Source organism: Tachyglossus aculeatus, chromosome 4 (genome assembly GCF_015852505.1).
Source record: "Tachyglossus aculeatus isolate mTacAcu1 chromosome 4, mTacAcu1.pri, whole genome shotgun sequence".
NCBI lineage: Eukaryota > Metazoa > Chordata > Mammalia > Monotremata > Tachyglossidae > Tachyglossus > Tachyglossus aculeatus.
The window spans coordinates 22,384,047-22,456,135 of record NC_052069.1 but is presented as its reverse complement, the minus strand read 5'-3'; positions in this window follow the sequence as shown (position 1 = coordinate 22,456,135).

The following is a 72,089-nucleotide window of genomic DNA, read 5'->3' as shown; positions in this document are numbered from 1 at the left end:
GAGTACAGTGCAACAGAGTTGGTTGACATGTTCCTGACCACAATAAGCTTTCAGTCTAGAGGACATAGTAATCATTTAACTTGTTGGCAAGGAATGAGTCTGTTTATTGTTATATTATACTCTCCCAAGAGCTTAGTACATAGCTCTGCATGCAGTAAGCGCTAGATAAATGTGACTAAATGAATGAACAAATGATACTATTATTATAGAGAAACAGCGTGGCTCAGTGGAAAGAGCACGGGCTTGGGAGTCAGTGGTCAGGGGTTCAAATCCCGGCTCCGCCAATTGTCAGCTGTGTGACTTTGGGCAAGTCACTTAACTTCTCTGGGCCTCGGTTACCTCATCTGTAAAATGGGGATTAAGACTGTGAGCCCCCCGTGGGACAACCTGATCACCTAGTAGCCTCCCCAGCACTTAGAACAGTGCTTTGCACATAGTAAGCACTTAACAAATGACATCATTATTATTCAGCTTCCTCAGCTGTAAAATGGGGATAAGATGTCTGTTCTCCCTCCCTCTTAGGCTTGAGTTCATGAGGATAAGTGTTTGTCTAGTCAGATTATTTTTCATTGCTCTGCTCTTGGCACTTAAACAAGCATTTAATCTTGGTGGCCTCACACATGATTAAAGTGAAATCACTCCTTGGGTCCCTTGATCATGTAATTACTCTATCAATATACCTGAGAGTCTAGCTGGTTGTGGAGGAGAGGAAGGGGGAAGCTGGGAGGAGTCTGGGAGGACAACCAGGCCCATCTCCTTTCCATTGGGCCACGCTCTTCCCTAGGCTATTTTAATATCTCTTTTCCCCCTGTAGACTGTAAGCTCCTTGTGGGTAGTGATCTTGTCTACCAACTGTACTGTACTTTTCCAAGTGCTTAGTACAGTGCTTAGTACTAAACACTCATTAAATACCAATGATTGATTGAATGAGTGCTTACAGTGAGCAGAGCACGGTACTAAGCATGGTGATAATTAATAATAATAATAATGACATTTGTCAAGCACTTACTATGTGCAAAGCACTGTTCTAAAGTGCTGGGGAGGTTACAAGGCTATCAGGTTGTCCCACAGGGGGCTCACAGTCTTAATCCCCATTTTACAGATGAGGTAACTGAAGCCCAGAGAAGTTAAGTGATTTGTCCAAAGACACACAGCTGACAATTGGTGGAGCCTGGGTTTGAACCCATGACCTCTGACTCCAAAGCTCATGCTCTTTCCATCTAGCCACACTGCTTCTCTACCAGTCCACCCCAAGAGGAGGAGTGGGAGAAAAAGCCAGTGCCTTTTACCACTGGGGAGAGAAGGGAAGGAAAAGAAAGGAAGAAAGAGAAAAATCAGACAGGGAATGATAGGCAGTTTGGGAGAGGGAATCAAATGAAGGGAGAAACTATGAGGTAAATTTAAAAACCAACAAGGAGGGATTCACAGAAAGGGATGGGCAGACAGTACAGCTAGAAAGGAGAGGGGGAAAGTAAGTGAAGAGAGATACCCAAGAAGATGAGAAGCAAATAATGCAGAGTAAGGTCAAGAAGAAGCACAGAAAGATATGGAGGAGAAGCAGTGTGGCCTAGTGGATAGAGCCTGGGCCTGAGAGTCAGAAGGACCTGGCTCTAATCCCAGCTCTTCAACTTGTTGTGTGATCTTGGGCAAGTCACTTCATTTCTCTGTACCTCAGTTGCCTTGTCTATAAAATGATGAGCCCCATGTGGGACTTGGACTGCGCCCAACCAGATTAGCTAGTATCTACCCCAGTACCTGTCATATAGTAACGGCTTAACAAATACCACTCGGAAAAAAAAAAAGAAAGAAATAAGACGAAACTCAGAGAAAGACAGAAGAAGAAAATAGTACATGCTGAGTATTTCCACCACTGGGAAAATAAACCCTCTATACCCCACCCCACTCCAGGGAGACCACATCCCCTTTTCTCACAGGCTTGGAGTTCCAAGTGGAATCCCCCAAATTAGAACATTCTTCCCTCTTGCAGTTGTCTTTGGAAGTGCATTTCCTGATTCACCACACAAATTCAGTTCTATATTTGGAATTATTTGCCTCATCTTCAGAGCTGTATAATGTGTAACAGATCATTTTTAGCAGCAAATGGCAGGGATGAACAGAGAAGATGTCAGCTAGATGTGACACTCAGAGTGAGCTATTGGAGGATTTTCTATTGTTTTTTGCCAAATTGGGAAATCAAAGTGATATTCGAACAACAAGCATTCGCCTAGAGAAGCTACTACTGTCAACCTCCACCATGGCATCATGCAGACTGGAAATGACTAAGAGTTCAGAAGTCTACGGGGTAAGTAAAAGAGTCTCATATTCAATGTTTCTGTCCTCCCCCAAGAACACTCTCCCTGCTGGAAACTAAAATCCCATACAAGTAGAGGGTTAGTGTCAGTCTCTCTTTGTTGTTGAGGATACAGCCAGAACTTTCCCACCTTTCTTTGGTGTATGGATCAAAGACATCCTCATTCTTGTGGCAAGGTACTAGGAGAGATTCTCTAATGATAATATTACTACTAATAATAATAATAACAATAACAATGGTATCTATTTTAAGCCCTCACTATGTGAGAAGCAGCATGACCTTATGGGAAAATATACAAGCTTGGGAATCAGATGGCCTGGCTCTGTCCCTCTGCCTGCTGTATGCCCTTGAACAAGTCACTTCTCTGTGCCTCAGTTTCCTCATCTGCAAAATGGGAATTCAATACCTGCTCTCCTTCCTCTTTAGACTGTAAGCCTCAGTGGGACAAGGACTGTGTCCAACCTGATTTACGTTTATTTACCCCAATGCTCAGAACAATGCTTGACACATACAAATATCATAATTAATTGATAAACTATTTTGCCAAGCAATGTAGTAAGAGCTGGAGTATACATAAAATAATCAGGTTAAACTGTCCCTGTCCCACATGGAGCTCGCTGTCTAAAGGGAAAGGAGAACAGATAATCCCTATTTCAGATAAGGAAACTGAGACACAGGTAAGTCGAGTGACTTACCCAAGGTCACACAGCAGGCAAATGGTGGTGACAGAATTAAACTCCACGTACCCTGACTCCTAAGACTGTGCTCTTTCCTCTAGACCACATGACACACCAATCAGAGTGTAGGAAACAGCATGACCTAATGGATAGGGAGACAACACTAAATACTATTCCTACAACACATCATGCATTTTCCATCAATCAATGGCACTGGAGTGCTTATGGTGTGCAAAGCACTGTACTAAGCACTTGGGGAGATACAAGGCATTAGAATCGGTAGACAGCTCAACGTGCCTATGGGGAGCTTGTCATACAGAATTATATGGAATATATCATTTTTTATTAGGTTTTCCTCAAATATCATGGGTGGAAACAGTACAGGATGCTTTTTATCCTGTTTCTTTTATTTGGGAGGTTTTTTAATGGTACTTGTTCAGCATTTATGTGCCAAGCACTGGACCAGGCAGTGGAGTAGATATATTCGATCAAGTTCAATACATTCTCTGTCCCACCTGGAACTCAGGTGTAGCGCAGCCTCTTGTCTATAACCAAATGATCTATTTGTTTTTCCCCACTACAGCCCTGCCTGCCACCTTGGCCTCTGATAATAATAATGATGGCATTTGTTAAGTGCTTACTATGTGCAAAGCACAGTTCAATTGCTGGAGAGGATACAAGGTGATCAGATTGTCCCACGTAGGGCTCACAGTCTTCATCCCCATTTTACAGACGAGGTAACTGAGGCATAGCAAAGTTAAGTGACTTGCCCAAAGTCACACAGCTAAGTGATGGAGACGTGATTTGAACCCATGACCTCTGACTCCCAAGCCCGTGCTCTTTCCATTGAGCTGTGCTGCTTTTCTATTTGAGTCATGGATCTCCTAAAACACACATTACCCATTATGCTGCAGCAACATGGTCTATTGGAAAGAGCCTGGGCTTGGAAGTCGGAGGGCCTGGGTTCTAATCCTGACTCCTCCCCATGTCTGCTGTGTAAACTAGGGCAAGTCACTTCACTTGTCTGTGCCTCAATTCCCTCATCTGTAAAGTGGGGATTCAATACCTGTCCTACCTCCTACTCAGACTGTGAGCCCCAGTATGTACCCCAGTGCTTGGCACATAGTAAGTGCTTAATAAATTCCACAATTATTATTATCATTATTACTATCATTACCCCCGGAGCCATGGAGACAGGATGAGAACCAATTAAGAGAGGAGACCTGGAAGCAGAACTGGTCAGTGTCCTTGTATCATTCATTCAATCATATTTAATTGAGTGCTTACTGTGTGCAGAGCACTGTACTAAGCGCTTGGGAAGTACAAGTTGGCAACATATAGAGACGGTCCCTAATGAAATAATGGGCACACAGTCTAGAAGGGGGAGACAGACAACAAAACAAAACATGGAGACAGGTGTCAAAATCGTCAGAACAAATAGAATTAAAGCTATATGCACATCATTAACAAAATAGAATAGTAAATATGTACAAGTAAAATAAGTACCCCTCTGCCTAACTGCATTTCAACATTGCCTTTCAGTAGCTCTTCCTTGTATGTGTTTGCTTCCTTCTGCTCTCTTCCTCATTGCCATGGTGTGCATTTTTCCCCAGTTGTAATCAGCCAGTCTCCCTGCTAGCTGTGACCCTCTGTTATTTGCAAAGTTCCTCTCTAATCTCTTTCTCTGGGGCATCACCAGGGCAACAGCACTTTGTCCCATTCTTGTCTACTGTGAGGTAATCCTTCTTCATTTTTCAAGTCACTTTAAAGTTTAAAAGTTTCCGAGTACAATGGGAGAGGAAGAGGAAGAGAAGGAACAATGGCAGGTGAAGTGGCTGGATGGAAGGAGAAAAAGACAAGAGTAAGTGAGGTAGAGTCTCCTGGGAGTCTCCATGGCAGAGGGAGAGAGACTCCATTCTTTCTCCCACCTGGTGTCCCACATTCCTAGTTGCCTCTGGCTCCCTGCTGACCATGACCATCGTACTGAGTTCCTCTAAAGATGATGGAGCCTTCTCCCAAGAATGATAGACAATTGTCAGCCCTGAGACCCCTGTGTGAAAGGACTGATTATAGTTCAAATGTATTGCATAGCATTTGCTCACTGAGAAGCAGTGTGGCCTAGTGGAAAGAACTCTTAGGCCTGGGAGACCGAAAACCTGAGTTAAATTAATGATAATAATAATAATAATATGTGTTAAGTGCTTACTGGGTCAAGTAGTGTGGCTCAGTGGAAAGAGCATGGTCTTTGGAGTCAGTGATCATGGGTTCAAATCCCGTCTCTGCCAATTGTCAGCGGTGTGACTTTGGGCAAGTCACTTAAATTCTGTGTGCCTCAGTTAACTCATCTGTAAAATGGGGATTGACTGCGTGCTCTCTGTGGGACAACCTGATCACTCTGTAGCCTCCCCAGCGCTTAGAACAGTGCTTTGCACATAGTAAGTGCTTAATAAATGCCATAAAAAAAGTTCTGTTCTAAGCATTGAGGCAGATACAAGCTAGTCAGGTTGGACCCAGTCACTGTCCCACATGAGGCTCACTGTCTTAATTCCCACTTTACAGATGAGGTAACTGAGGCACCCAGAAGTTAACTGACTTGCCTAAGGTCACAAAGCAGAAAAGTGGCAGAGCCAGAATTGAGTGCTCAACAAATACCATTAAAAATTTTGAGAAGCCTAATTTCCCAGAGTGCCAGCCTGTAACATATCACAAATCATTTGCATAATTTTCTGAATTGCTCAGAGTCTTAGTCAAAGTGGTTCTGTGTTACCACTCAACATCAGTCAGTAATTACAAAAGCAGTTTTGGATAAATACTGATTTTCTGGTAGACTCTTCTAAATTGGGATTTTTATTTTTAGTTCCCCATCTCTCTCTGACTCAACTCTTGCTGTCTGAGTTCTGGGGCTCAGAAGCATCCTGAGGTGACAAAGAAGGGTTAAGTCCAAGAGGTACTCACTAACTGGAAGCCTTAACTACTGTTCAATTATTTTCACTTTTGATTTTGGGGGTGCATACTCTGAGAAGGAACCTTTTTGTATGTTTCACTCCACCGTGGGCATTGAGTTCAATGATTGGAATGATAAATTAGACATTCTTGGTTCCAGAAAGAGAAAAGTCATAACCTTCCCCAGGATGCTCTCAAACAAGAAAGAGGTTCATACTGTCCCATCCCTTCCACAGTATCCTTTCCCCCTGAAGTGGCTTGCTCTAGATGATGAGAAAGACAGATAGGAGAGCCTCATTGAACGATAAAATAATAATAATAATGATGGCATTTGTTAAGTGCCATATGCATTTGCTATGTGCAAAGCACGGTTCTAAGTGCTGGGGAGGATACAAGGTGATCAGGTTGTCCCTCGTGGGGCTCACAGTCTGAATCCCCACTTTACAGATGAGGTAACTGAGACAGAGAAGTTAAATGACTTACCCAAAGTCACACAGCTGACAATTGGGGGAGCCAGGATTTGAACCCACGACCTCTGACTCCCAAGCCCGTGCTCTTTCCACTGAGCCAAGCTGCTAGTATACCCAGAATAGTGATCCCAAATACAAAGAAAAGTCTATTGTGTGGGAAGGGAGGAGGGAATATATTGTGCTTGCTGCTCTTTTCTTAAGTGGGTTTTGCCAGTAATTTGGATCACTACCTTTTCCTCTAAAGCAGGGTATTAGCTACATGTGGTGGGGCGTGGGATGCCAGAGTGGTCTCCCCAGAGTCATTAAGAAGAAAGAGACCCCATATAGTGTTTCTGTCTAGACAATTCAGAAATATATCTCCTTTTTTTTTCTGGAATGTTGCATTGCAAGTCATTATCTAATGTATTACCTATCCATTTTCAGTCTTTAGGTGTGATGGGGGCTCCTTTCCAGGTTATTGTAGCTCAGTATCATCACCACTCCCCCACCACAGCTTCAGAGCATCGTACCAAGCACTGGGGACGTACAACGGAATGGATAGGGGAGCCGTACCCTTGAGGATCTTACTGCCTGTTGGAAATAGAAAGCCAACAAGAACTCGAATCCAAGTGCCAAGATTAAAAGTCTGATCTCCTGGTGGATCTGACTCTATTTCTACTGGGTTCCACTTTCTTCCTCCTTCCCCCATGCTAGTTTGCATTGCTCCAAGTTGAGTCAATTATCAAAGATACAGATCTTTAAATTCCAGCCATAAGGGCTCTGTTAAGCCTCAGGATGTGTCACCTCCTCAGGACACAAGAGACTATTCAAGTTCATTCACTCATTCAATCATATCTATTGAGCATTTACTTTGTGCAGAGCACTAGACTAAGCACTTGGGAAAGTACAATATAGCAATAAAGAGTGACAATCCTTGCCCACAACGAGCTCACAGTCTAGAGATGGGGAGAAAGGCATCAATACAGATAAACAGACATTAATATAAATAAATAAAATTACAGATATATACATAAGTGCTGTGGGGCTGGAAAGGGGGGAAGAGCAAAGAGAGCAAGTCAGGGTGCTGCAGAAGGGAGTGGGAGATGAGAAAAAGTGGGGCTTAGTCAACAGTCAATAAAACAAATTTAAGCTAATTTGACTTCATAAATTTTAGGAAATGTAGCCCTGAAATTTCAGTGAGACAGCTTTATCCAAATTGTTCCATTTTCCTCTTCAAAGTGATATATTCCAAATTCCTCTTACTGATTATTTGTGTTCTGCAGAAACACACAAACTTTAAGAGGCCCTATGGCCAGGAGAGATTTTGCAGTGTCATCTTCCCCTTTCGATTTGGAGAGCTTTAGACTTTTTACTAACACTGTGGAGTAAAACATAAACAGTGAAAAGATACAGGAGCAGGCAGAAGATATACAGTGGTGACTTCTGGTGTCTTCAGTACTGCGAGTGCAGACAGAACATAGCTGGCGACCTTACACGGCCGTGTCCTTACTCCACAAACCGCTCCCTGCTGAGGTCCAAGGGACCAAAGAAGTACTTGGTCCCCAGAGGTCTTTCATTGATCGTATTCCACCAGTCGAAGGGATTACTCGGTGGGACATTACTGGGTCATATCCTCTGAGCGGTGCCCACTGACAGAATCTGATTTGTGATGGGAAAGGAAGTGGCATTGGGCAGGCGGCAGTGACAGCCTGGGATCTCCCTTGGCAACCGGTGGGTCGGGGGGAACGTGTGCCCAGGCAACCCCCGATGGGAGGGACGATGATTTCCACCACACTTGGTGGATCGGTGTGGGTGAGTGCATCATGGAAGGAGCTGGGAGTTTCATTTTCAGTGTGAGTGATGTTTTCTGTCAGTGCTTTATAGTTTACACTTGCTGAAGCTTTATTAAAATGAATGAGAAACAGCATGGCTTAGTGGAAAGAGCACAAATCTAGTAATCAGAGCACATGGTTTCTAAACCCGGCTCCGCCACTTGTCCGCTGTGTGACCTTGGGTGAATCACTTCACTTCTCAGTGCCTCAGTCGCCTCATCTGTAAAGTGAGGATTAAGACTCTGAGCCCTATGTGGGACGTGGACTGTGTCCCAACTGATTAGCTTGTATCTACCCCAGCACTTAGTACAGTGCCTCGCACATAAAACCATTAAAAAAATATATAGAAGTTTAAAATGTGGCACATCTCTAAGTCTTCCTCCACCTCCCACCCTGGCTTACCTTTCACCAGTTAACTCTAGAAGCGACAGGCCCTGACTTCCATGCCAGACTTCAGCACCGAGTCAGTTCAAAACCATCAAGAGGGGAGGGCTTCTCTAGGCACTGAGGGGAAAAAAAAAAAAACCATGAACCCCAACCGCCACAACTCACAGCTCCTCCAGAAGCGGTTGAGGTGGGGCGGGTTGTTCAGAACCCTCTGCACAGCAGAATAAGGGCTGCCAGCCCACAGCACTTGTATATATTTGTACAGATTTATTACTCTATTTTACTTGTGCATATTTACTATTCGATTTATTTTGTTAATGATGTGCAAAGAGCTTTAATTCTATTTGTTCTGATGATTTTGACACCTGTCTCCATGTTTTGTTTTGTTGTCTGTCTCCCCCTTCTAGACTGTGAGCCCGTTGTTGGGTAGGGACCGTCTCTATATGTTGCCGACTTGTACTTCCCAAGTGCTTAGTACCGTGCTCTGCACGCAGTAAGCACTCAATAAATATGATTGATTGAATGAATGAGTGAATGAGGTCAGTGGAAACCCAGCCCTGCCTCTTCCCCGGCCCCAAAGTTATTTACTGTGTGCTTACTTGGTGCAGAGCACTGTACTAAGCGCTTGGGAGAGTACAATACAACAGAGTAGGTAGACAGGTTCCCAGCCCACCACAATCTTACAGTCTAAAGAGGGAGAAAGTCATGAACAGAAATAATGAATACGTACCTAAGGGCCCCAACACCACGAAACCATTCCAAACTCTGCTCATAAATGGCCGAAGAAGAACAAGATGATTGAAAGGATGTAGTCGGATTATCTTGAAGAAGGTTGCCAAATAGCTGGATTGCTGCCCAAAAAAGACTGTGTAATCCAGGAACCCCTGTTTACTCTCACACTCATAACTCTCCCCACCCCTCAAAAGCCCAGCCTCACACTTGTAGCACAGTCCTCTGATTCAAAACCTCCGCTGCTGACTGAGATTGCCCGTGACCCTGAAAACAGGACAGTGAGCCTTTCTCAATGCCTTGTCATCAAGGGGAACATTGTTCATCATCATCATCATCAATCGTATTTATTGAGCACTTACTGTGTGCAGAGCACTGTACTAAGCGCTTGGGAATTACAAGTTGGCAACATATAGAAACAGTCCCTACCCAACAGTGGGCTCACAGTCTAAAAGGGGGAGACAGAGAACAAAACCAAACATACTAACAAAATAAAATAGAATAGATATGTACAAGGAAAATAAATAAATAGAGTAATAAATATGTACAAACATATATACATATATACAGGTACTGTGGGGAATGGAAGGAGGTAAGATGGGGGCGATGGAGAGGGGGACACCAGTTGTTGTGAGTGAAAACAAAGAGCCTCCAATCAGCAGAACGCTTCGCATAGAGCCACCCCATCGCTCATCCAGTTCCCCTAAACCCAGTGGCAGGCACTGCATGCCCACTGGTAGGGACAATCAAAGAACCAATGCTATTTGGATTGTGAAACCCTATTCTAGTCACTTAGTAAAACAAAATAATAATAATGGGATTTAAACACCTACTATGATGACGATGATGGTAGTTGTTAAGCGCTTACTACATGCCAAGCTCTGTTCTAAGTGCTGGGGGGGATACAAGGTAATCAAGTTGTCCCACGTGGGGCTCACAGTCTTCATCCCCATTTTACAGATGAGGTAACTGAGGCCCAGAGAAGTGAAGTGACTCACCCAAAGTCACACAGCTGACAAGTAGCAGAGCCAGGATTAGAACTCATAACTTCTGACTCCCAAGCCCGGGCTCTTTCCACTGATCCACACTGCTTCATCAAATCCCACAAGCACACAATGGACGGGGGAAACTGTCAGCTTGTTGTGGGCAGGGAATGAGTCTGTTTATTGTTGCATTGCCCCCTCCCAAGGGCTTAGTACTGTGCTCTGCACACAGGAACCACTCAGTAAACAGGGGTGGGGAGAGGGGAGAGAAAGCCCCATGGAAGCGTGAAGGTTGGAGGTTCAACACGACACAGACTGAAAGAAAAGCCAAACTAAAATGGTGGTCAAATAATAATAATAATAATTTTGGTATTTTGGCATCAGAGAAGCAGCGTGGCTCAGTGGAAAGAGCCTGGGCTTTAGAGTCGGAGGTCATGGGTTCAAATCCCAGCTCCGCCACTTGTCAGCTGTGTGACTTTGGGCAAGTCTTTTAACTTCTCTGGGCCTCAGTTCCCTCATCTGGAAAATGGGGATGAAGACTGTGAGCCCCCCGTGGGACACCCTGATCACCTTGTAACCTCCCCAGTGCTTAGAACAGTGCTTTGCACATAGTAAGCGCTTAATAAATGCCATTATTATTATTATTATTTATTAAGCACTTACTATGAGCCAAGCACCGTGTCAAGGTAATTAAATTGGACATAGTGCCTGTCCCAAATGGGACAGTACAGTGTAAGTCAAAGGGAGAGGGATCTAATCCCCATTTCACAGACGAGATAATTGAGGCACAGAGAGATTAAGCGATTTGCCCAAGGTTACACAGATGACAAGTGGAAGAGCCAGGATTAGAACCCAGGTCTACAACAGAAACAAAACACATGCTCCTCCCCCCCACCTCAAAGGGTGATAATCTACTCTTTTGCATTATACTCTTCTGAGCGCTTGGTAGAGTGTTCTGCACGGAGTAAGCAGAGATACAACATGGCTAAGCGGATAGAGCACAGGCCTGGGAATCATGATGACCAGGATTCTAAAGCCAGCTCCAATTTTTGTTTGCTGTGTGATCTTGGGGAAGGCACACCACTTTGTGCCTCATTTACTTCATCTGTGAAATGGGGATTAAGACTGTGAGCCCCATGGGACAGGGACTGTGTCCAACCTGATTAGTTTGTATCTACCCCAATGCTTAATACAGTGCCTGGAGTGTAGTAAGCACTTAAAAAATACCTTAAAAAATCTTAAAAAGCACTCCAAGAGAGAAGCAGTACAGCCTAGTGGCACGGGCCTCGGAGCCAGAGGATCTGGGCTCCTTCATTCTTTCATTCAATCATATTTATTGAGCGCTTACTGTGTGCACAGCACTGCACTAAGCGCTTGGGAAGTACAAGTTGGCAACATATAGAGACAGACCCTACCCAACAGTGGGCTCACAATCTAGAAGGGGGAGACAGAGAACAAAACAAAATATATTAACAAAATAAAATAAATAGGATAAATATGTACAAATAAAATAGAGTAATAAATACATACAAACATATATACAGGGTTCTATTCCTGGCTCAGTCACTTGTCTGCTGTGTGACCTCGGGAGAGTCACTCAACTTTTCTGTACCTCAGTTACCTCATATGGAAAATGGTAATTCATACTGTGAGCAACATGGACAGGAACTGTATTCAACCCTATTATATCTATCTCAGTGGACTGTGAGCCCGTTGTTGGGTAGGGACCGTCTCTATATGTTGCCAACTTGTACTTCCCAAGCGCTTAGTACAGTGTTCTGCACACAGTAAGCGCTCAATAAATACGATTGAATAAATGGTACATATCAAGTGCTTAAAAATGCCATAAAAATAAATAAATACCATTGCTGGACTGATGTGGAGAGTGGAAGAAGTTTGTCTTTAAATCTGTTTCTGGATTGCCTCTGTACTTCATTTATCCAGTCCAATCTACCCCAACCCACATTTCCACAAACAAGAGTTAGATGAAATAAACCATTTTTGTAAACTCTTGGAAGAACAAGGAGTTGACTGTTCAAAAAAAAAAAAAACAACAACAAACCATGAAAACACAAATAAGGACCTCTAGTACCAACTTAAAAAAAAAGTTGGAATATTTCCTAATCATGCTGGTAAGCATAATGCACTTGTTTTCCTACTTCTTCAGTGGGGAGCACTTTGACCTGCTGGGTGGAACACTGTCTGGGGAGTGAGTAATTCTGGGTGCCAATTTGACTCACTGCAGGGCTTATCGCTGTTAAATAAATAAAGGCACTGAAGTCAAGAAGTTGATTCACTCATCCAAGACCGCCAGGCAAATTAGTAGCAGAGATGAAGGGGAAAAAAATGCAGATTCCTGTCTTTAACCCTGAACACACCAGGGGGCTAAAATGAATCTTGGATAATAATAATTATGGCATTTGTTAAGCGCTTACGACATGCCAGGCATTGGACTAAGCACTGGGGTAGATACAAGTAAATCAGGTTGGACTTAATTCCTGTCCCACATAAGGGGTGACAGTCCCGATCTGATTCAGGCACATGAAAAATAAAAAAGGGGAACCGGACAAAAATAGAGATACCAAACCAGTCCTTCCCAGGAGCTTCACCTGCTGCTATGGTACTTGTATGTACCAAACATATTCTCAAAAAAACTAAGTTTTGGAATCTATTAACTGCAAGTTTCTTAAGGCCAGAAATCATGTCTGCCAACTCTATTGTACTGTGCCCTTCCAAGTGCTTAATACAGGACTTAATACATACATTAAGTGCACAATAAATACCAGGGATTGATTGATCATGGACATTTGTGTAACCACTTGTGACATGTTCCACATAGGATCTCAGACATCTTCACTGTAGCAGATACACACTATACAGACTCTCAAGTCTTATCCCCTTCATCCATCCAGACTGCAATTTTCACTAGCTGTTTTTAGTAGTAATAGTATTGATTAAGCACTTACTGGGGGCAGAGCACTGTAACTAAGCACTGGGAAAGAACACCCAGGTGGGAAATAGATTTGGTTCCTTCCCCTGGGGCGGACTCATGATCTTTATTCCATTTCATCCTCTCCCCCTCAGCAAACCTCATCATCCTGTACTTCATTCCAACAGGGCTAAGCGCTTAGTACAGTGCTCTGCACACAGTAAAGGCTAATAAATAGGATTGAATGAATGAATCCCAAGAGTTAGCCCATGGTGTTTTCTTCCTGACCTTTTGGGGCTCATAATCTTAATTCCATTAGCAGCCTTCTCTCCCTCAGTGAACCTTATCATCCTGTACTTCATTCCAGTCATCTCAAGAGCTTAATCCATAGTGTTTCCTTCCTGAAAAGCTCCCACTGATCTCTTTTATATACACGACATTCCTTTTTCTTAATGTTGTCTCCTTTGCCCAAGGCAATTATTTCACATTCTTAAGTTTAAATTCTTCTCACACTCTTCTGTCAAAGCCAAGTTTTGGGCTCCCTTTAGACTTCAGCGTCTTGCACAAATCAACCATTAGACTGCTGTGTATTTCCTGCCTTATTTCATCCCATTTACAATTTTCAAAATGTCTGTCTCTTTTTTGATTTACCCTTCCCACCAAACACTAGGCTGAGCCTTATTCCTCAATTTCTCCCTTTACATTTTTTTTATTGTGCCCTGAATTCCCTTTAACCATTTTCCCCACCAATTTTTTTTCACCCATTCAATTAAATGACCTTGATATTCCCTCCCTTCCGTTTTCACCAGGATGAATTTCCCACTACTTTTCTATCCTTGAAGTGTTCAAGAAGCAGCATGGCTTAGTGGAAAGAGCATGGGTTTGGGAGTCAGAGGACATGGGTTCTAATCTCAGCTCTACCACCTGTCTGCTGTGTTACCTTGGGCAAGCCACTTCACTTCTCTGGGCCTTAGTTACCTCTTCCGTCACATGGGGATGAAGACAGTGAGCTCCATGTGGGACAACCTGATCACCTTGCAGAGAAGCAGCATGGCTCATTGGAAAGAGCCCGGACTTGGGAGTCAAAGGTCATGGGTTCTAATCCCAGCTCTGCCACTTATCAGCTGTGTGACTTTGGGCAAATCACTTCACTGGGCCTCAGTTACCTCATCTGTAAAATGGGGATTAAGACTGAGCTCCATGTGGGACAACCTGATTACCTTGTATTCCCCCCAGCGCTTAGAACAGTGCTTTGCACATACAAAGTGCTTAACAAATGCCATCATTATTATTATTATCCCAGTGTTTAGAACAGTGCTTGGCACATAGTAAGTGCTTAAATACCATAATTATTATTAATTATTCAATCTTCTGTCCAATTTCCCTGTCCCTCATTAAACACTACCACCCGCTTTTTTATGGTACTCATTAAGTGCTTACTATAATCCACACACTGTACGAAACACTGGGGAAGATACAAGATAATCAGCATGGACACAGTCCTTGTCCCACGTAAGGCTCATAGTCTAACCCGATTCTACTCCCAGGTGCCAAATTGAACTCTGTCCTTGTTAAAAAAAAAAATGGTATTTTTCAGGGACAGCTCAATATCCCGGGAAGCAGTGTGGCTCAGTGGAAAGAGCACGGGCTTTGGAGTCAGAGGTCATGGGTTCAAATCCCAGTTCCACCACTTGTCAGCTGTGTGACTTTGGGCAAGTCACTTAACTTCTCCGTGCCTCAGTTACCTCATCTGTAAAATGGGGATTAAGATTGTGAGATCCCCGTGGGACAACCTGATCACCTTATAACCTCCCCAGTGCTTAGAACAGTGCTTTGCACATAGTAATCACTTAATAAATGCCATTATTATTATATCCTTAACTGGCACACTCATTTCCAAGTGCACATATGGTTCTCAGCCACTTCCTGCTCAGCAGTATCACTCGCGGCACAATGGATAGGGTACGGACCTGTGAGTCATAAGGTCATGGGTTCTAATCGCTGCTCCGCCACTTGTCAGCTGTGTGACTCTGAGCAAGTCACTTCACTTCTCTGGGCCTCAGTTACCTCATCTGTAAAATGGGGATTAAGACTGTGAGCTCTAATATTATTATTATTATTACCCTAGCTCTTAGAACAGTGCTTGGCACATAGTAAGTGCTTAAATACCATAATTATTATTAATTATTCAATCTTCTGTCCACTTTCCCTGTCCCTCATTAAACACTACCACCCACTCTATGCTTGTACATATTTACTATTCTATTTATTTTGTTAATGATGTGCATTTAGCTTTAATTCTATTTGTCCGGTTGACTAGACACCTGTCTACATGATTTGTTTTGTTGTCTGTGAGCCTAGACTGTGAGCCCGTTGTTGAGTAGGGATTGTCTCTGTATGTTCCCGACTTCTACTTCCCAAGCGCTTAGTACAATATTCTGCACACAGTAAGCATTTAGTACGATTAAATGAATGAATGCTCTGTCACTTGTCTGCTGCAAATCACTTCACTTCTCAGTCACCTCATCTGTAAAATGGGAATTGAGACTATGAGCCCACATGGGACAGGGACTGTGTCCAACTCAACTGTCTGTATTTGCCCCAACACTTAGTATAGTGCCTGGCAAAGTATAAACACTTAACAAATACTATCATTATTATTATTAAATTTCTGACCAGGGTCTTCTCCCTGCTTCTCCTGCATCCTTTAAACAATTCCTGATCTCGAGCTTGCATTCAATTCTCCCAAACCTGGCGGGTGTACCCCTGCTTTGATCTACCTTGGGTTGTTGTCAAGGCCAATTCTACATGGGGACAGCAGACTGATTCCTCTACAGGAAGTGTTCAGCTCTAATTCTCCTGTAAGCCAATTCTATTTTCCTTCCTTGTACAGTAGCCACCTAGACCTCTCATCTTCAGGCAGCCATTTGCCTGCACTATGATCTTAGGCAAGTCACTTAACTGTTCTGGGCCTCAATTTCCTCATCTGAAAAATGGTGGCTCAATAGCCATTCCCAATCCCTCCTATTTAGACTCTGAACCCCACCAGGAAGAGGGATGGTGTCTCACCTGATTACCTTGCATCTACCCGATACAGTAGATACACATCAAACTAGCGGCACATCAAAAGCACTTAACAAGTACCATCATTAGTATTGTTCTTCCGCCCCCAACTCTGCCACCACTTCCAGGAAAACAGCAGAACACATCCATCCAACCACCTATTCCAACCCTTGCCATCCCCGACTGGGCCACAGCCCCTTACCTTCCCTCTGGGATCCAATCACTTCTGCTTTGGGACTTCATATTTTGCCACTGTAGATGCTTTGTCAAAATGCTCCTTTGTACCCTTTCTTCAGCCCCATCAGCATTCCTCCTAGCTCTGTCCTGAAAACAACCACACACTCTTGAAAAAGGCCCAGCTGGGTCTGAGTGGAAGCTCTGATTGCTTTAAACATCCCTGGGTAGTTTATCAGCAGGTGGCTCAGATGATCAGGTGATAGATTAAAAGAGAGATCTGGCTCACTACCTCCTTGCTGACCTCCCTGCCTCCTGTCTCTCTCCACTCCAGTCTCATATGACATTCTGCTGCCCAAGCTGTTTTTTTTTTTTTTTTCAGAAACGTTCACACCACATTTCCCCACTCCTCAAGAAACTCCAGTGGTTGCCCATCCACTTCTGCATCAAACAAAAACTCCTCACCATCGGCTTTAAAGCACTTAACCACTTTGCCCCTGCCTATCTCACCTCACTACTCTCTTTTCATTAATTCAATCATATTTATTGAGCGCTTACTGTGTGCAGAGCACTGTACTAAGCACTTGGTACAACCCACCCTGCACAATTCATTCTTCTAATGCCAACCTTCTCATTATACCTCGATCTTGTCTATCTCAATGCCTTCCTCTCGTCCACATCCTACCTCTGGCCTGGAATGCCCTCCCTTCTCATATTAGATAGACAGTTGCTTTCCCCCACTTCAAAACCTTATTAAAGGCACATCTCCATGGAGTCTTCCCTGACTAAGCTCTCCTCTCCTCTTCTTCCACTCCCTCCTGCGCTGCTCTTACTTAATAATAATAATGGTATTAAGCACTTACTATGTGCAAAGCACTGTTCTAAGTGCTGGGGAGGTTATAAGGTGATCAGGTTGTCCCACGTGGGGCTCACAATCTTAATCCCCATTTTACAGATGAGGTAACTGAGGCACAGAGAAGTGAAGTGACTTGCCCAAAGTCACACAGCTGACAATTGGCGGAGCTTGGATTTGAACCCATGACCTCTGACTCCAAAGCCCAGGCTCTTTTCCATGAGCTCTTACTTGCTCCTTCATTCATCCTCCCTCCCAACCCCACAACACATATGTATATATCTGTTTATAGCTGTAATTTATGTATTTATTTATATTATTGTCTCTCCCTCTAGACTGTGAGCTTGTTGTGGGCAGACATGTGTCCGTTTGTTATATTGTACTCTCCCAAGCACTTAGTACAGTGCTTTGCACACAGTAAGTGCTCAATAAATTTGATTGAAATGAATACCTGCCCCTGATGGAGCCCCATAGCAAATCTCTGAAGCCGGTGGTGGTGGGGGTGAAGGGAGGAAGGTGAGCATTCCACAAAGGAGAAAATGTCAGCTCTTTCACGGGTGAAGAGGAGCTGCTTTGGTGAGGATTCCAGACCCTGAGTCTTGCTACCACCGCACTCAATCGCAGTCCCTGTTTATATTCAAGGCAACCTCTCCCTCTTCCACATAACCTCAACTGAATCACTCAAGTGGGAACTGTTCCTTTTCATAGCAAAGCCACTTGGAGTCATAACTGCCAGGGTTTGGGATCATTTTCAGTTCCTTTCTTCGGCTTGCTGCTACTCTCTTCTTGAACCTTTAATGATAACAACAGCGAAGGAATTTATGAAGCACTAACTATGGCCAAGCATGGTCCTAGATACAAGATCATCACTAATATTGTATGCTCCTTGAGGGCAGCTCTTAGTATAGTAGGCTCCACATAGGAAGCCTATGGTTGGACACAGACCCATCCCACATAGGGCTCACAATCTAAAAGCAAGGGAGAACAGAATTTTATCCCCATTTTACAGATAAGGAAGCTAAAGTCGCATGACCTAGGAGACAGAGCATGGGACTGAGAGTCAGAGGACCTGGGTTCTCATCCCGGCTCTGTCACCTATCTGCGGAGTGACCTTGGACAGTTCATTTAACTCCTCTGTGCTTCAGTTCCCTCTTCAGCAAAATGGGGATTCAATACCTGTTCTCCCTGCTAATTGGACTGTGAACCCCATGTGGGAGGATGCTATCTTGCATCTACTGCAGATCTTAGTAGTAATAATAATAATTATTATTTTATTTATTGTTATCCTCTATTTATTTATTTATTTATTTTACTTGTACATATCTATTCTATTTATTTTATTTTGTTAGTATGTTTGGTTTTGTTCTCTGTCTCCCCCTTTTAGACTGTGAACCCACTGTTGGGTAGGGACTGTCTCTATATGTTGCCAATTTGTACTTCCCAAGCGCTTAGTACAGTGCTCTGCACATAGTAAGCGCTCAATAAATATGATTGATGATGATGATGATGATAACAATAGTAATAATGGCATTTGTTAAGTGTTTACTAAGGTGCCAGGCACTGTACTAAGCACTGGAGTGTTTATAAGCAAATTGGGTTGGACACAGTCCCTGTGTCCCCCAGTCTCAATCCCCATTTTGCAGATGTGGTAACTGAGGCCCAGAGAAGTGAAGTGATTTGTCCAAGAGCCCACAGAGATCCCACAGCAGACAAATGGAGGAGCAGGGATTAGAACCCATGACCTTCTGATTCCCAGGCCTGTGCCCTATGCACTACTCTATGCTGCTAGGAAGTGCTTAACAAATACCACAGTTATAAGCATAATTATAATTAAAATGATGTGGATTCAGTGTGACACCCCCAATCACATCACAGAAAGTGGCAGAACTGGGACCCGGAGAGTTCCATTCTAGGGAGGACAAAGAGCACAGGCCTGAGAACCAGAAGGTCATAGGTTCTAGTCCCAGCTCCACCATTTAATAATAAAAATGATGGTATTTGTTAAGCGCTTACTATGTGCCAAGCACTGTTCTAAGCGCTGAAAATGTTTCTGCCCATTTTCGAACCGGGGACCATTCGCATGTTAGGCGAACGTGATAACCACTACACCACGGAAACCCCACTATTTGTCTGCTGTGTGCTGCTACAGGGCAAAACTCACCTGTGCTGGGCAGCAGCTGCATTCATTCATTCATTCAATCATATTTATTGAGCACTTACTGTGTGCAGAGCACTGTACTAAGCGCTTGGGAAGTACAAGTTGGCAACATATAGAGACGGTCCCTACCCAACAACGGGCTCACAGTCTAGAAGGGGGAGACAGACAACAAAACAAAACAAGTGGACAGGTGTCAAGTCATCAAAATAAATAGAAATAAAGCTAGATGCACATCATTAACAAAATAAATAGAAGAGTAAATATGTACAAGTAAAATAAATAGAGTAATAAATCCGTACAAACAAATATAGAGGTGCTGTGGGGAGGAGAAGGAGGTAGGGCTGGTGGGATGGGGAGGAAGAGTGGAAAAGGGGGCTCAGTCTGGGAAGGCCTCCTGGAGGAGGTGAGCTCTCAGTAGGGCTTTGAAGGGAGGAAGAGAGCTAGCTTGGTGGATGTGCGCAGGGAGGACATTTCAGGCCAGGGGGAGGACGTGGGCCAGGGCTCGACGGCGGGACAGGCGAGAATGAGGCATGGTGAGGAGATTAGCGGCAGAGGAGCGGCTGAAGAAGGAGAGAAGGGAGGTGAGGTAGGAGGGGGTGAGGCGATGGACAGCCTTGAAGCCGAGAGTGAGGAGTTATTGCTTGATGCGTAGGTTGACTGGCAGCCACTGGAGATTTTTGAGGAGGGGAGTAACATGCAAGAGCATTTCTGCACAGAGATGATCCTGGCAGCATTGTGAAGTATAGACTGAAGTGGGGAGAGACAGGAGGATGGGAGATCAGAGAGGAGGCTGCTGCAGTAGCGTGAGACAGAATAGGGGGTAAGGACTCAAGTTTACTGTGTGGAAGAAGGCAATGGTAAACCACTTCCATATTTTTACCAAGAAAGCTCTATGGATACACAACAAGAACAATTACAGATGGAGGTGAGGTGCTCAGGGAGAGATGTTTCCATAACGTCGCAATGGGTCAGAGACGACTCGGCAGCATAATCAATCAATCAATCAATCATATTTATTGAGCACTTACTGTGTGCAGAGCACTGTACTAAGTGCTTGGGACGTACAAGCTGGCAACATATAGAGACAGTCCCTACCCAACAGCGGGCTCACGGTCTAGAAGGGGGAGACAGAGAACAAAACTAAACGTACTAACAAAATAAAATAAATAGGTACAAGTAAAATAAATAAATAGAGTAATAAATATGTACAAACATATATACATATATACAGGTGCTGTGGGGAAGGGAAGGAGGTAAGATGTGGGGATGGAGAGGGGGACAAGGGGGAGAGGAAGGAAGGGGCTCAGTCTGGGACAAGATAAGACAAGACAAGATGTGCCAGGCATTATTCTAAGTGCTGGGGTATATACAAAGCAGTCAGTTTGGACACAGCCCAAGTTCCCCATGGGGCTCACAGTCTTAATCCCCATTTTACAGATGTGGTAACTGAGGCACAGAGAAGTTAAGTGACTTGCTCAAGGTCACACAGCAGACTTTCTTCTCCAATGCCAACCTACTCTAAATAGCGCAGATATCTGAAAATGGTCCTGATTAGGCCACAGGCGGCCCAGAGAGAGCGCTCCATGGGAAGGGTAGAACGCTGAAGCAGGGGCACTAGGAGAGTCATTCATTCATTCATTCAATTGTATTTATTGAGCACTTACTGTGTGCACAGCACTGTACTCAACGCTTGGAAAGCACAAAAAATAGAGACAATTCGGCAACAAATAGAGACAATCCCTACCCAACAACGGGCTCACGTCTAGAGGGAGGGAGACAGACAACAAAACAAGTAGACAGGCACCAATAGCATCAATATAAATAAATAGAACTATAGATACATATCATTCATAAAATAAATAGAATAATATATATGTACATATATACACACAAGTGCTGTGGGGTGGGGAAAGGGGAAGAAGTCAGGGCAACGCTGTGGGGAGGAGAAACAGAAGAAAAGGAGGGCTCAGTCTAGGAAGGCCTGTTATTCACTATTTATTTTATTTTGTTAGTATGTTTGGTTTTGTCTCCCCCTTTTAGACTGTGAGCCCACTGTTGGGTAGGGACTGTCTCTATATGTTGTCAATTTGTACTTCACAAGCGCTTAGTACAGTGCTCTGCACACAGTAAGCGCTCAATAAATATGATTTATGATGATGATGATGATGATGATTCACTTTAGTGCCTGTCTCTAGACTGTAAGCTCGTTGCGGGCAGGGAATGTGACTGTTATTGCTGTATGGTCCTCTCCCAAGCACTTAGTACGGTGCTCTTCACACATAGTAAGTGCTCAATAAACACGACTGAACAAATGAATGAATGTCTCTCCCTAGTTGTAAGGTCCTGAGAAGAGGGATCCTGGCTACTGATTTGATTGTACTCTCTCAAGTGCTTAGTACAGAGCTATGCAAACTGTAAGTGCTCAATCAATCCAAATGATTGATTGATATTTACTTTCTCTGCCCAGTGTGGGGCTGGAAGCTTAGATAAAAGAGTAGGTATCTTGATTTCTGGGCCAGTCCAGCCCATTCTCAGGGTCTCTGGACAAAAGTAGCCAGGCCCAGCCCCCAGGATGCTGTTGCAATGAGCACCACTTGCATTTCTAAATTTACATCCAGTTTCATGCTTTGCAGTTGTCCACAGTCCTCCAAAGGATTCAACCCATTAGCTCTGGAGGGCAGGCCAGGTGCTTTAGGATGGATTCACTCAGTCATTCATTCAATCGTATTTCTTGATTGATTTATTGATTACTGTTTGCAGAGCACTGCACCAAGCACTTGGGAGACTACAATATGATAATAAACAGACACATTCCCTGACCACAATGAGGTGGATCTCCTATCCTTCCTAACCTGCCCCACATGCCCCCAGCCTGCGTGTGAGTACTGACTGGTGCCAGTAGACAACTGAAGCCAAATTTGGACTCCTTCCCAGCCTCGGCAGTTTGGTTGTTGCAATGATGCCAGTTGGATTGTGCTTTTTCTTCTATTCCATCGTGTTTACAAACACGAGGATTTTCATTTTAATTTCCTCCTGTTCTAAACTTTTAGAATAGGATTTGCCACTGGAGGGGGAAGGTCAGGGTTGTATCGGTGTGCGTTGAGTGACAATTGAACAACCACCACTGAAAGAGTGAAGCGGTGTGACCTAGTAGAAACAGCATGTGTCTGGAGGATGAGGACCTGGGTTCTAATGCCGGCTCTGCCACCTGCCAGCTTGCTGACCTTAGGCAAGACACATAATAATAATAATAATAGAAGAAGAAGAAAAGAAGAAAAGAAGAAAGAAGAAGGAAGAAGAAGAAGAAGAAGATGAAGAAGAAGAAGAAGAAGAAAAGAAGAAAAGAAGGAAGAAGGAAGAAGGAAGAAGGAAGAAGAAGAAGAAGAAAGAAGAAGAAGAAGAAAGAAGAAGGAAGAAGAAAGGAGGAGGAGGAGAAGGAGGAGGAGAAGGAGGAGAAGGAGGAGAGGAAGGAGGAGAAGGAGAAGGAGGAGGAGAACGAGGAGAAGAAGAAGTAGGAAGAAGAAGGAAGAAGAAGGAGGAAGAAGGAGGAAGAAGAAGGAAGAAGAAAGAAGAAAGAAGAAAGAAGAAAGAAGAAGAAGAAGAAGAAGAAGAAGAAGAAGAAGAAGAAGAAGAAGAAGAAGAAGAAGAAGAAGAAGGACATTTGTTAAGCGAAGCACCGTTCTAAGCGCTGGGGCGTATACAAAGAGATCAGGTTGTCCCACGTGGGGTTCACAGTCTTAGTCCCCATTTTACAGGTGAGGTAACTGAGGCACAGAGAAGTTAAGTGACTTGCCCAAAGTCACACAGCTGACAAGTGGTGGAGCCGGGATTCGAACCCATGACCTCTGACTCCCAAGCCCGTGCTCTTGAGGATTCAATACCTGTTCTTCCTCCTACTTAGACTGAGCCTCATGTGAAACAGGGACTGGATCTGTCCTGATTATCTTCTCTCTACTCTAGTGCTTTGCTTAGTGCTTGCCACATAGTAAACACTTAACAAATACCACAGTCATTATTATAATTATCAAACTATGATTGATATACACTTAAATGATCTTAGTTTCAATGTCCCATTTTCACTGACTGTTGCAAAACTGTACAGACCGACTAGGACAATCCATCTGTTTAGAATTGGCTTTATTCTAGCTTCAAACTGGTATTGGGTAACCAAATGCCAATACTTTCATATTTAGCGTTTCCCTAAGGAGGTGGTTCCAGGCAAAACATTTACAATCAATCAATAATCGATGGTATTTATTGAATTCTTATTGTATGCAGAGCACTTTACTGAGTGCTTGGGAGAGTACAATACAACAGAGTTGTTGAACATGTTTCTTGCCCACAAGGAGCTTACAGTCTAAAGGGGAAGACAGACATAAATATAAATAAGTCAATTATGAACATGTACATAAATGCTGTGGAGCTCAGGGTGGGATGAATATCGAGTGCTCAAATCAATTTATAAATTGTATTTATTGAGCACTACTGTGTACAGAGGACTAAGTGCTTGGTACTAAGTGCTTGGGAGAGTACAATAAAACAATATGGCAGAATTGGTAGACACTCAAAGGGTATAGATCCAAGTGTGTAAATGATTCAGAAAAGGGAGGAGTAAGAGAAAAGAGGTTTTAATTAATTTTATTAATTAATTATTTAATTAATAAAGCTTCAAATTTCCAGAGAGTGTTGGTCTGGCATTTATGGAGGGAGAGAGAGTTCCAGGCCAGAAGGAAGATGTGGGAAAAGGGTTGGCGGCAAGATAGATTGTAGAGCACTGTACTATGCACTACCCCAGTGAGGTTAGTCTTCCAGATGGCAAACACCCATTTTCTGCCCCAAAGGACACTGCCAGACTAAACCAGGTCCCCTGAGTAACACTGATTCATTCACCTTCGGTAAGAGCTATGAGCATTGTTTATTTTTTTTTACATGGGTAGGAAGGAAACAGTTCCATTATTTTTAATGTTGCTAATGCTACCGTAGTTCCTCCTCTGGTTTGCATTTTATGAGATTTTTGCTGAAGCTATTACTATTGTCATGATGAATTAGAGGTAACTCACCAGGCTGATGTACAATTAATTCAGTGGTTCACGTCCACCGCCTCTTCCCTTTTCCTATTCTTCAGTGTAGGTTGCATACACCAGGTGTGACATTCCAGTTATGAAAATTCATCCCACTTGGTTTCAGTTTGTCTTCCAGTTCCTAATCTCCATTAAATCATGTCTGTCGATCCCTCTCCCGCCTTCAGTTTTCTTCTCATTTGTGGAGAGACACAAACACATGACTCCTTTTCTTTTCTGGAATGGTAAAATTCTATGAAAGGATGGCTAATCTTCATCCCTGCTTTGTATGCGGAAAGCATGGTCCAAATTAGATAAAAGTTCCTTCTCCTTCCTTGAAACCCGGTCATTTCCTTCTTAAGCTGGCTGTTTTTGAAATTCCAGAAAAGGTGAATTACTAGAATTAGGGGAGGTCATCCAATAACCCCAAAACATCCATCACGATGTCATGTCATGTTTTTAAATATAAACACCATTTAATGAAGGACTTCTGCAGCCAGAGCATGGTAATAGAGGATTGGGAACATACAATAGACTGTAGTCATTTAATCAACTGAGAAGGAGTGTGGCCTAGTGGGTAGAGCACGGGCCTGGGAGTAAGAAAGACCTGGGTTCTAACCCCAGCTCTGCCACTCATCTGCTGCGTGACCTTGGGTAAGTCACTTAACTTCTCTGTGCCTCAGTTGCCTCATCTGTAAAATAGTGATTAAGATTGTAAATCCTGTGTGGCACATGGACTGTGTCCAACCTAATTAGCTTGTGTCTACCCCAGTGCCTAGTAAAGTATCTGGCACATAATAATAATAATAATAATAATAATGGCATTTATTAAGTGCTTACTATGTGCAAAGCACTGTTCTAAGCACTGGGGAGGTTACAAGGTGATCAGGTTGTCCCACAGAGGGCTCACAGTCTTAATCCCCATTTTACAGATGAGGTCACTGAGGCACAGAGAAGTGAAGTGATTTGCCCCAAGTCACACAGCTGACAATTGGCAGAGCCAGGATTTGAACCCGTGACCTCTGACTCCAAAGCCCGGGCTCTTTCCACTGAGCCACGCACTTAGTAAGTGCTGAACAAATACTGGAAAAAAAAAGATTTGATACAGAAGATATTTTAACTGTGCTTGTACAACACCCAGAGGCTTTTGAGGTTTCAAGACTGCTAACTGATTTCCTGGTCTGGTGCTGCTTGGGGGTGGATGGCATCAGGTCCAACCTTCACAACATCACTAAAATCCTCCCTTTTCTCTCCATCCAAACTGCCACCGTGTTAATCCAAGCATTTATCCTATCCCTCCTTGCTGACCTCCCTGCCTCCTGTCTCTCCCCACTCCAGTCCATACTTTGCTCTGCTGTCGGGATCATTTTTCTACAATAATATTCAGTCCATGTTTCCCCACTCAAGAACCTGAAGTGGTTGCCCATCCACTTCTGCATCAAACACAAACATCAGCTTTAAATCCCTCAATCACCTTGCCCTCACCTCACCTACTTCACCTCACTACTCTCCTACCACAAGCCCGCCTCCAAACTTCTCTCTTCTAACACTAACCTACTCGCTGCACCTCAATCTCATCTATCTCTAATTTCTCTTGTACTTTACTCTCCCAAGCACTTAGAACAGTACTCTGCACATACTAAGCGCTCAGTAAATACCATTGATTGATTGATTGATCTCACTGCCGACCTCTCTCCTAAGTGCTGCCTCTGGCCTGGAATGTGCTCCCCCTTCATATCCGACCAACAATTACTCTCCCAACTTCAAGCCTCATTGAAGGCACATCTCCAAGAGGCCTTCCATGACTAAGCCCTCTTTTTCTTCCACTCCCTTCTGCATCCCCATGACTTGTTTTCTTTGTTTTTCCCCCATCCCAGCCCCACAGCACTTAGGTATGTATCTACAATTGATTTATTCATATTAATGTCTATCTCCCCCTAAAGACTGTAAGCTCATTGTGGGCAGGAAATGCATCTGCTACATTGTTGTGTTGTATTTTACTCTCCCAAGTGCTTAGTGCGGTGCTCTGTCCATGGTAAGCACTCAGTGAATACGAATGATTTATTGATAGATCAGGGCCAGAGGGGAAGGCAGGTCCCACCATCACGCATCATTTTGCTTCTGGAGTTTCCAGCTATTTGTTCCTAACTGAAGGAAATTTGATCTCTGGTGTGCTCTAACAAATGAAGGAGGGTGTGTGCTTGCATTGAAATTCTTTTTATTGTGTCCTAAATCTTATGTTCCACAGAACTGCGCCGTCCTCTTCTAGAATACTTAATGTTATAGTCATACCTTGCATTAAAACCGGTCCCCTGTCACGGCCTTTCTGGGAGAAAAATTCATTTTCACAGGGGAAAGTAGACTTGACAGCTGAAATTATGTGTGAGCATTGTACCTCAAAAGAAACCTTATAAAGTAGAAGTCGGAGAGCTCCCAGCAGCAGGAGTTGGAGAAGGACAATCCTGACTTTCTCCGCCTCTTCAGCTCCTCGCCCGCCAGCAGAACCAGCGCTGCCTATGCCAGTAGGTTCCACTTCACCGGCCGAGGTCCACCTCCCTCTTTGACCACCTCCTCTATCTTGGTTCAGTCCTGGATTCAAGAAATGTTCTGACTCTAGAACATGTCAACAGGCACTCTGTAAGCTGGAATAGACACACAGTGAAGTGGTGCATTTCTGATTCTACTCCACTCTGTCAATCTTCTAAGAGTGGATTACCCACTTTTTGGACTGCCAGTCTTATGAGGGGCTCTATCAGGGATAGGTTATTTTTTATTGTGATTTCAATTAGTAGTATTTATAGAGTGTGCATTGTGTGTACAGCACTGTACTAAGTGCATGGGTGAATGCATGCTGTACTGTTGTATGTACTCTCCCAAGTGCTTAGTACAGAGCTCTGCACGCAATAAGTACTCAATAAATGTGATTGAATGATTACAACAGAGTTAGTAGACATGCTCCTTGTCCTCAAAGACCTTACAATCCTGGGAGGGAGGCAGAACCCAAAATAAACTGCAGGTAGGGAGAAGCAACAGAGTATAAATATATGTAGAGAAGAGCTATGACGGGGGTTGAATACTTGAGGGCTTGGGTGACGTGGAAGTGCTGAAGTGAGGAAAAAATAGGATGGTAACGTGAGAGATTAATCAGGGAAGGCTTCTTGGAGGAGATAGATTTTGACAGTGGGGAGTTGGATGGTCCGCAGGATGTAAAGGGAGAGGAAGTTTCAAGCAGAAGGGAGGGCATGAGTAAAAGAGTGGAAGAAGGCACAGTGAGAAGGTTGGATTGAAAGGAGAGAAGTGTGTGTGCTAAGGTGTGCCGGCAAAGGACCGAAGGTAAGTAGGGGGGAGAAAGCTGATGGAATGCCTTCAAGCAAATGACCAGGAGTTTATGGTTGTTGAGGAGAGGAATGGACAACCATTAATAGATTTTGAGGAGTGGGGAGATTGCGCCAAATGATTTTTTTAGAAAAATGATCCAGGCTGCAGAGTGAAGTATGATCCAGAGAGGGGAGAGGCCTGAGGCAAGGAGGTGTGTGAGGAGGCTGTTACAGTAGTCACGTCAGGATATGACAACTGATTAGACCAACATGATGGCAGTTTGGATGGCGAGGGAGTGGTGGATTCTGGAGATACTGTGAAAGAAGACCCACGCTTCAGTTCTGCATAGTGACTCGAGTGATTCTTTCAGGTTCCCAGTCTTCTCTGGTTTCCAGTGACCCAGTTCTCCCATCCACCTCCCCCCATCTCTTCTCCATTCCCCCACACCTCAAAATCACCTAGAGAGGTTCTGGGCCTCAATTTGCCTCCCCCTTCTTTGTCTTTTTTCTCTATTAAAGTGGAGGTCTATGGTGTGATTCATAAGACTAATGGGTAACACACATCCTTCCCGTCATCAGTTTATAGATGTACAAATAGGTATTTATTGAGCAGCAGACTGTAAATTCTCTGAGGACAGGGAAAATGGGTCTTCCTCCTTGCATCTGTTCTACACTCCCAAATGCTTAGTGGTGCTCATTAAATACCATTGATTGAGGGAGTGATTGTCTGGGCCCATCAGGCCCATCTTGGTTTGGGCCTCTACCAGAACTTGTCGAAGTCTTTCCTCGAGGAGAACAACTCAGATCCCAAGAGATGCCCTCCAAGCTGGTTTGTCTGCAAAGGGTCTCAAAAGAGATTAAAAGCATTTTACCAACTCTTCCCCACTTGTTTGTTTTTTAAATCTACATGCTCTTTTAGGAAAATGAGTTCTGTTCTTCATTCACCTTTTTCTAATTTATCGACATGCTATTTTGCTGGGTTGATTATTAGTGAAGAAGCCTCATAAAAAGGAAAGCACCTTTGCCAAAATGAAATGAACTCAGAAGTATAAAAATTTTGGATTGGGTTCAAGACTCAATTCTCCTGAGACTGAAGAATGGGCCAAACTTGAGGTGTGCATTCTCCCATCCTGAGGTCAAACACATGCGGTGGGAAGGAGCCGAATGAATTAAAGGGAGGCAAAATCTGGGATTAAATCTGTCCTAAAAATATTGTTGAAGAATTTTATTTCTTCAGCACTGAAATTCCAGAATTCAGCCCCAGGCAGTAACCTCTATAATTCCAATGTTTTTATGAGGGATTTTTAGTTATAAGAAGTTAAAACAGTCCAGTAGCCATCACACCCCAACTTATCCAAAATTTCTGTGTATTGCTCAACAGTTTGCAGAAATGACATGAATCTGCATGTGTGGTCAATTAGAAGACAAAAACTGGAGTTATTTCACAGTCTTCAATCCCTAAAGGGGAGCTCTGCTCCTTCTCTTTCCTCTAAAGGGGAGCTCTGTTCCTTCTCTTTCCTCCTTATAAGGCTCACTGGTACAGCCATTTTCCATCAGCACATACAGCCTGAAGCAGAGGCTACTTAAGTCCTTAGTTGACATCCTTCCCTCTGGAAATCTAAGCTAAATAGAGAGAAGCGGAGATGGTACAGCTGATGTTGAGTAGGTGATGATGATTATTATTAATAATAATAATGGTACTTGTTAAGAACTTTCTATGTGTCAAACACTGTTCTAATTGCTGGGGTGGAAAGAAGAAAATCAGGTTGGACACAGTCCCTGTCCCACATGAAGCTCCCCTCACAATTTAAGTAGGAGAGAATATTATTTAATCCCCATTTTGCAGGCTTGCCCAAAGTCACACAACAGACAAGTAGCAGAGCGGCGATTAGAACCGAAGTTCTTCTGACTGTATCTACTAGACCATGCTGCTTCTCTAAAACCCCTTCTTCTCAGGATTGGTAGAATTGATAGTCGACCTAGACAAATTTGTAAGCCAACCCAATGCATCTTAAGCAAATCACACCCCCACTGTGGGCCCAACTACTACTTAACATCTCATCTTGTCTTATGCTGTCGAGTCATCTCCAACCCATAGCGATGCCATGGACACATCTCTCCCAGAACTCCCCACCTCCAACTGCAGTAATTCTGTTGGTTTATTCACAGAGTTTTCTTGGTAAAAATACAGAAGTGGTTTACCATTGCTTCCTTCTGGGAAGTAAACTTGAGCATCTGCCCTCGACTTTCACCCATGCTGCTGCTTCCCAGTACAGGTGAGTTAACGTGTCCATTATTTAAGCACCAACTCAAGTATACATCCCCTTTCCCTTCTTATTTAAATGTCTCCTCCCCTGGCTAGATTATAAACTCTTTGAGGGCAGGAATCATGTCTCGTGGCTCAGTGGAAAGAGCAAGGGCTTTGGAGTCAGAGGTCAGGGTTTCAAATCCTGGCTCCGCCAATTGTCAGCTGTGTGACATTGGGCAAGTCACTTAACTTCTCTGGGCCTCAGTTACCTCATCTGTAAAATGGGGATTAAGACTGTGAGCCCCCACGTGGGACAACCTGATCACCTTGTAACCTCCCTAGTGCTTAGAACAGTGCTTTGCACGTAGTAAGTGCTTAATAAATGCCATTGTTATTATTATTATCATTATTATTAATGTCTCCTCTCGAAACTCCTTGAGCAAGTTGCCAACACCCATGATCTTAAGTTCCTCTTCTCCAATTCTCTCCTTGACCCCTCCAATATGGCTATCATCCCCTTCACTCCATAGAAACTGCCCTCTCAAAGGTCACCAATTATCTCCTGGACACATTCCAATATTTCTAAATACTGAAAAGAAAACACGTTGGAAAAAAAACAGTTATCAGAAGGAGCATCCTTTCATCTGGAAAAGAAACTGGCCAAGGAAAAAGCAAGTTATAATAAGGATGATGGTATTTGTTAAGCTCCTATGTGCCAAGCACTCTTCTAAGCACTAGGGTGGATACAAGGTTCTGCCACATGGGGTTCACAGTCTTAATTCCCATTTACAGATGAGGGAACTGAGGCACAGAGAAGTTAAGTAACTTGCCCAAAGTCACACAGCAGACAAGTGGTGGAGCGGGATTAGAACCCACATCCTCTGACTCCCAAGCCCGTCCTCTTTCCATTGAGCCACACTGCTTCTCAACGTGCTTCTCACGCTGCTTGAAGGCATGGAAGAGTCAAACATGCTCTCAAAGCTAAAGATTTACCTGAGCTCTTCCTGGAGACCAGCTTCACAGTGGTAATGACAGCTGCAGCTTAGTCTTCTAAAACCAGATTAAATAAAGCCGAAAGGCACAGGAAAATAAAGTATCTAATCAGGAAAGACAGTAACAGAGCAACAGGAGAAAAAGATGGCAGTCTACCAAATTATCATAAACAAATCAAGATCCCAAGCACCTTATTGTTCAGACACTAATCTCATTTTTGAATCAATAAATAATACTTTTTGAAACCTAGTTTATAATCTAAGAGGGGAGACAGGTTTAACATTTTAAATAGAAAGGTGGATAGGGAAATAAGTGCTTAAACAGAAGAGTACAGAATTCGACATGTAAGAAAGTGATGTCAATGGTGGGTGTGGAGCTGAGACTTGGGGAAGAGAATCTGAGTCAGGAAAGGCCTTCGAGAGGAGGTAGGATTTCAGGAGGACTTTAAAGATAGGGAAAACTGTGATCAGGTGGGTATGAAGAGAAAAAAAGTACCAGACTAACTACTTGTGGTATTTATTCAGAGTTTACTATGTGGAAAGCACCGTGGTAACTACTTGGGTAATTATAATAATAATGGCATTTGTTAAGCACTTACTATGTGCCAAGCACTGTTTTAAGTGCTGGGATAGATACAAGTTAATTAATTAATTAATGATGGCATTTATTAAGCGCTTACTATGTGCAAAGCACTGTTCTAAGCGCTGGGGAGGTTACAAGGTGATCAGGTTGTCCCACACGAGGCTCACAGTCTTCATCCCCATTTTACAGATGAGGTAACTGAGGCCCAGAGAAGTGAAGTGACTTGCCCAAAGCCACACAGCTGACAATTGGAGGAGCCGGGATTTGAACCCCTGACCTTTGACTCCAAACCCCGGGCTCTTTCCACTGAGCCATGCTGCTTCTCTATCAGGTTGTCCCATGTGGCGCTCGCAGTTTAATGCCCATTTTACAGATGAGGTAACTGAGGTACAGAGCAGTTAAGTGACTTGCCCAAAGTCACACAGCTGACAAGTGGTGGAGCCGGAATTAGAACCCACAACCTCTGACTCCCAAGCCCATGTTCTTTCCTCTAAGTCACGCTGCTACTCTTTGTCTAGATACATACAGCAGATTGGATACAGTCTGTGTCCCACAGATGGGATAGACAGAAAAATTCAACGGTACAATGAATCGCAAACAACAATAAGCAATGAAGTCAACAAACCAAGGTGACAATATCAAGAAAAGTGAAAGAATAGATCCTGGAGGTGGGAGTCCTCTGGAAATAGTACTTATGAGGGACTTACTGTGCAAAACACTGTACTAAGCATTCCATGTAAATGATCCCTAATTAGAAACCATGGCGGATCCTTCAGGGTCTTTATTCGTTCATTCATTCAATCATATTTATTGAGCGCTTACTGTGTGCAGAGCACTGTACTAAGCACTTGGGAAGTACAAGTTGGCAACATATAGAGACAGTCCCTATCCAACAATGGGCTCACAGTCTAGAAGGGGGAGACAGACAACAAAACAAAATATATTAACACAATAAAATAAAAAGAATAGTAAATATGTACAAGAAAAATAGAGTAATAAATCCGTACAAACATATATACAGGTGCTGTGGGGAGGGGAAGAAGGTAGGGTGGGGGGGATGGGGAGAAGGAGAGGAAAAAAGGGGGCTCAGTCTGGAAGGCCTCCTGGAGGAGGTGAGCTCTAAGTAGGGCTTTGAAGGGAGGAAGAGAGCTGGCTTGGCGGATGTGCGGAGGGAGGGAATTCCAGGCTAGGGGGAGGACGTGGGCCGGGGGTCGACAGTGGGACAGAACGAGGCCCAGTGAGGAGGTTAGCAGCAGAGGAGCGGAGGGTGCGGGCTGGGCTGGAGAAGGAGAGAAGGGAGGTGAGGTAGGAGGGGGCGAGGTGATGGACAGCCTTGAAGCCAAGAGTGAGGAGTTTTTGCCTAATGTGTAGGTTGACTGGTAGCCACTGGAGATTTTTGAGGAGTGGAGTAACATGCCCAGAGTGTTTCTGCACAAAGATGATCTGGGCAGCAGCGTGAAGTATAGACTGGAGTGGGGAGAGACAGAAGGATGGGAGATCAGAGAGGAGGCTGATGCAGTAATCCAGTTGGGATAGGATGAGAGATTGAACCATCATCATCATCATCATCATCATCAATCGTATTTATTGAGCGCTTACTATGTGCAGAGCACTGTACTAAGTGCTTGGGAAGTACAAATTGGCAACATATAGAGACAGTCCCTACCCAACAGTGGGATCACAGTCTAAAAGGGGGAGACAGAGAACAAAACCAAACCTACTAACAAAATAAATAGGATAGATATGTACAAGTAAAATAAATAGAGTAATAAATATGTACAAACATATATACATATATACAGGTGCTGTGGGGAAGGGAAGGAGGTAAGATGGGGGGATGGAGAGGGGGACGAGGGGGAGAGGAAGGAAGGGGCTCAGTCTGGGAAGGCCTCCTGGAGGAGGTGAGCTCTCAGCAGGGCCTTGAAGGGAGGAAGAGAGCTAGCTTGGTGGATGGGCAGAGGGAGGGCATTCCAGGCCCGGGGGAGGACGTGGGCCGGGGGTCGATGGCGGGACAGGCGAAAACGAGGTACGGTGAGGAGATTAGCGGCAGAGGAGCGGAGGGTGTGGACTGGGCTGTAGAAGGAGAGAAGGGAGGTGAGGTAAGAGGGGGCGAGGTGATGGAGAGCCTTGAAGCCCAGGGTGAGGAGTTTCTGCCTGATGCGAAGATTGATTGGTAGCCACTGGAGATTTTTGAGGAGGGGAGTAATATGCCCAGAGTGTTTCTGGACAAAGATAATCCGGGCAGCAGCATGAAGTATGGTACCAGCAGGGTAGCAGGTTGGATGGAGAGGAAAGGGTGGATCTTGGCATTGTTGTGGAGGTGAGACTGGCAGGTTTTGGTGACAGATTGGATGTGAGGGGTGAAAGAGAGAGCAGAATCGAGGATGACACCAAGGTTGCGAGCTTGTGAGACAGGAAGGATGGTAGTGTCGTCAACAGTGATGGGAAAGTCAGGGAGAGGGCAGGGTTTGGAAGGGAAGATAAGGAGTTCAGTCTTGGACACATTGAGTTTTAGATGGCGGGCAGACATCCAGATGGAGATGTCTTGAAGGCAGGAGGAGACACGAGCCTAAAGGGAGGGTGCACCAGGAGTGACTGTAACCACAGGCCCAGGTTTCTGAATGTTCTAAAAATGCAAAAAGCCTCCCACTTCCGCTGTGTCCTCCCTCTACGGCACTGGAGAGGGGAATCTGGGAGTCCAGATGCTGCAGGATTGGGCAGGGAGGAGGAAGTGTGTGGACAACTGCTGGAAGTGGGAGAGTGAGAACAAGGAAGGAGTGAGGGCAGGGGAATAAGAGAATAGAGAAGGAACGTGGCCCAGTAGATAGAGTATGAGATTGGGAGTCAAAAGGACCTGGGTTCTAATCCCTATTCCACCACTTAATAATAATTGTGATATTTATTAAACACTTACTATGTGTACTATGTGCTGTTCTAAGCACTGGGATGGATACAAGCAAATCGGGTTGGATCCAGTCCCTGTCCCACATGGGACTCACAGTCTCAATCCTCATTTTATAGATGAGACAACTGAGGCTCAGAGAAGGGAAGCGACTTGCCTGAAGTCACACAACAGACAAATAAGTGGCGGAGTCGGGATTAGAACCCAGGTCCTTGTGAATCCCAGGCCCATGCTCTATCCACTAGGCCACACTGCTCCTCTAAACACTTAATATTCAGCCCCATATGTACAAATTATGTACCTATCCATAATTTATATATACGAATGTCTGTCTCCTCCTCTAGACTGTAAGCTCCCTGTGGGCAGGGAATGTGTCTACCAACTCTGTTGTGTTGTACTCTCCCAAATGCTTAGTACAGAGTTCTCCAATCAATCAATCGAGTAGTGGAATCAATTGAGAGCCTACCGTGCTCAAAGCACTGTACCAAGTGCTTGGGAGAGCGCAATACAACAGAATTAGCAGACAGGTTCTCTGCCCATAACAAGCTTACAGTCTAGAGGGGGAGTCAGACATTAATATGAATAAATAGCAATCTATAATCTATCATTTAAAGACATGTAAATGAGTGCTGTGGGCTTGGGGGTGGGGCCAATATCAAATGTCCAAAAGTCATAGATCAAAGTGCTCAATCAATACCATTGATCGATCGATTGATGGAAGACCCAGCAGAGGAGTGACAAGGCTTGGTGGAACCCTGAGCAGATGAGACTGGGGCATTTGGAAAGTGATTCATGCTGGCCAGGGCTGAGGCTGGAAAGTGAGTGTTTGTGATTAGCTCTCCTGACCTGCTGGCAATGCTGTTTCCTGGACCAAGCTAGGAGTGAAAGAGCAGAAGCCACTTACTGGGATTTTCAAGAGCCCTGGGATAAAAGGCAAGAGAGAGTGGTGATGGCTTTCTGCTATTACTGCCGATGCAGCTAGAAAACAAAGGACTTGAACACGCCCAGGACGCCACTACCCAACCCAAGACAGTTTCTGAGGCGACATAACAGTAAATTCTGTTCTGTTCCTCTCCCTCTTGACCCTCGGGGAGATGAGCTTGAAAAAACAGTGGAAAATTTTCAACTAGTAGCAGTAGTAAGAGTAGTAATAGTATTTATGAAGTGCTTATTGTATACAGAACACTGGACTAAATACTGAGAAAAGTATACAAGCGGGAATTAGACACGGATCCTGTCCTTCAAACGTCTTGCAACCTATGCATATAGGTGATTGGGGCAAGGAGGACTGGAGACAGACACACTGGGAATGATGAAACATTAAAACATTAGAACAACTTAAAGGACAAGGACAAATATGCATCATCATCATCATCAATCGTATTTATTGAGTGCTTACTATGTGCAGAGCACTGTACTAAGCGCTTGGGAAGTACAAATTGGCAACATATAGAGACAGTCCCTACCCAACAGTGGGCTCACAGTCTAAAAGGGGGAGACAGAGAACAAAACCAAACATATTAACAAAATAAAATAAATAGAATAGATATGTACAAATAAAATAGAGTAATAAATATGTACGAACATATATACATATATACAGGTGCTGTGGGGAAGGGAAGGAGGTAAGATGGGGGGATAGAGAGGGGGACGAGAGGGAGAGGAAGGAAGGGGCTCAGTCTGGGAAGGCCTCCTGGAGGAGTTGAGCTCTCAGTAGGGCCTTGAAGGGAGGAAGAGAGCTAGCTTGGCGGTTGGGCAGAGGGAGGGCATTCCAGGCCCGGGGGATGACGTGGGCCGGGGGCCGATGGCGGGACAGGCGAGAGCGAGGTACGGTGAGGAGATTAGCAGTGGAGGAGCGGAGGGTGCGGGCTGGGCTGGAGAAGGAGAGAAGGGAGGTGAGGTAGGAGGGGGCGAGGTGATGGAGAACCTTGAAGCCCAGGGTGAGGAGTTTCTGCCTGATGCGCAGATTGATTGGTAGCCACTGGAGATTTTTGAGGAGGGGAGTAACATGCCCAGAGCGTTTCTGGACAAAGATAATCCGGGCAGCAGCATGAAGTATGGATTGAAGTGGAGAGAGACACGAGGATGGGAGATCTGAGAGAAGGCTGATGCAGTAGTCCAGACGGGATAGGATGAGAGCTTGAATGAGCAGGGTAGCGGTTGGGATGGAGAGGAAAGGGCGGATCTTGGCAATGTTGTGGAGCTGAGACCGGCAGGTTTTGGTGACGGCTTGGATGTGAGGGGTGAATGAGAGAGCAGAGTCGAGGATGATACCAAGGTTGTAGGCTTGTGAGACGGGAAGGATGGTAGTGCCGTCAACAGAGATGGGAAAGTCAGGGAGAGGGCAAGGTTTGGGAGGGAAGACAAGGAGTTCAGTCTTCGACATGTTGAGCTTTAGGTGGCGGGCAGACATCCAAATGGAGATGTCCTGAAGGCAGGAGGAGATGCGAGCCTGGAGAGAGGGGGAGAGAGCAGGGGCAGAGATGTAGATTGAACCAGCAGGGTAGTGGTTTGGATGGAGAGGAAAGGGCGGATCTTGGTGATGTTGTGGAGGTGAGACCAGCTCTGCCACTTGTCTGCTGTGTGACCTTGGGCAAGTCACTTTTCTGTGTCTCAATTACCTCATCTGTCAAATGGGGTTTGAGACTGTGAGCCCCATGTGGGACAGGGAAGGTCCCCAACCTGACTAGCTTGTATCTTTCCCGGTGCTTAGAACAGAGCTTGACATAGTAAACGCTTAACAAATATCTTCCTCATGGGGTTTTCTCGATGGTGAGGAGGGGAGCCGGTCCAGAGGAGGGAGGGCAGTGAGCTTGGCTGTTGTGAGGAATCAGGGCAGCAAATGTTGGATAGTTTATTTCACTCCAGAGAGGAAGTGGGGCTGAGAAGGCTGAGGGGGAGACAGGCATTAATATAAACAAATAGATAGATAGATAGATAGATAGATAGATACATAGATACATAGATAGGTAAATAACAAATGTATACAGATATATATATATGTGCTGTAGGAATGGGAAGGAAGATGAATGGAGGAGTAGGTAAGAGTGGTGCAGAAGGGAGAAGGAGAAGAGAAGAGGAGGGCTTAGTCAGGGAAGAGTTCTTGGAGGAGATGTGGAGCATTGGAGAGGAGCGATCCAAAAGGGGCTTATAATAATTGAAAGAGAGGGCTGAACATCCGACCCTTTCTCCTCCTCCTCTTCATCATCACCAATCAATTAGCAGTATGTATTGAGCTCTTCCTGGGTGCACAGTTGGGGAGTTCAATGCAACAGGATTTGTAAACACATTCCCTGCCCCTAAAATGCTTATAGTTTCAAACAGAATGTCTCTCTCCTCCTTCTCCTTCTTCTCTCTACCACTTACTATCACCCCAGGGAGTGCCATCTCTGGACAGTCATAACAATCTTTCCAGTGGCTTCTAAGAATTATGCAGAGACATCCTCTCTACAACTTGGTTGGTTGATTGATTGCCATGCTCTGTTTCTCTCTCCAGAAATCTCTGGTGGGAGGCAAGCTGCTGGCCTAGCTACTGGGTCTTCTTCTGTGGGCCCCAGCCCCAAGGGCCTGCTTCAGACATTCAGTGATCATGTGTGAAGGGAAAATTAGCACCTATCTCTCCTCTATGTCCACCCCCAACCAAGTACTTTCCAATTCCCCCCTCAGCAGGCAAAGACTCCTCATTTTTGACTTCCAGGCTCTTCACCAAAACCTCCCCATCCCACAAATCAGTTTGCTGCCTCTGCTGAGCCCCAGCTCGTTCTCTCCAGTCCTCTCAAGCTAACCTTCTAACTATACTATAAAGAAGCAGTGTGGCTCAGTGGAAAGAGCACAGGCTTTGGAGTCAAAAGTCATGGGTTCAAATCCTGGCTCTGCCAATTGCCAGCTGTGTGACTTTGGGCAAGTCACTTCACTTCTCTGTGCCTCAGTTACCTCATCTGTAAAATGAGGATTAAGACTGTGAAGGCCCCATGGGACAACCTGATCACCTTTAACCTCCCCAGCACTTAGAACAGTGCTTTGCACATAGTAAGTGCTTAATAAATGCTATCATTATCATTATTATTATTATTATAATTTGCTCTCAAATCTCCTGCCTCCTTTCCCTTGCTCACACTGTTTCCTCTGGCCTGGCACTTCCCTCCCTCCATTCTTCCCGCTCCTCGCAACTCCTCTATGCTTCACTCTGCTACCTGGATTATATTTGTACAGAAATGCTCTGGGCATGTCACTGCCCTCCTCAAAAATCTCCAGTGGCTGCCTGTCAACCTATGAATCAAGCAAAAACTCCTCATTCTCAGCTTCAAGGCTGTCCATCCCCTCGCCCCCTCCGCCCTCACCTCCCTTCTGTCCTTCTCCAGCCCAGCCCGCACCCTCCGCTCCTCTGCCGCTAATCTCCTCACCGTACCTCGTTCTCACCTGTCCCGCCATCGACCCCTGGCCTACGTCATCCCCCGGGCCTGGAATGCCCTCCCTCCACACATCCGCCAAGCTAGCTCTCTTCCTCCCTTCAAAGCCCTACTGAGAGCTCACCTCCTTCAAGAGGCCTTTCCAGACTGAGCCCCCTTTTTCCTCTCCTCCTCCCCATCCTACCTCCTTCCTTTCCCCACAGCACTTGCATATATTTCTAGATTTATTACTGTATTTATTTTACTTGTACATATTTACTATTCTATTTATTTTGTTAATGATGTGCATTATAGCTATAATTCTATTTGTTCTGACGATTCTGACACCTGTTTATAAGTTTTGTATTGTTGTCTATCTCCCCCTTCTAGACTGTGAGCCCGTGGTTGGGTAGGGACCTTCACTATACGTTGCCGACTTGTACTTCCCAAGCGCTTAGTACAGTGCTCTGGACACAGTAATCGCTCAATAAATACGACTGAATGAATGAATGAACTCTAAAATAATAATAATAGTTGTGTTATTTGTTAAGTGCTTGCTATGAACCAGGCACTGTACTAAGCGCTGGAGGGGATACAAGCAAATTAGGTTGGACACAGTCCCTGTCCCACGTAGGGCTCACAGTCTCAATCCCCATTTTACAGATGAGGTAACTGAGGGCCAGAGAAGTGAAGTGACTTGCCCAAGGTCACACAGCAGACTACTGGCAGTGCCAGGACCTGCTGACCTGCTGACTCCTAGTCCCATGCTCTACCCACTCCAGCACACTGCTTTTCCAAAATCCAAAGGACCACAGTTTTCAACATGTTCCCTCCACAGCATTTACCTCCGTAAACCTGGTTGCTTCCCCCATCTGTAATTTTAGAGCATGTCTCCCTGGCTAGACGATAAACTACTTGGGGGCAAGGATCATGTCTACTTATTCTATTTTATTCTCCCAAGGGCTTATAACAACCCTGGGCACAGAATAAAAACTCAATAAATTTGCTCAAACTTCAAAGCCCTTCTAAAATCCCACTTTCTCCAACATGCTCTCCCTGATCAGTGCCCAACATCCCAAGTCAGATCAGTACAACCATCACCACCGGCACTTTTATTTTCAAGTACACAAATACACCTCACCATTTAAATACTCATAACTCCCTGAGGCCTTTGTGCATATTTTTATACTCCATTACTTCTAGAATTTATAATATGGTCAACAGAGCTGCTTAGAAAATGCACAGATTCAGAAGTTGCTCAATAAATAACATTACCCCTACAACTTTATCCTCCAAAAACACCCCTTTCCTTCTTATACAAACAGCACATTTCAGACATCCAAACTGTTCCATTTGTGACTTTTGTTACCAGCCTGCTTGGATGTTCGCTTTCTCCAAGATGCTTCTTGGTAATTTAACGTCCTTATCTTTCATCTTACTTTCTGGTCTCATGTCAGTATTTTGAGGTTTCAAGGTTTACTCGAAAAATGAAATTCTTCATTCCTTAAAAACACTTTAACATTGTCTATAATGTTGAACAAACTATGTGTCCATTACCCTCTTTCTAAACCTCATCCATTTTTGCCACTAAATTTTCTAAATGAATCAAGAATTCTAGGGATATTGTCTCCTGAAGGCAGAGAAAATGCTATAAGTATGAAGTTAAGGCAGCAAAACTCTGTGTGTTAGTGTAAGTGTTTCTGTTGGGGAGTGGGGGCGGTGAGAATTAGACCGACTGTATGAATGATCAACATCACATGCTGGAAATTGATGACAAGTGTGACAAAAAAGTGGAGTTACTTTATTGTCAATATAGAGATATGAAATGACCTCACTTATATAACTCTAAGTTATGCCAAATTATCTTTCCCTAATGGAATTTTTCTAAGTTGTGCTTTTCAGTTGACTCAGTTTTGATGCTCAAGGAAAAATGAAAAAGATTCCAACATTTTCCCTCTCTTTTTCCTTGTTCCCACTAACTCTCCATTCTTCTTCAAGTACCCCTAAGTCTTCCCATGCCACTCAGACATGATGGACAGAAATCCGGTCCCCTCTTCTGGGATAGAGCAAGGCCAAGAAGATGTAGGGTTAAGGGAGGCAGACAGAGAGGATGGAGCAAGAGAGACAGGATGGAAGAAGGGACACAGAGGGGAGGAAGTGGGAAATGGAAAGGGAAAGGAGAGAGAGGGTGGGAGATTAAGAAAAACAATGAGAAAAGGGAAGAGAAACGGAGAGTGGGGAAAAGGAGAATGGGAGCAGGTGCGGATTGGCCCACTGGGATACTGGGGAATTCCTGGTAAACCATTGTCAGTGATCCAATCTGGGTCAGACTGGGTTGTGTTCGGCTCTGAGAAGCTCCTTACTTGTTCAAACTTCAGGGAACCAAATAGTTACTTGGAGCCAATAAGACAGTCATTCATAGATCAGCTCCCCTCTATACCCTGCTGTTCAGCATACAGGCCTGAAGTTTCTGGTAATCATTTCACAGCCAGTCTGGAATGGAAGTGAAAGAGAAGAAGAAAGTCAGATGAAGGGAAGAGAGTGGGGAAAGTGAAAGAGAGTAGGGGAAAAACAGGGGAGAGAGACAGAGACAGAGGGAAGGAGAGAGAGGAGACAGAGTGAGGGAGACAGAGAGACAAAGAGAGGTGAGAGGCAAAGAAAAAAGGGGAGAGATAAGGTAGTACTCTTAGTGATAGGGTGGCCAGACAGTCTGGTTTTCAGATGCTCAGTCACCCAAACAGTGTGGTTTGGGCATTGAGCTTCTTTGTGTCCAGTGTTTATACTTTCAACTCCTTCTTCTTCAGCTCCTGCTACCCAGTGCCACAGTCCAGAAGTGGCAGCCATGTTCAGAGGGGTTTGGGAGGAGAACACTATGGTCCTACACCAACAGGGCATTAGAGGACCCTGCAGAAATGCTCTAAGTTGTACACAAATTTGGGAAAAATTGGCTGCCACAAAATGGCATCTTTTCAAGGTCATGTAAAGCTACATGTTAGCAAAATATATGTGAAAATCACATCTTCTCCCAGAGGGCTTCCCTGACTGAGCCCTCATTTCCCCTATTCAGCTACCCTCTGTGTTGACTACGCACTTGACTGGTAATCTCTTAGAAACTTTGATTCATTCATAATTCATTCAATCGTATTTATTGAGCGCTTACTGTGTGCAGAGCACTGTACTAAGTGCCTGGGAAGTACAAGTTGGCAACATATAGAGATGGTCCCTACCCAACAGCGGGCTCACAGTCTAGAAGGGGGAGATGGACAACAAAACAAGACATATTAAAATAAAATAAATAGAATAAATATGTACAAATAAAATAAATAGAGTAATAAATACATACAAACATATATACATATATACAGGTGCTGTGGGGAGGGGAAGGAGGTAAGGTGGGGGGATGGGAGGGCGAGGAGGAGGAGAGGAAGGAGGAAGCTCAGTCTGGGAGGAAGGGGCTCAGTCTGGGTACCCCAGATTGTTTGATACCCCAGTTTGATACCCCAGTCCCACAGAATTTATGTAAATATTTTTATACTCTCTTTTCACTATCCCTAATCTATTTCAATGTCTGCCTCTCCCTGTAGACTGTAAGCTCCTTGTGGACAGGGATCACTTCTAACAACTCTGTTGTATTGTTCTTTCCCAAGCACTTAGTACAGTGCTCTGCACACAGTAATCACTCAATCCGTCAATCAACGGTATTTATTGAGTGCTTCCTGTATGGAGAACATTGTACTAAGCTCTTGGGAAAGTATAGTACAACAGAGTTGGTAGACATGTTCCTGGCCCACAACGATCTTACAGTCTAGAGATGATTTTACATCCTAGATACCGCTGACTGATTGACTGATTTATCGATTGATTTAAAATCACTGGAGTCTCAGGGCCCGTTTTTTTTTTTAAGTGCCATTAATGGTCATCTTATTTTGTGGGTGTATCTTTAGCATTATCGGTGGTGCAAAAGAATTGGGAGAAATCTGACTGTCTCAACTAACGTGTGGTTTCTAGTCGTCTCAGCTTGGCTCCACTTTAAGAGCTTCCCTTCATGGTCGAAATGTGGAAGCAACATGGCCTGGTGGAAAGAGCACAGGCCTGGGAGCCAGAGGATGCAGGTTCTAATCCTGGCTCTGCCACATGTCTGCTGTGTGACCTTGGGCAAGTCACTTCATTTCTCTGTGCCTCAGTTACCTCATCTGTAAAATGGGGATTAAAGGCTGAGAACCCTTTGTGGGTCAGGGATCGTGTCCAACCTGATTATCTTGTATCTACCCCGGAGTTTTTTTACAGTGCCTGGCACATAGTAAGTCCTTAACAAGTAACATAAAAAAAGGGAAGGCCTTGCTGGGACTTGGCCTGGTACATGAAGAAATGGGGGAGCTGGGTGGGGTTTAGAGGTAGCAGTATGGCCTAGTGGAAAGAGCACACGTCTGGGAGTCAGTTGACCTGGTTTCTAATCCCAGCTCTGACACATGCCTGTTAGGTGACCTAGGGCAAGCCATTTAACTTCTCTGGGCCTCATTTTCCTTACCTGTAAAATGGGGGTGAAATATCTGCTCTCCCTCTCCCTGAGACTATGAACCCCCGTGGGACCATGTCTGTGACTGACCTGATGATCTTGTTTTTACCCAGCACTTAGTACAGTACTTGGCATAGTAAGTGCTTAACAAAGATCCCAATTATTATAACCATATTGGGGGAAGTTAGGGTGAATAGGGAAAATCTACTGGGGTTTACCCGCCTAGTAGGACATCATGTTGGCTGAGGAACCACAAAAGACAGCAGGTTCTCCCTGCCCTTCTCTTGCCACTCTGTGCAGCATGGCGTAGTGAATAGAGCAAGAGCCTGGGAATCAGAAGATCATCAGCTCCAATCCCGGCTTCACCACTTGTCTGCTGTGTGACTCTGGGCAAGTAACTTCACTTCTCTGGGCCTCAATTCCCTCATCTGTAAAATGGGAATTGAGATTGTGAGCCCATATAGGACAAGGACTGTGTGAGTCTGATTGGCTTGTATTCATTCATTTATTCATTCAGTGCTTAGAACGGTGCTTGGCACATAGTAAGAGCTTAACAAATGCCATTATTATTATTATTACATGTATTGAATGCTTACTGTGTGCAGAGCACTATAGTAAGTACTTGGAAAATACAATTCAGCAATAAAGGAAGACAATCCCTGCCCACACCAGGCTTACAGCCCAGAAATGGGGAGACAGACATCAAAACAAGTAAACAGGCATCAATATAAACAGAATTAAAGATAAGTAGGTATATACACAAGTACTGTGTGAGGGGGTAGAACAACAGAGTGAGTTGGGGCAGAGGGGAGGGGAAGCTGAGGAAAGAGGAGGAGGTGAGCCTTCAGTAGGGCTTTGAAGAGGGGGAAGTGTGATTAGCAAATTTGAAGAGGGAGGGGTTTCCAGGCCAGAGGTAGGACGTGAGCCAGGGGTCAATGGCGGGACAGGCAAAAACGAGGCACAATGAGAAGGTTAGCACCAGATGAGAGGAATGTGCAGGCTGGATGTAGAAGGAGAGAAAGGAGGTGAGGTAAGAAGGGGTAAAGTGATGGAGAGCTTTGAAGCCAAGAGTGAGGAGTTTTTGCTTGATACGGAGGTTGATGGGCAACCACTGGAGATTTTTGAGGAGGGGGGTGACATGCCCAGAACGTTTCCGTAGAAAGATAATCAGGGCAGCAGAGTGAAATATGGACTGAAGTGGGGAGAGACAGGAGGTTGGGAGGTCAGAAAGGAAGTTGATGCAGTAATCCAGTCAGGATAGGATGAGCGATTGTACTAACGCGGTAGCAGTTTGGATGGTGAGGAAAGTGTGGACCTTGCCGATGTTGTGAAGGTGAGACCAGCAGAATTTGGTGACGGATTGGATATGTGGGGTGAATGAGAGAGCAGAGTTGAGGATGACACGCAGGTTGTGGGCTCGTGTGATGGGGAAGATGGTTGTGCCATCCACAGTGACAGGAAAGTCAGGGAGAGGACAGGGTTTGGGAGGGAAGATAAGGAGCTCTGTCTTGAACATGTTGAGTTTTAGGTTGTATAAGGACATCCAAATAGGGATGTTCTGAAGGCAGGAGGAGATGCGAGCCTGGAGGGAGGAATAGAGAACAGGAGAGGAGATATAGATTTGGGTGTCTAACCCCATTACCTCCCACCTTATAACAACTCTCGCCCCTTCCTTCCTCCCCTCCTTAACTTCCATCTTCAAAACCACTCACTTTCCTATGGCTTCTTCCCCTCTGCCTTCAAACATGCCCATTTCCCATATCCTAAGGAAACTCTGCCTTGACCCTACTGCCCCTTCCAGTTATCACTCCATCTCCCTCCTACCCTTCCTTTCCAAACTCCTGGAGTGAGTCGTCTACACTCACTGCTTCAAATTCCTCTCCTCCAACACTCTCCTGGACACCCTTCAATCTGGCTTCCTCCCCCTCCACCCCACTGAAACCACCCTCTCAAAGGCCACCAATGACCTCCTTCTTGACAAATTCAACGGCTCCTACTCCATCCTAATCATTCATTCAATCATATTCATTGAGCACTTACTGTGTACAGAGCACTGTACTAAGCACTCGGGAAGTACAAGTTGGCAACATATAGAGATGGTCCCTACCCAACAACGAGCTCCTCCTTGACCTCTCAGCTGCCTTTGACACGGTGAACCATTCCCTTCCCCTGTCTCTCCCCACTTCAGTCCATACTTCACTCTGCTACCTGGATTATCTTTCTATGGAAACGTTCTGGGCATGTCACCCCCCTCCTCATAAATCTCCAGTGGTTGCCTATCAACCTCCGTATCAAGCAAAAACTCCTCACTCTTGGAAACTCCTAACTCTTGGCTTCAAAGCTCTCCATCAGTTTACCCCTTCTTACCTCACCTCCCTTCTCTCCTTCTACATCCCAGCCCTCACAGTCCACTCCTCTGGTGCTAACCTCCTCACTGTGCCGCGTTCTCACCTGTCCCACCGTTGACCCCTGGCCCACGTCTTACCTCTGGCCTCGAATACCCTCCTTCTTCAAATCTGCCAATCCCACTTCCCCCCCTGCAAAGCCCTACAGAAGGCTCACCTCCTTCAGGAGGCCTTCCCAGATTAAGCCCCCTTTTCCTCATCTCGCCCTCCCCTGTGTCACCTCGACTCTTTCTCTTTGCTCTACCCCTCGCCCCACAGCACTTGTGTATTTATCTATATATCTATAATTCTATTTATAATGATGCCTGTTTACTTGCTTTGATGTGTCTATATCTACAATTCTATTCATTCATATTGATGCCTGTTTACTTGTTTTGATGTCTGTCTCCCTCCTTCTAGACTGTAAGCCCAATGTGGGCACGGATTGTCTTTATTGCTGAATTGTACTTTCCCAGTGCTTAGTACAGTGCTCTGCATACAGAAAGTGCTCAAAAAATAAAATTGAATGAATGAATGAATGAATTCCTAAAACATTAATTCCTTGTACTGAAGTGACGTTTTACAGCAATGCAGTGGAGAACATTCAGTTAGAGAGCAGAAAATGGGGGAACACAGCAATCATCCTAATTTGTCTTATTTTCTCCCAAAAGTTACTTCAACCAGGTTTTTCTCATTTTAACTAATTTCTTTAGAGTTCCATATATTTTCTAATGGATAATAAAATGGGGATAACTCTCTGGAAATTATTTCTGTATGGAATTCAATCACCTCTAGAAATGGCCCCTTTCCTTTATGCAATTAAAGTGATGGATAGCATTGGTACTTTGATCTTCCTCTCTGAATTCTCCGAATTTCATTTGTCCTGCGAGTGAACAAAAATGAAATTTGGTTTACCGTACCACACTAAAAAGCCCCAAGTTTTGATGACACTATTAATGTTCTTTATCTTTATTGATGATATATTCCATCTACAATATATGCCTGCTAGAATAACTTTCCTAAGAGCAAATGTGTCAGTTTTGATTAGTGATGTGTTTTCACTGACGTCCAGAGAAATTAATGATGTAAGAATAACATGCAGAGAAATGCTTCCATATTATGCAAGTTAATATTTTATCAAATCTAATGTAGAGATGATTAAAGGATCTGCTCTTCCTTTAATATGAAAATTAGCTGCATGTACTCTGTGAGCACTCAAATATTGATTGATGATGGTGATGATGAGCTTCATAATTATCCTGAAGGAAAGGTAAAATTTAACTGTTGCAGACCTGAAGTTCGTCGCTTCTGTGCTACACAAAATAACTGCAAACCAAAGAGTTTGAGGATAATAATAATAATAATTATTATTATTATGGTATTTGTTAAGCACTTACTAGGTGCCAGGCACTGTACTAAGCCGTGGGGTGGATACAAACAAATTGGGTTGGACACAGTCCCTGTCCCACAGAGGGCTCACAGTTTCAATCCCCATTTTACAGATGAGGTAACTGAGGCCCAGAGAAGTGAAGTGACTTGCCCAAGGTCACACAGCAGACAAATGGCGGAGCCAGGATTAGAACCCATGACCTTCTGACTCCCAGGACCGGACTCTATCCAATGGCCACGTTGCTTCTCATGAAGCAGACTGAAATATGGTTAGGACCAAAATTCTCAAAGGTGAGATTACAAGTTTCTTAGTAGAGCATAAGCTCTTTGTATACAGGGAACATTTTACTCCTTTATGAAGTGACAATCCACTAGATTGTAAGCTCCTTGAAGACAGGGATTGTGTTTATTTTGTTGAACTCTTCCAAGCTCTTAGTACAGTGCTCTGTATGCAGTAAGCACTCAATGAATTATTATTTGTTTTAGTATTATTAATACTGTAGATTTCTTAAAAGGCAAGCTATTTTTGAATAAATGACTTTTTCCCTAATCAATCAATCATCATGATCATCAATCATATTTATTGAGTGCTTACTCAGTGGACTAAGCATTTGGAAGAGTACAAAACAATGTAACAGACCCATGCCCTGACCACCAGCACTTAGAACACTGCTTTGCACATAGTAAGCGCTTAATAAATACCATTATTATTATTATTATCCTGACCCAATCACCTGGATTTCAAACCATCCCTAACACCTGAACAGGTAATAATAATAGCAATACGAATTAAGTCCTTTCTTGCATACCAAATACTGTGGTAAGCTCTGGGGTAGATACAAGATAATCAGATCAGACACAGTCTCTGTATCACTCATGGCTCGCAAGCTACAAGGTGAGGAGAATAAGCATCTTATTCCAGTTTTATAGGGAAGGAAATTGAGGCAGAGAGAGGTTCAGTGACTTGTTCATGGTCACACAGCAGGCCAATGGCAAAATTGGACCTAGAATCTGTATCTTCCAATTTCCCCTCCCATAATTTTCCCGTTAGACCATTCAGCCTATCAAAATCATTCCAATGTATAGCATCGGTACCCTTTCTGATAGGCCAAAGATATTCTGCGAAATACTCCATCACACACTCAAAGCCTTTTTAATTACTGATTTTGTAAAGCCTTAATTCCTATCATTCAAGTAGCTGAAGACGAACTCTTTCAACTAACCCCTCGTCCTTAAAAATTATGCAGCACTTAATTCCATTTTCCCCCTTATCCTGCTTTGTGATATTGATCACCATTTAAATAAATTAAAATAATCCATCTTCTCGGGCTAAGACTTTGTTCAGCTGTCAGAGTCTAATGGTGTCTCAAATACCAGCATGAAGCAAAAGACAGATTAAGGCCTTTTAACGCTGGCCAGAGGAAAAATGAAGGCTAGCATTTCAGTGAGGGCCAACTTCTTGCCTGAACCAAGGTGACGGTCTGTAAGATGGCACTAGATCCAATGTGAATACAGTAAGGACGACACGGGGGAATAACTGGCAGTGTAAATGGGTAAATGAAATCCCTAAGGAGGAACAACCTTAAAAGGAGTTGAAGGACACTTTGCAACAAATGTCAAACCTAACAATAAGAGATTCTTTAAACGTATCAGTAGTAGCAAGTCAGCTAGTAAATCACTTGGGTCACAATGATGATGGTAGCAATAGAACTTATTAAGCGCCTACTGTGAGCAAGGAACTGTACTAAATGTTGGGCGAAAACACAAATTTGAGAATTAGATGTGGTTCTTAGCCCATAGAGGGCTCACAATTGAAGAATAACCGGGGAAGAAGGGGCTGGTGGAAGCTACATAGGGAAAGATGAAACAATAAAATCGCAAAAATAACACTGAAAACAAGGAAAGTGATAACACTGTTGGAAACGTTACCCAACCTTGGCTTCACTGACGCTGTCCTCTGCTGGTTCTCCTCCTATTTTTCTGGCCACTCATTCTCATTCTCTTTGCTGTGCTCCTCCTCTGCCTTCTACCCTCTAATTGTGGAATCCCTCAAGGTTCAGTTCTTGGTCCTCTTCTATTACTCCATCTGCACCTACTCTCTTGGAGAACTCATATATTCCCATGGCTTCAACTACCAACTCTCTGCTGATGATTCCCAAATCTCTATCTCCAGCCTTGATTTCTCTCCTCATCTGCAGTCTCTTATTTCCTCCTGCTTGCGGGACACCTCTGCTTGGTTGTTCCTCTGACACCTCAAGCAACATCTCCAAAATAGAACTCCTCATCTTCCCACCCAAACACTATCCTTAACGTGACTTAATAATGATAATAATAATAGTGGCATTTGTTAAGCGCTTACTATCTGCAAAGCACTGTTCTAAGCGCTGGGAGGGATACAAGGTGATCAGGTTGTCCCACCTGGGGCTCACAGTCTTAATCCCCATTTTACAGATGAGGTAAATGAGGCACAGAGAAGTTAAGTGGCTTGCCCAAGGTCACAGAACTGACAAGTGGCGGAGCCGGGATTCGAACCCATGACCTCTGACTCTCAAGCCCACGCTCTTTCCACTGAGCCACGCTACTTCCCCATCACCGTAGACAGCACCACCATCCCCCGTCTCTCAAGCCCATAACCTCAACGTTATCCTTGACTCAACTCTCTCATTCAACCCACATAGTCAACTTGTCACTAAATCCTGTTGTTTCAAGTCTCACAGCATTGCTAAAATCCACTCTTTCTTCTCCATCCAGACTGCTACCATGCTGATCCAACCACTTACCCTATTCCGCTTTGATTACTGTATCAGCTGCCATTCATTCATTCATTCAATCAGTCAGTCATATTTACTGAGCCCTTACTATGTGCAGAGCACTGTACTGAGCACTTGGAAAGTACAATTTGGCAACAGATAAGAGGCAATCCCTACCCAATAACGGGCTCCTTGCTGATCAATCAATCAATCAATCGTATTTATTGAGCGCTTACTGTGTTCAGAGCACTGTACTAAGCGCTTGGGAAGTACAAGTTGGCAACATATAGAGACAGTCCCTACCCAACAGTGGGCTCACAGTCTAAAAGGGGGAGACAGAGAACAAAACCAAACATACTAACAAAATAAAATAAATAGAATAGATATGTATGGTAAAATAAATAAATAAATAGAGTAATAAATATGCACAAACATATATACATATATACAGGTGCTGTGGGGAAGGGAAGGAGGTAAGATGGGGGGATGGAGAGGGGGGCGAGGGGGAGAGGAAAGAAGGGGCTCAGTCTGGGAAGGCCTCCTGGAGGAGGTGAGCTCTCAGTAAGGCCTTGAAGGGAGGAAGATCTCTCTGTCTCCTGTCTCTCCCCACTCCAGTTCATCTCTGCTGCCCAGATTATTTTTCTATAAAAACATCCAGTCCATGTTTCCCCACTCTTCAAGAACCTCCAGTGGTTGTGCATCTATCTCCACATTAAAAAGAAACTCCTTACCATTGGTTTGAAAGCAATCAATCACCTTGCCCCTTCCTGTCTTACCTCACTGATTTCCTTCTACAATCCAGTACACTAACTTCATTCCTCTAACACCAACCTACTCACTGTACCTCGTTCCCATCTATCTCTCCACTGACCCCCTCGCCAACATCCTCTATCTGGCCTGGAATTCCCCACCCCTTTACATCTGACAGACCATAACCCTCCTCGCCTTCAAAACTTCATTAAAATCTCATCTCCTCCAAGAGACCTTCCCCAACTAAACCCTCATTTCCCCGTTTCCCATTCCCTTCCACGTCCACCTTGCACTTGGACTTGCAGCCTTTATTCACCCCTCAACCCCAAAGCACTTATGTACATCGCTGTAAGGTTTTATTTGTATTAATATCTATGTCCCCCTCTAGATTGTAAGCTGTGCCCATCCCAATTTACTTGAATCCACCCCAGAGCTTAGTATAGGCACATAGTAATCACTTAACTATCACAATTATTAATGTTATTTATTATTAAACTTGTTATGGGCAGGGTATGTGTCTACCAATCCTGCTATATTGAACTTTCCTAAGCACTTAGCACAGTGCTCTGAGCATAGTAGCCTGTGAGCCCACTGTTGGGTAGGGACCGTCTCTATATGTTGCCAACTTGTACTTCCCAAGCGCTTAGTACAGTGCTCTGCACACAGTAAGCGCTCAATAAATATGATTGAATGAATGAATGAATGAATGAATAAGAGCTCAATAAATGACTGATAGATTGATTGATAAATACAAAGAGAGTAATATGGCTTTGGCTAAAGGTTTTTTGTCATAAAAGAAGCAGCATGGCCCAGTGGAAAGGGCACAGGATTGGGAGTCAGAGGTCATGGGTTCTAATCCTGGCTCTGCCACATGTCTGCTATGTGACCTTGGGCAAGCACTTAGCTTCTCTGAGCCTCAGTTGCCTCATCTGTAAAATGGGGATTAAGACTGTGATGATGATGATGATGATGGCATTTGTTAAGCGCTTAATATGTGCAAAGCACTGTTCTAAGCGCTGGGGGAGATACAAGGTGATCACGTTGTCCCACGTGGGACTCACAGTCTTCATCCCACGTGGGACAACCTGATCACCTTGTATTCATTCATTCAATCATATTTATTGAGCGCTTACTGTGTGCAGAGCACTGTACTAAGCACTTGGGAAGTCCAAGTTGGCAACATATAGAGACGGTACCTACCCAACAGCGGGCTCATAGTCTAGAAGGGGGAGACAGACAACAAAACAAAACATATTAACAAAATAAAATAAATAGAATAAATATGTACAAGTAAAATAGAGTAATAAATATGTACATACATATATACATATATACAGGTGCTGTGGGGAGGGGAAGGAGGTAAGGCGGGGGGATGGGGAGGGGGAGGAGGTAGGGAGGAAGGAGGGGGCTCAGTCTGGGAAGGCCTTGTATCCCCCCCAGCACTTAGAACAGTGCTTTGCACATAGTAAGTGCTTCAAAAATGTCATTATTATTATAAAAGCTAAAATTGTAAAAACAGGTAGATAAACATATATCATGATTTCTAGAGTTTCAGGCTCCTTGCAGCTCTGGGAGCCTAACAGTCATAATAATAATAATAATAATAATAATAATAATAATGGTGTTTATTAAGCACTTACTATGTGCAAAGCACTGTTCTAAGCGCTGGGGAGATTACAAGGTGAACAGGTTGTCCCACGGGGGGCTCACAGCCTTCATCCCCATTTTACAGATGAGGGAACTGAGGCCCAGAGAAGTTAAGTGACTTTCCCAAAGTCACACAGCTGACCGTTGATGGAGCCGGGATTTGAACCCATGACCTGTGACTCCAAAGCCCAGGCTCTTTCCACTGAGCCCATAATCATCATCATCAAAACAAAAGGTGAAGTTATGTCACTATCAAAAGTCATAGGTCACCTGAACTTAAACTTTCTGCTTGCAGTCCAGCTTGCCATATACAAATAATAATAATGATATTCATTAAATGTTATGTGCCAGCACTACGTTAAGTGATGGGGAAGATACAAGATATGATTTCGTCAGTTCAGAAATAGATGCTGTCTAACACGGGGCTCACAAAATTAAAGGTCGATAGGTATCATATCCCCATTTTACAGATGAAGACACTGCAGTGCAGAAAGATTAAGAGACTTGCCTAGGCTCACACAGGAGACCACTGATGGAACCCAATGGTCTCTTGATTGCCAGTCACGAGATTTTTACACTAGGCCACATAACCACCTTTGGAAGGACTTCATAGCAGTAGAATTGGGAAACCATTGATTTGGGGAGGAGAAAGTCCCATATGAGGATGAAAATGGACTGAAAGAGTAAGGACTCAATCCAGGCTTAAAGGGACACGGTTGATACCTACGGAATCGTGAAGAAACATAGAATTGCTAATCACCAAATCCCTCACCAAAATAAGTACGCAGCCACCGAAACATGAAGGGGGTTTGTACAAAGCAAATGAGAAGAAACACACATTCACAGATCAGGGAATTTATTACTTCAATACTGATTGTCTCCTAAATACCTTTATTATTACTACTGCTTCAAGGCCCTACTTTTATTGACATATTATCTGGATGATTTATAAAGAGCAGGTGAACTTAACCTAAGATCTTTAGTTTCCTGCGAATGTGTCTACCTCTAGCTCCAGGGAACTCGATGAATCTGTCTTTTTTCTGAGCTTAGGGCAATCGTTCTCAAATATTTTTCTTCCATAACCACCCACTTTCCACATCCTGCATCCACTGAAAGAGAATGATAGTCTTTGTTCTATTCACTAGGAGAGGAGCAAATAGTTATAGTGCCATGAATTTGCACAGCACTTTATTTTTGCCAAAGTCAAGCTAAGGAACTGTGGGGACCTGTGATCACAGAGAAGTCTATGAGGGAATATTTTTAAACTCTCTCCTCCGTACAAACCACACTGGAATATGGGAAAAAGGATGAGATATTAAGGAAAAATGTTGCTTCAACCCTCCAAGGACCCTTAATAACTTTATAATAAACACATATTGCTTGTTTATTTTAAGGTATTTGTTAGCATTTACTACGTGCCAGGCATTGTACTGAGCACTGGGGTCAATATAAGCTAATCGGGTTGGACACAGTCCATGTCCCACATGGGGCTCACCTTTTTATTCTTCATTTCACTGATGAGATAGCTGAGGCACAGAGAAGTTAAGTGACTTGCCCAATTCACACAGCAGAGCTGTGGCAGAGCTGGGCTTAGGATCCATGTTCCCAAATCCAAGCTCTATACATTAATGATGATGATGATGATAACATTTATTGAGCGCTTACTATGTGCGAAGCACTGTTCTAAGGGCTGGGGAGGTTACAAGGTGATCAAGTTGTCCCACGGGGGGCCCACAGTCTTAAACCCCATTTTGCAGGTGAGGTCACTGAGGCACAGAGAAGTTAAGTGACTTGCCCAAAGTCACACAGCTGGCAATTGGTGGATCTGGGATTTGAACCCATGATCTCTGACTCCAAAGCCCGGGCTCTTTCCACTGAGCCACGCTGCTTCTCAAGGTCACACTTTCAGAATCACAAATGATAGGAATTTCCCGCCAATTTGAAGTTGATATTGACATCTTGCTGGTTATTATTTAAAGGTTTAATATGAAATTTGAATTTCCATTCTACAGTGTTCTATGCACCTTTGCAAGGTAGTATTACATTGTGATGTAGCATTTCTTTTCTTTTTCTCCCAATATGTCTTGACTGACTGAAGAATCAATATGTTTTCGACTCCCACTTCTAGCCAACACGGCCATCTCCCTTCATGCATTTTCCTCTTCCTGCATTTGATGTATTGGTTATTTTTTCAATGGGCTGGTATTCTCTTCTAAAGCAGTGAGTTTGTCCATCACACAGTGCTGAGCAGCGCATAATGAAGCTCACATCCCTAAAAAGTCAGGCACCTAGGGTTTAATTTTCCCATTTTTTTCTTTGTTTAGCAGGTTAATCACAAGGACAAGGTGTTCCTTGCGGGGAAGTTATTATTAATCATACTTATTGAGCGATTACTGTGTGCGTGGCTTACAGAGCATCCCAAATCCATTCAGTTTTACCTTGAGGTAAGATGAAGTATAGAAATTTTCCACTGTTCCCTCATTTGCCTCCCAACCTCAACTTCTTCCCCTTCCCCACCTGCTTCTCCAGGCAACTGGTTAGTCCTTATCATGGTTCTATATAGATTTGCTGCAACATCTCAGATTGTAAACAGAACCTGGGTGGGAATGCTAATGAGTGATATTTTTTGTACTCTCTTCCACAGCCTTCAAAAGTGATAGCCAGGAGGAAACCAGCCAGGAATATCATTAGGTCTGTTTAGAGCCTCTTTTGTGGCCAGGACCTTCCAAACAGATCCCATCAGCAGGTGACAAATACCCGGAGGTTCTATTTCACCCCCTTAATCTTTGACCCTGCGGTTTCCTAGGAATTGGTAAAGTGCAGCAACAATATCAATCCTGACAGGGCATTCATTTTAGTTACACTGTTGGTACTCTGTGAATTGTCCACTGCCAAGACATTTCCAGAGAATCAGTAAAAAGGCTGGGCTGAAAAATCATCTTAAAATTGCATGTTTGATAACAAACCAGATTGTCCAGTTATTTGGCCCTTATTCCATCCATCTCCTCCGAATTTCACACTGCAAACCAGAAAAAATACCAACTCCTGGGAGAAACCAACTCTCATCCATCACCCGACAGTGGGGCATGAACAAAGAATTACAATCAGCTTGAGAAATGACTGTTAGGTTTAAAGTGGCCAAAAACTATTATTAATAAGACTGCTATTATACAAAAACTACTAGTAGTAGTAGTGGTACTAAAAGTATTTAGTAAACATTTAATAAAGTGTCGAGAAGCGGCGTGGCCTTGCAGATAGAGCACAGGCCTATCGAGAGCTGGGTTTGAATCCCAGCTCCGCCACTGGTCTGCTGTGTGAACTTGGGCAAGTCACTTAACTTCTCTGTTCCTCAGTTACCTCATCTGCAAAATGGGGATCAGACTGCAAGCCTCATGTGGGACAGAGACTGCAACCAACTCGATTTACTGGTATTCACCCCAGTGCTTGGTACAGTGCCTGGCTCATTGTAAGCACTTAACAAATACCACAATTATTACTATTATTATCATCACTTATGAAGTACTAAACTGTCAATGGCTTCAAGCCTGTGCAACCTGTAACTTATTTTAATGTTTGTCTCCCCTGCTCAGTTGTAAGGTCCTTGAGGGCAGGGGTGATGTCTACCTATTCTTTTGAATATTCCCAGAAGCACCATGGCCTAATGAAAAAAGAAAGGTGTTGGTAGTCAGAGGACTTTTGTTCTGATTCCCACTCTGAGGTTCTGGAATGCCGTCATCCACCACCAGTGAGGCAATGTTCATCACATCTTCTTTTGGCTGAGCAGGATATAAGGGAGAATGGAGGACAGCAGGATATCTAGAAAACTACTACTCAAAATTGTGCTGTCAATTATGTATTCTGATTGTGCAATTTGTAAAAACATTTACATCAATCGTCCCCATTAGAATGGAAACTCCTTATGGACAAGGAAAATTTCATGCTTCTGCTGTTCTTTACCAAGCACTTCTTAGAACATAGAGAAGCAGTGAGGCCTAGTGAAAAGATCATGGGCCTAAAATCAGAGGTGCCGGGTTCTAATCCCAGCTCTGCCACTTGTCTGCTGTGTGACCTTGGGCAAGTCACTTCATTTCTCTGTGCCTCATCTGAAAAATAGGGCTTATGATTATGAGATAATAATAATAATGATGATGGCATTTGTTAAGTGCTTACAATGTACCAAGCACTGTTCTAAGCAATGGGATAGTTACAAGGTTATCAGTTTGTCCCACATGGGGCTCACAGTCTTAATCCCCATTTTACAGATGAAGTAATTGAGGCACAGAGAAGTTAAGTGACTTGCCCAAAGTCACACAGCTGACAAGTGGTAGAGCTGGGATTAGAACCAATGACCTCTAACTCCCAAGCCCATGCTCTTTCCACTAAGCCACGCTGCTTTTCTACAGGGGACATAAACTGTCTGCCTCTACCCCAGTGCTTAGTACAGTGCCTGGCATATATAGTAAGCATTTAACAAGTACTATTAAATAAAAGTGCATTGCACTCTGTAGGTACTCAATAAATACCAATCTAATTACCAACACTGAACTGAAATCACTGTTAACAGGGCGGGCAGACAGTGCCACCCTCTTTAATCCTCCTCACAAATGGTAGGACTTCCTTCTCCCTGCCAGCCCCAACCAGAAGAAAACTCTGAAAAAAGCTGGCCCGTGACTAATAGTTGTTTCCAAACTGGCAATGAGCCAACAGAGCAATGCTGTTAATCGAAGAGGCCCCCAAGATACTGGGAAAGTATAAACAGAGACATCACTTGAAAGAGCTGGGACATTATGTTCCAGGTTTGTTAGAATCTTATTGGAGCATTGGGTCTAGTTTCAGTCACCGAATCTTAAAGAGGATGGAGAAAAACTGGAGAGGTTCCAGAGAGAGCACTAAAATAATTAATGGGAGGGAAAATTGGTGTTTCAGTTTGCCTAAATTAAAGGAAGGTATTAATGGCAGATTTCTTTTTTGTCAGTATTTTCAATCAGTATTTGTTGAGCATTTAGCATGAGCTCAGCACTCTCAAATGGTGAGTGTATTGCTCCGCGCATCATGGATTGTACACTCCTGGAGGGCAGGAATTGTGACTATTAACTCTGTTGTACCCTCCCAATTGCTTAGTACATTGTTCAGTACAGAGTAAGTGCTTAATCAGTACCATAAAAGCATGGGCCTGGGGGTCAGAGAACCTGGATTTTAATCCTGGCTCCACCACATATCTGCTGTGCGACCTTGGGCAAGTCACTCAACTTCTCTGGGTCTCCGTTCCCTTATATGCAAAACAGGGGTTCAATACTTGTTTTCCTGATTGTGAGCCCCATGTGAGCCCTGATGATCTTGTATCTATCCAAGTGCTTAGTACAATGCCTGGCACATAGTAAGCAATTAAGAAATTCCACAATTATTAAACACTTGGGAGAGTACAAAGAAAGAAGACATGATCCCAGCCCTCAAGGAGTTTATCATCTAATGGGGGGAGATAAACACAAAATAATTTACAGAAAGGAGAAAAAAGAGAATTGAAAGATGAATACGAGGAGAGGAAAATGACTAAATAGCAGAACATGTAAATCAATATGTACAAAAGTGGTGCGGGTAGTTATTGAATTAGAACTGAGGCCGTATTGTCAGCATATAACCTGACAAGAAAAATTAGCCAAGTAATATTCCTAGAGGAGTTGGCATTTCAGCAGGGCTTCCAAGATGGTGAGAGCTCTCTGGTCTGGTAGGTTTAAAGCAGGAGGGAGGTCCAGGCAGGAAAAAGTGCATGAACAAAGACTCAGAGATGGGAGAAGCAAGAATCAGTTTCTGTGAGGTGAGCTTCGTAGTAGTAAGGCTATTTATTGTCTGCCCACTTGGTGCAGTGGGAAGGAGGAACAGTGCAGTTCAGTCAGTCAGTGGTATTTACTAAACCTTACTCTGTGCAGAGCACTGTACTGAGTGCTTGGGAATGTACAATACAACCGAGTTGCTAGACTCAATCCCTGCCCTCAAGGAGCTTACAGTCTATAGGGGGAAACAGACAATTAAAATAAACTATGTCTAGAGGAAATTAAAGAGTACAAGGACATTAGTGCTGTGGGGCTGGGGTGAGTAACAAAACGCAAACTGGAGTATAATGGGAGAAAAGAGCATGTAAGTAAAAGGGAGAAACAGAGCTGATGAAGGGTCTTAAAGCCCTTAAGATAAAGGTCTTAAAGGGGTCAGGAGTTTCTACTTAAATTGGAGAGGCATGGATAACCATCTAAGGATTTGGAGGAGTGAAAATGGTATCCTCACCCTCAGTGGCTCAATTTCCAAGTTTGCTGAAAATCTAATTCTGAGTTTCCCCTCAAATAATCATTCAGTTGCTATCCATTCTAGAGCCCTGTGGGTATGTTTTCATTGGCAGAGTAAACATCTATCTTGTGAAGCGATAAATATTTTATTTGTGTGGTTTAAGTATTTCCAAGCAAATCTATCATATGCTCTATTCTACCTGCAGTTTAAACTACCTGCCTGTCTCCCACCAGAACAATCTCCTTCCCAAAGGCACACTCTCAGTATTAGGAATGAAAAATGTGATATCTTTGTGTTAATTGCATGAGATTTGCATGTCATTTAAGGAATGCACAGTTATTTCCCCAGCCCCTGCTATTTTTCTCCTGAATATAACAATAACTGAGGTATTTATTAGGAGCTTACTCCATGTTAAGCAGTTTAAATGCAAAATAGTCAAATTAGACACAGTCGTTGTCTAATTTGAGGCTATGTAGGTATTTCCCACCCATTTTAGAGATGAAGAAAGTGAGGTTCAGAGAGGTTAACTGATTTAAATGGAAAAAAGAACCCATGACTAGGAATCAGGAGGTCTGAATTCTACTCCCAGATATGCCACTGGTTGCCTGTTTAGTAGCAAAAGTATTTACTAAGCATTTATTGTTTGCAGAGCTCTGGACTAAGCACTGAGAGAGTATACAAAGGTGGGGGGAGGCGGAGGGAGATTTAGGCACCATCCCTCACCCAAAAGGGGCTCACAATCTCAAAATAAAAGGGGGGAGAGAGGACAGGAGACAGACACATGAGGAGAAAGGAGACAATAAACCATGAATCAATCAATCAATCAATCAATCAATCAATCGTATTTATTGAGCGCTTACTATGTGCAGAGCACTGTACTAAGCGCTTGGGAAGTACAAATTGGCAACACATAGAGACAGTCCCTACCCAACAGTGGGCTCACAGTCTAAAAGGGGGAGACAGAGAACAAAACCAAACATACCAACAAAATAAAATAAATAGGATAGAAATGTACAAGTAAAATAAATAAATAAATAAATAGAGTAATAAATATGTGCAACCATATATACATATATACAGGTGCTGTGGGGAAGGGAAGGAGGTAAGGTGTGGGGATGGAGAGGGGGACGAGGGGGAGAGGAAGGAAGGGGCTCAGTCTGGGAAGGCCTCCTGGAGGAGGTGAGCTCTCAGCAGGGCCTTGAAGGGAGGAAGAGAGCTAGCTTGGCGGAGGGGCAGAGGGAGGGCATTCCAGGCCCGGGGGATGACCTGGGCCGGGGGTCGATGGCGGGACAGGCGAGAACGAGGTACGGTGAGGAGATTAGCGGCGCAGGAGCGGAGGGTGCGGGCTGGGCTGGACAAGGAGAGAAGGGAGGTGAGGTAGGAGAGGGCGAGGTGATGGACAGCCTTGAAGCCCAGGGTGAGGAGTTTCTGCCTGATGCGCAGATTGATTGGTAGCCATTGGAGGTTTTTGAGGAGGGGAGTAATATGCCCAGAGCATTTCTGGACAAAGATAATCTGGGCAGCAGCATGAAGTATGGATTGAAGTGGAGAGAGACACGAGGATGGGAGATCAGAGAGAAGGCTGGTGCAGTAGTCCAGACGGGATAGGATGAGAGCTTGAATGAGCAGGGTAGCTGTTTGGATGGAGAGGAAAGGGCGGATCTTGGCAATGTTGCGGAGCTGAGACCAGCAGGTTTTGGTGACGGCTTGGATGTGAGGGGTGAATTAGAGAGCGGAGTCGAGGATGACACCAAGGTTGCGGGCTTGTGAGACGGGAAGGATGGTAGTGCCGTCAATAGAGATGGGAAAGTCAGGGAGAGGACAAGGTTTGGGAGGGAAGACAAGGAGCTCAGTCTTCGACATGTTGAGCTTTAGGTGGCGGGCAGACATCCAGATGGAGATGTCCTGAAGGCAGGAGGAAATGCGAGCATGGAGGGAGGGGGAGAGAGCAGGGGCAGAGATGTAGATCTGGGTGTCATCAGCGTAGAGATGATAGTTGAAGCCGTGGGAGTGAATGAGGTCACCAAGGGAGTGAGTGTACATTGAGAACAGAAGGGGACCAAGCACTGAACCTTGGGGAACCCCCACAGTAAGAGGATGGGAGGGGGAGGAGGAGCCTGCAAAAGAGACTGAGAAAGAATGGCCGGAGAGATAAGAGGAGAACCAGGAGAGGACGGAGTCTGTGAAGCCAAGGTCAGATAGCGTGTTGAGGAGAAGGGGGTGGTCCACAGTGTCAAAGGCAGCTGAGAGGTCAAGGAGGATTAGGACAGAGTATGAGCCGCTGGATTTGAAAGCTCTCTTCCTCCCTTCAAGGCCCTACTGAGAGCTCACCTCCTCCAGGAAGCCTTCCCAGACTGAGCCCTCTCCGTCCTCTTCCCTTCCTCCCCCTCTCCATCCCCCCCCGCCTTACCTCCATCCCTTCTCCACAGCACCCGTATATATGTATATGATTGTATGTATTTATTACTCTATTTATTTTACTTGTACACATTTATTCTATTTGTTTTATTTTGTTAATATGTTTTGTTTTGTTCTCTGTCTCCCACTTCTAGACTGTGAGCCCACTGTTGGGTAGGGACCGTCTCTATATGTTGCCAACTTGTACTTCCCAAGCACTTAGTACAGTGCTCTGCACACAATAAGCGCTCAATAAATATGATTGAATGAATGAATGAATGAAAGCAGCATGCAAGACAAGTTTGGAGCTGGGATTAGAACTGGAGTCTCCTGATGCTCTTTCCAGTAATCCTGCTACCTCTTACTGAGCAGTGTGGCCTGTCGGAAAGAGCATGGGTTTGAAAGTCTGATGACCTGGGCTTGAATCCTGGCTCTGCCAGTTTCCATGTCATCTATGCAGTTGGTTCTATATCTTGGGGCACTTGGTATTCACCCCACCCACGGCCCCATGGCACTTACGTACTGCTGCATGACCTTGGGAAAGTCACGACACTTCTAGATCTCTCAATTGTTCACCTGTCTACATGGTTTGTTTTGTTGTCTGTCTCCCCCTTCTAGACTGTGAGCCCATTGTTGGATAGGGACCGTCTCTATATGTTGCCGAATGGTACTTCCCAACCGCTTAGTACAGTGCTCTGCACACAGTAAGAGCTCAATAAATACAATTGAATGAATGAATGAATATCCATAACTTATGTATTCATATTAATGTCTGCCTCACCCTCCAGATTGTAAACTCCTTGTGGGCAGGGAGCATTTCTACCACCTCTGCTTGTATCGTACTCTCTCAAGTTCTTAGGATGGCACTCTGCACAAGGTAAACAATTAATACCATTGATTTATTGATTGACTGTAAAATGGAGATTCAATACCTCCCTCTTACTTAGACTGTGAACATGGGAACTGTTTTCAGCCTCATTAACCTGTAACTATCCCAGAGTTTAGTAGAGTGTTTGACAGTAATAAGAGCTTAACAAATACCATAATGGTAATTATAGTATTCCCCAATGTTTATTGAATCCAGCTGTATTAGCCCAGCCAGGAAAGTCTACTGGTTGGATTTCTGCAAAGAATACACAGCTTTAATCGCAACACTATAATAATAATAATAATAATAATAATAATAATAACAATAATAATGGTATTTGTTAAGCACTTACTATATGCCAGCACTGGGGTAGATACAAGGTAATCAGGTTGTCCCATGTGGGGCTCACAGTCTTAATTTCCATTTTACAGATGAGATAACTGAGGCACAGAGAAGTGAAGTGACTTTCCCAAAGTCACACAGCTGACAAGTGGTGGAGCTGGGATTAGAACCCATGACCTGTCTACATGTTTTGCTTTGTTACCTGTCTCCCCCTTATAGACTGTGAGCCCGTTGTTGGGTAGGGACTGTCTCTATATTCATTCATTCAATCATATTTATTGAGCGCTTACTGTGTGCAGAGCGCTGTACTAAGTGCTTGGGAAGTACAAGTTGGCAACATATAGAGACAGTCCCTACCCAATACGTTACCAACTTGTACTTCCCAAGCACTTAGTATATACCTGTATATATGTATATGTGTTTGTACATATTTATTACTCTATTTATTTATTTATTTATTTTACTTGTACATATCTATTTTATTTATTTTATTTTGTTAGTATGTTTGGTTTTGTTCTGTCTCCCCCTTTTAGACTGTGAGCCCACTGTTGGGTAGGGACTGTCTCTATATGTTGACAACTTGTACTTCCCAAGCACTTAGTACACAGTACTGCACACAGTAAGCACTCAATAAATACAATTGATTGATTGATTGATTAGTACAGTGCTCTGCACACAGTAAGTGCTCAAGAAATATGATTGAATGAAATACGATTGAATGAACGACTTCTGACTCTTAAGCCTCTGCTCTTTACATTAAGCTACGCTGCTTCTCACTATAAAAGTTGAAATTCAAAGTAACAAATGAAAATAGATTCTGTAAATCTTCGTGACAGCTGATAAACAAAAGAGCCTAACTATCCCTCACTCATTTGTCTATCCAGCTAAGCTTTTGGAAAAGGGTAGCGACAACTTCCTGTACATTATATATTTATACCCAATACATACATTATGTATTTATAGCCAATAAAATGCAGGCAATAAAAGCAGGGAGCTTAACATCTGGTTCCCAATGAGTCGCACTTACAAGCTGAGAGGTAATGGAAGCGTAGCAGCACCTTCAAAGCTGAAAAGCCATGCTAAATATCTACACATGTTATACTGTGGATTTATATATCCCTTGTCTTCTGAGAAGCGCAAAGTCTTTTATTGAGATAGATAGATAGATAGATAGATAGATAGATAGATAGATTGGATAGATAGATAGATAGATAGATAGATAGATAGATAGATAGATAGATATAGATAGATAGATGAGAAGCAGCTTAGCTTAGTGGAAAAAGCCTGGGTTTGGGAGTCAGAGGTCATGGGTTCTAATCCTGGCTCCACCACTTGTCAGCTGTGTGACCTTGGGTGAGTCACTTCACTTCTCCGGGCCTCAGTTCCCTCACCTGTAAAATGGGGATTAAGACTGTGAGCCCCATGTGGGACAACCTGATTACCTTGTAATGATAATAATAATATAAGCTTCCCCAGTGTTTAGAACAGTGCTTGGCACATAGTAAGCACTTAACAAATGCCATCATCATCATATCTATATCTATATTATATATTTATGCCTAGACAGATACAGATATGCACAAACACACTATGTGTTCCTCCTTGTCCCCCCTCTCCCACTTTAAAAGAGACTTCTGAACTTCACTGGCCCCTAACAAGGATTTCTTTAGTCATTTGGTAGAGAATGTCACAGTGAGTCACAACTGAGAAGCAGTATTGCCTACTGGAAAGAGCTCTGGGCCTGAGAATCAGAGGACCTCGGTTCTAATCCCAGCTTCACTGCATGTCTGTTGTATGACCTTGTGTAACCTGATTAGCTTATATCTACCCCAGTGCTTAGTACAGTGCCTAGCACATAAATCAGTGCTTAATAAATACCATCATTATCATTATTATTATTATGGGGCTCACAATCTAAGAAGGAGGGAGAAAAAGGTTTTAATCCCAAAAGTAATGTCCCCTTCCATGTGGGGAATTCCTGCTGAATATTATTATTAATAACAACAATAATCACAGTATTTTTTAAGTGCTATGTGCCAGGCACTGTACTAAGCTCTGGGGTGGATACAAACAAATTGGGTTAGACACAGTCCCTGTCCCACATGGCGCTCACAGTCTCAATCCCTATTTTACAGGTGAGATAACTGAGGCACAGAGAGGATCACACCACAGATAAGTGGCAGAACCTGGATTAGAACCCAGGTCCTTCTAGCTCCCAAGCCTGTGCTCTATTCAATATTAGTAATGCACTGAATTTTGGCCAACAGGATACAATATCCAGTGTGTATAAAACAGTTGCGTGCCACAATTGCAGTGGAGATAGATCATTATTTGTGAAGGTTTGGCAGCAATCATCCCCAAACAAATTCATTCCATATTCCAAAAATTCAATTTCAGTGTCTGCTTCTAAAACAACCAGTAGCAAGATTTTGATTCATCACCATCCAGTTCCTCTTAGAGGGTCCTATTTAGTGTTTTCCCAGAAGGTATTTATCACACTGTCCCACCTAAATCTTCCTAATTGAGGTTGTTAACCATGTCCACATTTTTGACCATTTTTTGCTTAATAAATGTTGGACTAGATCCAAAGCTCCTTGAGGGCAGTAATCAAGTCCACTAATTATTACCATGGTATTTGTGAACAGGTCAGATCCAGGCCCGACCCCACACAGGGGCCACAGTCTAGTGGGGAGGGGGAACAGGAACTGAATCCCCATTTTATAGATAAAGGAACTGAAACACAGAGAAGTTAAATGACTTTCTAAAGGCCACCCGGCATACAAGTGGCAGAACCAAGATTAAAACCCCCATCTCCTGACTCTCAGCTCTCTCTGTAACTTTCCTTAGGTCTTGTTACATCTCTGTTGTGCTCTTCCAAGTGGTTAGTACATTACTCTGCACACAGTAGGTGCTCTATAATTATTGATTGATTGACTTTTTATTGATCGGGGCCTCTCAACTCAACAATGATGTTCACTCTCCTGAGACGACCACCGGCTTAGTGTAGGGAGAGTCTGAGACCAGAGAGTAACAGTTTAAAAGCCAGGAAGTGGCAGCAAATGTCACCATGTGTCCTACCTGGAGCTAGGATAGCCCGTGACAGCTCTCAAGAATAGCAGACACCCCGTTGCCGACTACCTCTCCACCCCAACAGAGTGCTGGGCAATCAAAAGATCAGGGTCGGTGACTAGGGGTGGGTCCATTTGCTCTATGCAGTCAGAGGAAAGGGCCGTTGGAGAGAGAGCCCAATGGTCTCAACTTCACCCTCTTTCCTCTTTCAGGGTCATCTCGGCCAATTCAGGAGGCTGGCTTTGCCGGGGAAGGCAGGCTGAGCTGGGGACCACCCTCTTGGATCGGAAAGAAGGGCCGCTATTTCCTGCTGCTTTCAACTGAGCAGGCCTCTTAGCCTTCTTACCTGCCTTTGTACATATCTATTCTATTTATTTTATTTTGTTAGTATGTTTGGTTTTGTTCTCTCTCTCCCCCTTTTAGACTGTGAGCCCACTGTTGGGTAGGGACTGTCTGTATATGTTGCCGACTTGTACTTCCCAAGTGCTTAGTACAGTGCTCTGCACACAGTAAGCGCTCAATAAATACGATTGATTGATTGATTGATTGCCTTGCTTCAGAGCCCAAGCGTTCCTTCCAGAACCCAGCAAAAACGACAAGGCTTCCAACCGGTAGAACCCAGCAACGGGAACCCAGGAGGAGGGAGTCTGAGCCTTTAAAAAGAGATGGACTGGACATAAAGGCATCCAGTGCAATATCAGTAATAGTAATAATAATAACTGTGGTATTTGTTAAGCACTTAAAGCAGCATGGCTGCTTTTTGTGAAGCAGCGTGACTCAGTGGAAAGAGCCCAGGCTATGGAGTCAGAGGTCATAGGTTCAAATCCCAGCTCCGCCAATTCTCAGCGGTGTGACTTTGGGCAAGTCACTTAACTTCTCCGTGCTTCAGTTATCTCATCTGTAAAATGGGGATTAAGACTGTGAGCCCCACGTGGGACAACCCGATCACCTTGTAACCTCCCCAGCACCTAGAACAGTGTTTTGCACATAGTAAGTGCTTAATAAATTTCATTATTATTATTATTATTATTATTATTATTATTACTACTACTACATGCCAAACACTAGCATATTTACAAGGTAATCAGGTCAGAACCAGCCCCTGTCCTACGTGGGGCTTACAGTTTAATCAACTCCTTACAGAGAAGCCCATTGTTGGGCAGGGACCGTCTCTATATGTTGCCGACTTGTACTTCCCAAGCACTTAGTACAGTGCTCTGCACACAGTAAGCGCTCAATAAATACTGAGGCACAGAGAAATTAAGAGACTTGACTGAGGTCACACAGCAGTACTGGGCAGGGGTCAGGCTAGATGAAAACTGGACCATCTAATTGATAATAATAATAATAATAATGGTATTTTTTAAGCACTTACTCTGTGCCAAGCACTGTTCTAGATACAAGATAAGCACGTTGTCCTACGTGGGGCTCACAGTCCTCATCCCCATTTGACAGATGAGGTTAGCTGAGGCCCAGAGAAATGAAGTGACTTGCCCCAAGTCACACAGCTAATGAGTGGCAGAGCCAGGATTAGAACCCATGACCTCTGATTCCCAAGCCTGTCCTCTTTCCACTGAGCCATGCTGCTTCTCTGATTGCCCGAGCAGACTTAGAGAGGAATGTGCCAGCCAGGGTGGTTTCAATCAAAGTTCTCTGGTGAGCATTCTAGTACTTGCCAGCCATAAAATTACAGTCCCAACTTAATTGCCCCAGATCTTAATTATGAATAAGACAAACCACTCCTCCCTTCCGGCCTGCTATCTGCTGCCTACCCACCTCTCCTTTCTCCAGAGGAAAAGAGTAAAAAAAAAAGTCATAAAAGCCTGGCCTAGTAAATTCAGCATGGCCCTCGGAGTCATGGGTTCTAACCCTGGCTCTGCCACTTGTCTGTTATGTGACCTTAGGCAAGTCATTCCAACTTGTACTTCCCAAGCGCTTAGTACAGTGCTCTGCAGACAGTAAGCGCTCAATAAATACGATTGAATGAATGAATGAATGAATTTCACTTCTCCAAGCCTCAGTTACCTCATCTGTGAAACGGGGATTGAGACTGAAAGCCCCACGTGGGACAGGGACAGTATCCAACCCGATTTGCTTGTAAAATAATAATAATAATTCTGATATTTGTTAAGCACATACTGTGTGCCAGGCACCGTTCTAAGCACTTGGGTAGATACAAGATAATCAGGTTGGACACAGACGTTGTCTTCATCCCCATTTTACAGACGAGGGATCTGAGGCACAGAGAAGTTAAGTGACTTGCACAAGGTCACACAGCGGACATGGAATGGAGCCGGCATTAGAACCCATGACCTTCTGACTCTCAGGCCATGCTGTTTGTCTGTCCACTCCAGTGCCTAGTGCAGTGCCTGGCACAGAGTAAGCGCTTAACGAACACCATAGTAATAATAATAATAATAATAATAATAAAAGCAGAGGAAGGAATGTGGATAGAAAGTTCAAAGATATTCCTTAAAAATTCCTATCCCTAGTCAGCAGATCATTCAAAAGCGCAGCTACTAATAAGTCAGGATCCGCATGCACTCATACATATAATCTCCATAGATTTTTTTTTCCTTTTTCATTTCCTTCCTAGGGGAAATGAACTTTTATGTCCCAAGAGATTCAGTATGATTATCAGTGTCTACATTTCAGCCCTAGTGATAAATGGGGGAGTGGAGATAATCTGTCCTGTAATTTTATGATCTGATGACTTATTTTTTATGGTCAGCAGCATTTTGCTCAATGACTTGCCTGAGGTGTAGAAGTGGAATAAAAAATGCCATCAGCCCAGCTGCAGGAAAACAGTACAGGGATTTTTTTGCTAGTCCAAGGCTAGCAGAATGCTCACCTTCTGCGGGAAAAACCCCATCGTTTTGACAACATCAGAGTGCAAACTCTTGAGCACAGGGAACATGTCTTGTGTTTCTGTTGTATTTCCCAAGCACATAGTACAGTGCATTGCATCTGGCTATAATAATAATTGCCTTTACTATGACAACAACAGTGGCACTTAAGCAGCATGGCTCAGTGGAAAGAGCACGGGCTTTGGAGTCAGAGGTCATGGGTTCAAATCCTGGCTCTGCCAAATGTCAGCTGCATGAATTTAGGCTAGTCACAACTTCTCTGTGCCTCAGTTACCTCATCTGTAAAATGGGGATTAAGACTGTGAGCGCCTTGTGGGACAACCTGATCATCATCATCATCATCATCATCAATCGTATTTATTGAGCGCTTACTGTGTGCAGAGCACTGTACTAAGCGCTTGGGAAGTACAAGTTGGCAACATGTAGCAACAGTCCCTACCCAACAGTGGGCTCACAGTCTAAAAGGGGGAGACAGAGAACAAAACCAAACATACTAACAAAATAAAATAAATAGAATAGATATGTACAAGTAAAATAAATAAATAAATATATAGAGTAATAAATATGTACAAACATATATACATATATACAGGTGCTGTGGGGAAGGGAAGGAGGTAAGATGGAGGGATGGAGAGGGGGACGAGGGGGAGAGGAAGGAAGGGGCTCAGTCTGCTCGGGGGGGTCGCGTAACTTGTAACCTCCCCAGTGCTCAGAACAGTGCTTTGCACATAGTAAGCACTTAATAAATGCCATGACTATTATTATTATTATTATTATATTTTGTCAAGCTTACTGTCTTCTAGACTGTGAGCCTGCTGTTGGGTAGGGACCGTCTCTATATGTTGCCAACTTGTACTTCCCAAGTGCTTAGTACAGTGCTCTGCACACAGTAAGCACTCAATAAATATGATTGAATGAATGAACTGCGTAGAAGGAGGCAATGGTAAACCACTTCCATACTTTTACCTAAAAAAACTCTATGAATCAACTACCAGAAGGATTGCAGATGTAGGTGGGGCATTCTGGGACAGCTATGTCCATGGTGTTGCTATGGGTCAGACACGACTCAACAACATAAGACAACGACAATTGTGTCAAGCACCATGCCAAACCCTGTGGAAGTTGAATATCATTAGTTTGGAGACAGTTACTGTCCCAAGTAAGGCTTGCAGTCTTACAGGGAGGGAGAACAGATATTTTATTTCCATTTTTAGATGCGGAAACTGAGGCAAATCACATAACCTCTCTGGGCCTCAGTTTCCGCATCTAAAAAATGGAAATCAAACCTCTCTGGAGATGACATAACCTCTCTGGAGATGACATCATACAGACAGGGCTAAGACTCGGATCTCCTGAGTTCCAGCCCTGTGCTCCTTTCACTAGGCCCAAAGTTAAGATGGAGACGGCAGCTCTTGGAGAGCGAGAATATAGAGGGAGAGATGGAGGAGGGGAAAGGGAGCAGGGAATTCAGGTGATCAGTCACTGGGTTTGCTAGCACTGACCCAGTGGCTGGCACTTTGGCATGAAAGTGCTCACAGCACCTGTATATATGTATATCATCATCATCATCATCAATTGTATTTATTGAGCGCTTACTATGTGCAGAGCACTGTACTAAGCGCTTGGGAAGTACAAATTGGCAACATATAGAGACAGTCCCTACCCAACAGTGGGCTCACAGTCTAAAAGGGGGAGACAGAGAACAAAACCAAACATACTAACAAAATAAAATAAATAGAATAGATATGTACAAGTAAAATAAATAGAGTAATAAATAGGTACAAACATATATACATATATACAGGTGCTGTGGGGAAGGGAAGGAGGTAAGATGGGGGATGGAGATGGGGACGAGGGGGAGAGGAAGGAAGGGGCTCAGTCTGGGAAGGCCTCCTGGAGGAGGTGAGCTCTCAGCAGGGCCTTGAAGGGAGGAAGAGAGCTAGCTTGGCGGATGGGAAGAGGAAGGGCATTCCAGGCCCGGGGGATGATGTGGGCCAGGGGTCGATGGTGGGACAGGTGAGAACGAGGCACCGTGAGGAGATTAGCGGCAGAGGAGCAGAGGGTGGGGGCTGGGCTGCAGGAGGAGAGAAGGGAGGTGAGGGAGGAGGGGGCAAGTTGATGGACAGCCTAATAGCCGAGGGTGAGGAGTTTCTGCCTGATGCGCAGATTAACTGGTAGCCACTGGAGATTTTTGAGGAGGGGAGTAATATGCCCGGAGCGTTTCTGGACAAAGATAATCCGGGCAGCAGCATGAAGTATGGATTGAAGTGGAGAGAGACACGAGGATGGGAGATCAGAGAGAAGGCTGATGCAGTAGTCCAGACGGGATAGGATGAGAGCTTGAATGAGCAGGGTAGCGGTATGGATGAAGAGGAAAGGGCGGATCTTGGCAATGTTGCGGAGCTGAGACCGGCAGGTTTTGGTGACGGCTTGGATGTGAGGGGTGAATGAGAGAGCGGAGTCGAGGATGACACCAAGGTTGCGGGCCTGTGAGACGGGAAGGATGGTAGTGCTGTCAACAGAGATGGGAAAGTCAGGGAGAGGGCAGGGTTTGGGAGGGAAGGCAAGGAGTTCAGTCTTCGACATGTTGAGCTTTAGGTGGCGGGCAGACATCCAGATGGAGATGTCCTGAAGGCAGGAGGAGATGCGAGCCTGGAGAGAGGGGGAGAGAGCAGGGGCAGAGATGTAGATCTGGGTGTCATCAGCGTAGAGATGATAGTTGAAGCCGTGGGAGCGAATGAGGTCACCGAGGGCATGAGTGTAGATTGAGAACAGAAGGGGACCAAGCACTGAACCTTGGGGAATCCCCACAGTAAGAGGATGGGAGGGGGAGCAGGAGCCTGCAAAAGAGACTGAGAAAGAAAGACCGGAGAGATAAGAGGATGTATATATGTTTGTACCTATTTATTACTCTATTTATTTATTTATTTATTTATTTATTTTACTTGTACATATCTATTCTATTTATTTTATTTTGTTAGTATGTTTGGTTTTGTTCTCTGTCTCCCCCTTTTAGACTGTGAGCCCACTGTTGGGTAGGGACTGTCTCTATATGTTGCCAACTTGTACTTCCCAAGCGCTTAGTACAGTGCTCTGCACACAGTAAGCGCTCAATAAATACGATTGATTGATTGATTGATTGATGAAAGGGCTGCCCAGGGCTGCTCTCCCTGTGGTTGAGCTAGGCCATACCTCAGCCCTCACTGCTGGCCCTTTCAGCATGCCCATGCTGTCCCCAAAGGTAACCAAAAGGGTAACCCTGCATTGCTCATGTTCCATGTTCTACGCTGCCCTATTCGGTGAGCAACAGTAGGGAATATTTGGACATCCCATTAGATCAGACGTCTGAGAACTGCTGTAAACTGATGGCTACAGCCCGAAAGTAGCCACAACAAGTGGGAAGCAAAGGATTGTAAACAGTGAAGCAGCGTGGCTCAGTGGAAAGAGCCTGGGCTTTGGAGTCAGAGCTCATGGGTTCGAATCCCGACTCGGCCACATGTCTGCTGTGTGTGACCTTGGGCAAGTCACTTAACTTCTCTGAGCCTCAGTTACCTCATCTGTAAAATGGGGATTAAGACTGTGAGCCCCACGTTGGACAACTTGATCACCTTGTATTCCCCCTCAGCGCTTAGAACAGTGCTCTGCACATAGTAAGCGTTTAACAAATACCATTAACAGTGGGCTATCATATTCAGCACACTGAAGATGATGAAAGGCATATGAAGCCCCAAATCAGCCAACTTTAGGTAACAATCCTCCTTAGGGATACAGACACAAATCAAATTTCTGCTCCTTTGGCAACACACTGGCAATTGATGCACTGAAATATGAAGAGCAAAAAAACCACAACAAG